Source organism: Podarcis cretensis (genome assembly GCF_951804945.1).
Source record: "Podarcis cretensis genome assembly, chromosome: 5".
Classification (NCBI taxonomy): domain Eukaryota; kingdom Metazoa; phylum Chordata; class Lepidosauria; order Squamata; family Lacertidae; genus Podarcis; species Podarcis cretensis.
This window is the reverse complement of record NC_137174.1, coordinates 98209793-98281448: the sequence shown is the minus strand read 5'-3', so window position 1 is coordinate 98281448 and position 71656 is coordinate 98209793. Positions and strand designations below refer to the sequence as shown.

Here is a 71656-nt window from a genome sequence, read left to right as displayed (position 1 = left end):
GTTTCGCTCTGACCTGGATTCCTTCCACCAACTGGTCCCCTCTGATCATATTAAGGAGCACCTCCAGGACCGAGATAAATAACAGAGGGGAAATAGGGCAACCTTGTCGTGTTCCTTTTTCAATCTTAAACTCTTCTGTCACCACATTGTTAACTATCAATTTGGCCTTTTGTTCTGAATAGATTGCATCTATCCCATTTTCAAATCCCCGTCCCACTCCCATCCCTTCCAGGTTTTTCTTCATAAATTTCCAAGAAATGTTGTCAAAGGCCTTCTCCGCATCTATAAATATTAACACTGCTCTTGTATTAATATTTGTTTGCAGAAGTTCCAAAACGTCAATAATATTCCTTGTGTTAGCAAACAAATGTCTTCCTGGGAGAAAGCCTGCCTGATCTTTATGGATCACCTCACTTAAAACCTTTTTAAATCTATTTGCTAAAATGTCTGCAAAAATTTTGTAATCCACATTGAGAAGGGAAATGGGGCGGTAATTCTTAAGTTGTGTCTTTTCCAATTCTGATTTGGGTATCAATGTGATGAAAGCTTCTTTCCACGTTTCCGGTGCTTTCTTCCCCTCCATAATCTCATTGCAAACCTCCATTAGTGGGTGTATCAAGTGATCTTTCAATGTCTTATAATATTTGGAGGTAAGCCTATCAGGCCCTGGGGATTTGCCCAGTTGCATGTTCTGAATAGCAACTTCAATCTCTTGTGGTGTTATTTTACAATTCAGGATTGATCTGTTTTCTTGAGACAACCTTGGTAATCCGTTCTTTGACAAAAATTGTTTTATATCCGCCTCATTTTGCGGCCCTTGGGTATATAATTGTTTAAAATATCTCTGGAAAGACTTCCTAATATCCACGGGGTTCTGAATATTTCTTCCTTCAATCTCTAGATTAGTGATCGTATTTAATTTTTGTCTCTTTTTCAACTGCCATGCTAGCAGTTTCCCACATTTATTTGCCGAATCAAATGATCTTTGTTTCATCAACTTAACTTTCCACTCCACTTCCTGATTTATCAATTTGGAGTATTGTGCTTGGTGAAATTTAATTTCTTTCAAAATCTCCTTTGACTTCGGTTTCACTCTTAACTTCTTCTCACAATCTTTGATTTTCTCCAAAATCTTATCTTTTTTCTCATTTTGAGCTCTTTTCTTTGCAGCATTCTGTTGTATCAGAAACCCCCTCATGACCGCCTTACTTGCATCCCAGATGATTCTTTTTTCCACCGTAGTGTTCAAATTTATCTCAAAATAATCCTTCAAAGCTTTTTGGGCCTTTTTGGTAATCTCCTGATCTCTAAACAGGTTGTCATTCATCTTCCATCTGAAGGATCCGGTTGGGATTAATCTCACGTCCATCTTTACAGCGTTATGGTCGGATCAGGTCTTTGGGCAGATTTCCACCTTTCTCGTCTTGGGTGCCAGACTTCTAGTTATCCATATTTGGTCAATTCTTGTCCATGTCAGTTGGGCTTCAGAGAAGAATGTTCCCTCTCTTCCCAGGGGGTTCTTTGTCCTCCAGATGTCAATCAAGTCCATATTGTCAGTCATTTCAAAAAACGTTTTAGGCAGTCTGCCGTCTTTTGTCACGTTTTGGCTTTGAGACTTGTCCATGTTGGTTGATGCCACCCCATTCATATCTCCCATCATGATGATGTTGTCATAGTCCAGATAGTCCAGCATTATCTCATGCAACTTCTTATAAAATTCCGATTTCCCCTCGTTTGGTGCATAAATTCCTAATATCAAAAACTTTTCTCCCTGATTTTGTATTTCAATTGCCAAAATTCTTCCTTGCTCATCTTTAAATAGAAATTTTGGTGACAGGCTCTCCTTTGCATATATCACCACTCCTCTTTTCTTGACTCGATCCGAAGAGATAAATTCTTGGCCTAATCTTTTATTTATTAGCACTTTTCTATGGAGCCTAGTCACGTGCGTTTCTTGCAAGCAGATTATGTCCAATTGTTCTTTTCTCAATATGTGAAAAATTCTCCTCCTCTTTTCCAGGGAATTACAGCCATTAATGTTCCAACTCAGAAGTTGCAGAGACATCCTGAACAAATCTGTTATTCCTCTGGTGGTGGTATCTTTTCCGGTTCTTCAGATCCCGAAGGTGCAGGTACAGGTGGTGGTTCAGACCCTGAAGGTCCTTCAATCCCTTTCTGAAGGTTCTCTCCGTAGGCCTTCAAAAATTTATCTTTGTCCTCGGCTGTTTTAATTTTAACCTTCTTCCCTCTAAAGGTAAAGGATAATCCTTGGGGAAATTCCCACCTGAAAACAATTGAGTTACTCCTCAGCAGTTTTGCTAGTTCAGTGTAGGTGGATCTAAGGTCCAAAAGTTGTTTCGGGATATCTTTGTAAATTTCAACTCTTTTGTCTGAAATATCCAGTGACTTTGCGTAGTGTAGGCCTAATATTTTGTCTCTTTCCTCCTTAGATCTCAAGGTAATCAAGCAGTCTCTGGGCTTATCTTTCCTTGCTACTCTTCCAAGTCTAAAGGCAGTCACAATCTTAAAGTCCTTTTCTTCCTCCAAAGGCCAAAACTTGGAAAATTCTTTTGTCAGGAACTCAATTAGATTCCCTTGTTCAAGTTCTGGTATCGACCTCAATCTCAGATTATTTTCCCGATTCCGCAATTCAATCATAGACAAATACGCCTGCTGTTCACCGACCAATTTGTGCAGTGGTCTTACCTCTTGTTCTAATTCTTCTACTTTTTGGCTGGCTTCCTCGGCCAATTTGCGGTTTTCTGCAGTGGTCTCAAATAACCTTCCAATTGATTGAGTGTTCAAAGCAACTTGTTCAGTTAATTTATTTACACTGGCTGTGTTTTGATCAAGCTTAGCCGACTGTTCATCCACTTTCTTGTCCAAAGCCTCCAGTTTTTCAAAAAAATTCTCTAATATTGAGCCAGTTCCTCCTGCAGCCATATCTTCTTGCTGTAGTTGCTCAGTATCTTCTTCCTCTGGCAGCAAAACAGTAGGAACAGATGATCTGCGCGGCTGTGAAGTTAAATTTAAAGTTGTTTGTCTAGCTTTCGCTTTAGCCGCCCTTGTTCTTCCAGTGCCACTCATTCCAGTTTTGTCTACAAGTCAAGGTCAAACTAAGTTGTTCCCATGAGAATCCAGCAGCCCAGAGAATAAACAGTCAAATAGGAGGAGAGGAAAGAAAAAGCAAAGTCACATACAACTGTAAATCCAAAAACCTCTAGGGGGAGTTCAAATATGTCTTGAGGGAAAAAGCCAAATTGTTAAAGTCCAATTAATTTCCACAGCCCCACTAAATTCCAAAGAACCTTCAATTTTTCTTGCAGTTGGCAGAGTTGGTTTAAGAAGCACTACAATGTCTCTAATAAGTGCCAGAAAGGATGTTTCAGTGTAGCAAATTCACAAAAACTCAGATTGTAACAAGCCCAAGTTGCAAAGTATCCAAATCTGCACTCTGACAGTTCTGTTAGTCAAGCAGCTCCACTACCTGGGTTCTCAATAAAGTTGTAAACTCCAGAAGAAGAAGTGAAACACAGTCCATAAAAGAAATAAGTCACTTAAAAAAGTTAAGTCCTGATTTAGCTTAAAAGCAGCTTCAATGGATGCACAGATTGGTTGTTTTTAACGCCTCTTCAAAGGCTCCAAACATCAAAGTCTTTTGCTTTAGATCTTAAACAGAAGCGGAAGACGGACTTCCTGTTTACGTTTTCCACTTTCGGCCGAATTTATAAGAATTTATTTATTTCCAATTGTCTTTTCTTACTCACGGGTTGTTGCTTTTCAAAATTGGATGTTTCCAGGAAGAAAGGTCAGCGCTCACCGACAGCAGCTATGCGGCTTCACTCCACGGGAATAGCGATCGACTCACAGCGCCGCGATACCCCCTCCACGTTCAGAGACCCCTTACGAGGTCCCCTCTCCGTTTCGGGGGGCGCTTCTGGCGCCCGCCGAGTCCCACGGCCACAGGCTCTTGCTGCCTGTGGTTTTCCGATGTGGGTCTCCGCTTCGCGGTAGCGGACGACCCGTTTCCGTGGTGCTCCCTCTTCGCAGTTAGAAGAGGGCAGCCATTGCCGTTCGGGCCGCCTCCGGAAGTCTCTGAACACGGTGCATTTGACATACATGCTAGGGCGTGAGCAGGGATGTCTTTTTTTTCCTTTTCAAAAAATTTTATCGGATTTTCCACAATTATAACACTTACAATCTAACAAAAAAAAGAAAAAATAGAAAGAAGAAAACCCCCCCCCCACACACACATACCAAAAGGAGGCCCAGCCAGATGGGCGGGGTATAAATAATAAATTATTATTATTATTATTATAAAAGAAAAAACAGTACAATACATTACAAGAAAGATATAACCAGAACCACAACATAGGAGAAAATAATCTTAAACCTTTACAACCCAACCTTATTTACATATTGGTTGACTTCCTCTAATCCCTCCTTTGCATTTGTATGTTTCCGTGTATCTGTATGTAACAGCTTTCCAATATCATTCTTCAACAAAAATATTTCCAGTTGTTATCTAACTTATTCACTTTTCTTACTATTCTAAACCCAATTTATTTAATAAATCCTAATTTAATCCTAGACTCTTGAGAGTCCCATGGACTGCAAGAAGATCAAACGCATCCATTCTGAAGGAAATCAGCCCTGAGTGCTCACTGGAAGGACAGATCCTGAAGCTGAGGCTCCAATACTTTGGCCACCTCATGAGAACAGAAGACTCCCTGGAAAAGACCCTGATGCTGGGAAAGATGGAGGGCACAAGGAGAAGGGGATGACAGAGGATGAGATGGTTGGATAGTGTTCTTGAAGCTACGAACATGAGTTTGACCAAACTGCGGGAGGCAGTGGAAGACAGGGGTGCCTGGCGTGCTCTGGTCCATGGGGTCATGAAGAGTCAGACACGACTAAACGACTAAACAACAACAACAAATTTAATCCTAGGCCTCTATGGTGCTTTCAAATGATTTCTAGTTTTTAATATTACAATATTTGTTCAGGTAGTCCTTAAATTTCTTCCAATCTTCTTGGTATTCCTCTTCTTTCTGGTCGTGGATTCTTCCCGTCAGGTCAGCTAGTTCCGAAAAGTCCATCATCCTCATCTGTTTGGTTCTCAAATAAGCTTCGTTCGGCACCAGACGGCGGTCCTCCTGCTTGCTTGAACATGGACGCCCTGCTATGGCTGGACAAAAGGCGGTCATTTCCTCTAAGACCCAGAATGCCCATCAAGGAGTATTGGCCACCTGACGCCACTGAGATATCAGGTGGCAGGCAGGTGGGACCTGGGAGTGGGCAAAGGGAGGATCACCTGTCACAGTTGGCCCGTGGGAGAGGTAAGGATCTGTTCCATCAGCCAGATCCAGTCACTGTCAACCCATGCCTTAGGGGAAGTTCGGCCCATCTAGAACAGGCCCAATATCCTTCACCTTCTGGGTACATAGCAGTGCCCCCATCTTGTCTGGTCCAAGGCTCTGGTCCAAGTTATCCTCCCTCACCTGGCTCAGAACTGGCACTTGCGTTTGATGGAGAATCATAATCATAATCATAATCATAATCATAATCATAATCATAATCATAATCATAATCATAATCATTTATTATTTGTACCCCGCCCTATGGGTTAAACCTAGGACTTGCAGATCAGAAGGTCGGCGGTTCGAATCCCCGCAATGGGGTGAGCTCCCGTTGCTCAGTCCTTGCTCCTGCCCACCTAGCAGTTCGAAAGCACGTCAAAGTGCAAGCGGATAAATAGGTACCACTCCGGCGGGAAGGTAAACGGTGTTTCCGTGCACTGCTCTGGTTCGCCAGAAACGGCTTAGTCCTGCTGGCCACATGACCCGGAAGCTGTACGCCGGCTCCCTCGGCCAATAAAGCGAGATGAGCACCGCAACCCCAGGGTCGGCCACGACTGGACCTAATGGTCAGGGGTCCCTTTACCTTTACCTTACTCCGCCCATCTGGCTAGGTTTCCCCAGCCACTCTGGGCAGCTTCCAACGAGAATTAAAAATACACCAAAATGTCACACATTAAAAACTTCCCTGAGCAGGGCTGCCTTCAGATGTCTTCTAAATGTCAGGTAGTTGTTTATCTCTTTGACATCTGGTGGGAGGGCATTCCACAGGGCGGGTGCCACTACCGAGAAGGCCCTTTGCCTGGTTCCCTGTAACCTCACTTCTCGCAGGGAGAGAACCGCCAGAAGGCCCTCGGATCTGGACCTCAGCGTCCGGGCAGAATGATGGGGGTGGAGACGCTCCTTCAGGTCTACTGGGCCGAAAGAGGTGAAGCTGGTTTGGTGCCATTGGCTGCTTTGGAAAGGGGAGCAGGGATGCCAACGCCTTCCTAGCAGAGTGGGGGGTGGGTCTCTGAAGAGGCTGGGAAGGGCCATGGGCTGCTGACGGGAGAAGTAACAGAGACTGATCAGGAGTCTTAAAAGGAGGGTGCAGGATTATCACCTAGCCCAAGGCACTGCCGCTGCAGGTGGGAGCAGACCCACCCCCAAGCTTGCAAAGTGTGCAAGTTTTGCAAGAGTACACATCACAGCACATCTTTGACAGCTTGGCAGGCAGGGTGTAGAAGTCGTTGGGTCATCTTCGTTGATCCTGATCGCTTTACCTCAAAAGGGTCATTGGAGAATTGGAGAAGGTTTGGAAAACAAGCCAGAATGATCCAAGAGATGGAGCCACTCCCCTGTGAGGAACGGTCGCAGCATTTTGGACTTTTTTGTTTGGACTTAGAGAAAAGGTGAGCGAGAGATGACATGATTACAAAATCATGCGTAGCACAGAGAAAGATAGAGGGAAGTTTTTCTCCCTCTCGCATAACACTCAGACTTGTGGACATCCAATGAAACTAAATGTTGGACAATTAAGGGCAAGCCAAAGAAAGGACTTTCCTGCAGCGCAGATTTTTGGAACCTGCTGCTTCAAGAAACAAAGAATTGCCACCATATCTATTTACATATGCCACAGTCGCAGCGAGGACTTTGCTGGCCCAAAAATGGAAATTACAAGAAATACCTACTATTGCGGAGTGGCAGGCGAAAATGATGGACTTTGCAGAGTTGGCCAAACTGACTTGCAGGATCCGAGACCAGGACGATCAGAAATTCCAAAGAGACTGGAGTAAGTTTACTGTATATTTGAACGATAATTGCAAAAAACTGAAGACACTAGCAGGGTTGAAATAAATCCTCCAATGTGGACATATAGTAAAGATTTAAATTGCGGGAAATGGATGTGATATGGGATACCTGTTGAAGGGAAGGAAGTCGCAAGCTCGGCAGAGCAAAAAGGTTGTTTTGTGTTTGTTATTGGGATGTTGGAAATGTTGTTTAAAGGAAAATAATAAAAAAAATTGGGGTGGAAGGGGGGGGGGAATTGCCACCAACCCAGACAGCTGGGTGTTCTCTGCATACTGGTGACACCTCCAACCAAGTCTCCAGATGGCCTCACCCAAGAGTCTTATACAGATGTCGAACGTGCTGAGAAATACGGTAGATTCTCCAATGGACAGATATCGCTCTTATGTGATTGTAATTGTGGGGCACCGGAATCGTTGCATCACATAATTTTTGACTGTGCTTTTCACTTACCGGCCAGGAGCAAGTTTCTTGCTCAATATCTTAAGGGAATTGCTGATGATACGATTGAAGCCAAACTGAGATATCTATTAATTGATGATGACCCCCTAAGATCACTCATGGTTGCCAGATTCTTGATCAGCGTCCTATCCCTAAAGAAGAGAAACGGTCTCCTGTGTGGCTCGGATAATCCCTTTAAACCATGATCTATGTTTTAGGTGATATCACCATTGTTTTAAACCATGATCTATGTTTTAGGCGATATCACCATTGATATCCTTGATTAATTTATGAGCAGAGGGCGATGTATAGGTTACAAATTTATTGTAATGTATGATGGTGGTCTTTGTTTTTGTTTTGCTTCGGTTCCTGGTTGTCTTTTGTAAGTTTTGGCGATTTTAAATTTGGAGGTTTAAGTATAATATGTTGGTATGGGAAACTGCCGTGTAACGGGCCAATGGCCGTAATAAAGATCAATCCAATCCAATGTCAAGCAGGATGGGAGAAACTTCAAAGCATGGCTGCGAAGGTGGTCCACCAGAACCACCTTATGGACTCGGCCACCCAGCTATGAGCAGAACCGCCAACGAGTGTTGCCTCCCACATCGGACCCTGGTAGCCTGTCCAGGGGGACACCGGGGCCATCAAAAGCCACTGAGAGGTCCACTCCCCCTGTCAATCTCTCCAACAAAGTTCAACCCACAGGGAGACCAAGGCAGTTTCCATCTCCAAAGCAGCTCTGAAATCTGACTGAACTGGTACTAGAGAATTGGTTTCATTCCGTGATGAGTGGAGTTGCCCAGCCACCACTCCTGATCACTTTGCCCAGGTAGCACAGGGTCCAGGTGAGTTTCTTCAGGAGAGGTCCAATTATGCTGCCTTTTAAAGAAGTTGGAACTGTGCCCTCTCTACATGAGGTACCCGCAGCCTCCTGACTCTGGACCCCTGTTGAATTTAATAAGCCATGAAGTGGAAGCATCAAGCCTTTCAAGGAAGACTTTTAATGTGTGGTATTTTATTATGTTTTTAAAATGTTGGAAGCCACCCACTGGGCCAACCCAGTCAAATGGGTGGGGTACAAATGATATTATTATTATTATTATTTGTTGTTGTTTAGTCGTTTAGTCATGTCCGGCTCTTCGTGACCCCATGGACCAGAGCACGCCAGGCACTCCTGTCTTCCACTGCCTCCCGCAGTTTGGTCAAACTCATGTTCCTAGCTTCGAGAACACTGTCCCACCATCTCGTCCTCTGTCGTCCCCTTCTCCTTGTGCCCTCCATCTTTCCCAGCACTAGGGTCTTTTCCAGGGAGTCTTCTCTTCTCATGAGGTGGCCAAAGTCTTGGAGCCTCAGCTTCAGGATCTGTTCTTCCAGTGAGCACTCAGGGCTGATTTCCTTCAGAATGGAGAGGTTGGATCTTCTTGCAGTCCATGGGACTCTCAAGAGTCTCCTCCAGCACCAGAATTCAAAAGCATCCATTCTTCGGCGAATGGTCCTTCTTTATGGTCCAGCTCTCACTTTCCTACATCACTACTGGGAAAACCATGGCTTTAACTATACGGACCTTTGTTGGCAAGGTGATGTCTCTGCTTTTTAAGATGCTGTCTAGGTTTGTCATTGCTTTTCTCCCAAGAAGCAGGCGTATTATTATTATTATTATTATTATTATTTTGTGTATGGGGTATTTGGAGAAGGGTAGTACCTCTGGTGGGGGATAAGTTGTGTTCCTTCTGGGGGAGTTTGTTCACCTTTGGTCTGCACTCTGCACTCAGCTCTCACCTGTGGCTCTTAGACGCTGTCAGCATGTGACAGCACGCACACCCAGGAAAGGCTTTGACTGGCCGGCTAAACCAGGTGAGGGGAGCGGATGGGCCTCAGACCCCCTTCATGTGAAGACAGGTTCTGGCAGATTGAATAGACAAGACCAAGAGTGGGTCCAACAGTCAAGAAGGCAATTTCTGCATGCGCCGTCGAGAGAAGTGAGGGGCAGGTGGGGCTCATCCACCTGGGACGAAGCCCATCCAGGAGAAGAACTCTGATCCTAAATGTCTGCTGCCTTGTGGGATATCTTCGGGAGAGAAAACGGCTCGGGGTCAACCCTACACAAATCTGGAGTGGAGTCCCTAAGACGGTTGGATGGTGCCAGTGTGGTGTAGTGGTTAAGAGCGGTGGACTCGTAATCTGGTGAACCGGGTTCGCTTCCCCGCTCCTCCACATGAGGAGATTTCACCCCTCCCATATCCAAGAATCTCCTGAGGTCTCTGCTGACTCTCCAGAGAGGAGGAGGCGTGTCCTGCTATCTACTTATTCTGCCCAGCACCACATCTGTGTGTGTGAGAGAGAGAGTCAGTCAGTGTGTCGGAGAGAGAGTGAGTGCTAGAGATTGTGTTTAGAGATAAGGTTGCTGCTAAGAGCAGCTGCAGGCACTCAAAGTAGCATTGCTTTATGCTCAGAATATTTAGCTCTGTATATAGTTTTGTATTATAGCTGTAGTTATAGAATAAAAGGAGGATATTTTACAGAGCTGCTCTCCGAGTGGTTTATACTCTGCAAGACTCTGCAAAACGCTGCTGCGCAACGACTGTATTATTGAGACAGTGAATCCGGTGCTCTCAGCTCCAAGCTGTGAGTCCACAGCACGGTGACCTGTCCCTGTGAGAAAGGTGGTCTCTGGCAGTGCTACCCAGCTCGCCTAGCCCAGTCGGGGCTGTAGTGCATGAGTCCAGTTGGTACACTGTCTCAAGGGCGATGCTGACAGCTGCTGGGTGACCTTGGGCCAGTCACACTTCTCTGAAGTCTCTCAGCCTCACTCACCTCACACAGTGTTTGTTGTGGGGGAGGAAGGGAAAGGAGAATGTTAGCCATTTTGAGACTCCTTCGGGTAGTGATAAAGTGGGATATCAAATCAAAACTCTTCTTCTTCCAGTGAGCACTCAGGGCTGTGTGTGCAGTTATTGCCATTAATTTTTGTGTTTTTATTCTAGATCTTATTATGATTTATGTGGAAATGGTTTCAATTTAGTTGTGTGCTTTTTGAGGCTTTATTCAATGTTTATGACTACTTTTGCTATGTTTGCAATGGTGTAATTTTTTCCCTCTCTGCATTGTAAGTTGCCTTGAGCATGCTTGTAACTAGGGAACTAGGCACACAAATAAAACTATGTGTTCTCATTAGTGTTCATGTCATTTCTATACCGCTTTAACTTTTAAAGAAAAAAACCTCAAAGCGGTTTACAACACGTTGTTGTTGTTATTGTTTAGTCATTTAGTCGTGTCCGCCTCTTCATGACCCCATGGACAGAGCACACCAGACACTCCTGTCTTCCACTGCCTCCCGCAGTTTGGTCAGACTCATGTTTGTAGCTTCGAGCACACTGTCCCACCATCTTGTCCTCTGTCGTCCCCTTCTCCTTGTGCCCTCCATCTTTCCTAGCATCAGGGTCTTTTCCAGGGAGTCTTCTCATGAGGTGGCCAAAGTCTTGGAGCCTCAGCTTCAGGATCTGCCCTTCCAGGGAGCACTCAGGACTGATTTCCTTCAGAATGGATCGGTTTGATCTTCTTGCAGTCCGTGGGACTCTCAAGAGTCTCCTCCAGCACCAGAATTCAAAAGCATCCATTCTTCGGCGACCAGCCTTCTTGATGGTCCAGCTCTCACTTCCATACATCACTACTGGGAAAACCATAGCTTTAACTATATGGACCTTTGTCGGCAAGGTGATGTCTCTGCTTTTTAAGATGCTGTCTAGGTTTGTCATTGCTTACAACACATTAGAAGAACGAACAACACGGTTTGTATGTATGTGTCCCAGGGAGGTCACTTTGATGCTGCTAACACAGCAAAAATAGAAATAGGTGGGAGGCAGCAGGTACAAGTTTCTGGTCTCTGCAGCCGCAGCAGGCGCTGTGATTCTCCAGCAGTTTGCCCCTGAGGTGCACTCCATTGCCTCTTGAGACAGACGGATTTCAGTAACAAGTACAATTCATCTGCAGACTTGCCACAAGGTGGCAGCAAACGCACCGTATTTCAAGGCAACCCACCAGAACAGTCTGGATGTAGAAATCAGAGGTGTTGTGCGTTCTGTGCGTAAAGATGTTCTGTTCTTTCCCTGCAGACGATGCTGCATCTTCTAAAGCAGCCTTCTTCCCCCATCCATCCCAGGCAGATGCAGCTTGCAGAAGGCTCTTCTATAGGGCCAGAGGCTTACGGGGACTTCTAAAGTAAGGGACTCCCAAGTTTCCCGCTTGCATTGGGCTAGAAACTGTGGGTGTCTCCAGCTTCAGCGTTTTCATTCCAGCAAATTCAGGTTTTGCAATTATAGATGATCGCAAGGGCTTTCTCAGCAACTTCGTTCCCCCAAGAGATGGGGAGAGATGCTGGAAGGATGGGGTGATATTTCCTACGATTCACCTTCATTTAACCTCCCCGCAAACGAAGGGGAACAAATGACATAGCCAGTGTTGCAGTCTAACCTTGGCGAGTCGACATGAGTCAACAGTGTGATGCTAACGCTGCTATATCAACAGCCATCTAGTGTCCAGATTAAGGGAGGTCATAGTATCTCTCTATTCTGCCTAAAATACTGTGTCCAGTTCTGGGCTCCACAATTTTAGAAGGATGTTGACAAGCTGGAAAGTGGGCAGGTGACCGAGATGATCAAGACAAAATAAAAAAATTCCTTCCAGTAGCACCTTAAAGACCAACTAAGTTAGTTCTTGGTATGAGCTTTCGTGTGCATGCACACTTCTTCAGATACACTGAAACAGAAGTCACCAGACCCTTCTATATAGTGAGAAGGTGGGGAGGGGTATTACTCAGAAGGGTGGTGGGATTGGGTGATTGGCAGATAGCTGTGATGAGCCTGTTGACGACTCTTAACGACTGCAATAGGTCTTACAGGAAAAAGCAAGGGGTGAGAAGGTGAAAAATGGCTTTGTCATGTATAATGAGATAAGAATCCAATGTCTTTGTTCAGACCAGGTCTCTCCATGGTTTTAAGTTTGGTAATAAGATGATCAAGATGATCAAGGGTGATCAAGGGTCTGGAAACAAAGCCTGATGAGGAACGGTTGAAGGAGCTGGGTATGTTTAGCCTGGAGAAGAGGAGACTGAGAGGAGATATGATAGTCACCTTCAAATATCTCAAGGGTTGTCACGTGGAGGAGGGAGCAAGCTTGTTTTTTCCTGCTCCAGAAGGTAGGACTTTAACCAATGGCTTCAAGTTACAAGAATGGAGATTCCAACTAAATATCAGGAAGACCTTTCTGACAGTAAGAGCCATTCAACAGTGGAACAGTCTCCCTTGGAAGGTGATAGAATCTTCTTTCTTGGAGGTTTAAAGCAGAGATTGGATGGCCACCTGTCAGGGATGCCTTAGCTGAGATTCCTGCCTTGCAAGGGGTTGGACTAGATGACCCTCGGGGTCCCTTCCAACACTTAAGATTCTATTATTCTATTATTTAATCTCCCTGCAAGCAAGTCAGGATGAATGCTCAATAAACAGATCATCTCTATCTATCTTATCTATCTATCTATCTATCTATCTATCTATCTATCTATCTATCCATCTATCTATATCTATCTATCATCTATATGCTGATATTTAATCATTGTCTAATCACTTCAGGATGAGAATAATAATAATAATAAATTTATTTGTACCCTGCCCATCTGGCTGGGTTTCCCCAGCCACTCTGGGCAGCTTCCAGCAGAATATTAAAATACAATAACCTACTAAACATTAAAAGCTTCCCTAAACAGGGCTGCCTTCGGATGTCTTCTAAAAGTCAGATAGTTGTTTATTTCCTTTCCACAGGGCAGGCGCCACTACCGAGAAGGCCCTCTACCTGGTTCCCTGTAACCTCACTTCTTGCAGTGAGGGAACTGCCAAAAGGCCCTCGGCGCTGGACCTCAGTGTCCAGGCTGAGCAATGGGGGTGGAGACGCTCCTTCAGGTATACTGGACTGAGGCTGTTTAGGGCTTTAAAGGTCAGCACCAACAATTTGAATTGTGCTCGGAAACGTACTCATGTATTCATAAAGGAATTTTTTAAAAAATCAGTTATGGACTGCAATAATGTACCTTCAGTAAAGCAGGGAATATTGCTGAATGGTCGTAAAAGTGCTTTGAAATGCACAGCTGAGTTCTGCCTCGGTTTAAAATGTGCCTGGTGTATTCGCACAGCCAGGTTGACCTCAAAGATGGCTACTTATCCTGCAAAGTGGGCCAGCAGCCCTTAGACTGATCTCATACTGGGTTCCATGCGGATTTTATTTTCTACCAGTAGTACCATATTTAATATGTATTTAATACCGTATTTAATTAATACCATATTTTTCACTCTATAAGACGCACCAGACCACAAGACACACCTAGTTTTTGGAGGAGGAAAAGAAGAAAACAAATATTCTGAATCCCAGAAGCCAGAGCAGCAAGAGGGAGCGCTGCGCAGTGAAAGCAGCGATCCCTCTTGCTGTTCTGGCTTCTGGGATAGCTGCGCAGCCTGCATTCACTCCATAAGACACACACACATTTCCCCTTACTTTTTAGGAGGGGAAAAGTGAGTCTTATAGAGCAAAAAATACGGTATATGCTCTGTATCGAGAGCTTCCTTTTATACCATTTCACGAACTGCCCAGAGGGACATTGTCTTATGGGCAGAAAGTCACTGCGCCAAGCGAAATAAGTATAACTAAAGCATCTCTTTGACACCCTTTTCGCCTCTCTATTTAAGGCTCCCAACACCTGCCGAGCCTGCTAAGTAGCTTTTGATGAAGAGGCTGGGTCAGGGGCTGTTAATCCCAGAGGCTTAACTGGGCAGGATGCGCAGGGTCACAAAGGGCGAAGGAGAGGCGGCTGATGCGGTGGGAAATGTGCCCGGGTTTTTGTGCGTTTCTGAAACAGCCCCGGTGGCAATCTCCCCTTCATTCAGTGCAGCTGTGTGGAACACCTGACCTGCAGGTCTAAATCAGGCCAATTTGGCAAGCCACACACACCTGCCCTATGATGGCAGGTGTGGAGCAGGTGCAGGATCATGTTTCTGCAGCAAAGGGAGGTTGCGGGGAGATTGCTGATCTGCTAATGGCTCTGTGTTCCCTTCAGGTGACTGGCAGGAGTGCAATCCCCACCCCTCCACCCACCTGTCAATTTTGCCTGGGGAGGGCGGTTGGTCCCACTGCCCAGATCCATTTCTCCAAGTCTGCTTTCAAGAAAACTGAAAAGCAGCCCCGGAAACCGGGCTAATCGATAGAATAATACAAGCAATGACAAACCTAGACAGCATCTTAAAAAGCAGAGACATCACCTTGCCAACAAAGGTCTGTATAGTTAAAGCTATGATTTTCCCAGTAGTGATGTATGGAAGTAAGAGCTGGACCACAAAGAAGGCTGATTGCTTTTGAATTCTGGTTCTGGAGGAGACTCTTGAGAGTCCCATGGGCTGCAAGAAGATCAAACGTATCCATTCTGAAGGAAATCAGCCCTGAGTGCTCACTGGAAGGACAGATCCTGAAGCTGAGGCTCCAATACTTTGGCCACCTCATGAGAAGAGAAGACTCCCTGGAAAAGACCCTGATGTTGGGAAAGATGGAGGGCACAAGGAGAAGGGGACGACAGAGGATGAGATGGTGGGACAGTGTTCTCGAAGCTACTAACATGAGTTTGACCAAACTGTGTGAGGCAGTGGAAGACAGGAGTGCCTGGGGTGCTCTGGTCCAGGGGGTCACGAAGAGTCGGACACGACTAAACGACTAAACAACAACAACAACCTCGGGTTAAGAACTTAATTCATTCTGGAGGTCCATTCTTAACCTGAAACTGTTCTTAAACTGAAGCATCACTTTAGCTAATGTGGCCTCCGGCTGCCGCTGCACCGCCACCGCACAATTTCTGTTCTCATCCTGAAGCAAAGTTAGAATAGTACCCGAGGTACTATTTCTGGGTTAGTGGAGTCTGTAACCTGAAGCGTCTGTTACCTGAAGCGTATGTAAGCTGAGGTACCACTGTAGAGAGAAGAGATGTATGAACCCTCAACATTTGAACAAGTGGCACATCGAACGCAGACTTGCCATGGGCAAATTCAATGATATTTGGAAATCATGTGTATAAACACTGTATCAGTTAAAGTTTAGGAGAAGCATAGTAATCTGGTAAATTTATAAGTTCGCTTTTTTCTCTTCCTTTTCTTCTTCTGTTGTCTTATAATTCCTTTTGGTTTTAATAAAGACAACAACAACTTTTTTATTTATATCCCGCCCTCCCCGGCCAAAACGGGCTCAGGGCGGCTAACATCAAAATATATAATACAGTGGTACCTTGGGTTACGTACTTAATTCATTCCGGAGGTCTGTTCTTAACCTGAAACTGTTCTTAACCTGAAGCACCACTTTAGCTAATGGGGCCTCCCGCTGCTGCTGTGCCACCGGAGCACGATTTCTGTTCTCATCCTGAAGCAAAGTTCTTAACCCGAGGTACTATTTCTGGGTTAGCGGAGTCTGTAGCCTGAAGCGTATGTAACCCGAGGTACCATTGTACATTAAAATATAAAATCCAGCAATCGACTGAAATACAAATTAAAATCAGAATCAGATGGCAACCCACAATTTATAACTATAAGGGTTGGGAGCATTAAGTGCTCATCAGACTCAGCTATTTATATGAGCCGGTGAGAAGAGTTAGAGACGCATATATATGAATATGAATTGTGGGGTGGGGTGGGGATGAAGAGGGGTGTGATAGCAAGGCATGGGTCACGTGACTCACCCAAGGGTGCGTCCCGGAAGACGTGCACCCCCATTTTTATTTGGAAGAAGTTGGAAGGCATGGTTTAGCTAGGTGCTTTTGTAGCGTCCATAGAAACTGGTCTGCTGCACAAAAGGTGAAATTAGCATCCGTTGCTCTGCCTGGTTTTGCATGTGGCCCTCGGAAGCTTGTCCGGAAAGGAATTCGGCCCTCAGAGTTCTAGTTATTTGTTTAATTTTATTTTTTATTGACTTGGTATACCACACTCCTTTTCAGGGCTGTTCGCAATATAACAAGCTGAAAACACAAAATGCGTAATACAAACAAGAACAGAAAGCACAGAAAGTTTCTCCAAGCCTAGTCTTTGCTCTGACTGGCAGCTGCTCCCCAGGCCATCTTTTTCAGGCCTACCTGAAGATGCTGAGGATCAAAATTGGGCCCTTTGGATGAGGCAACAGCAGCTGGAATCCTGTACGTTCAGAAATGGGAAGAAGGAGAAGTTCCTGCCGAGGAGGAATGGCTTCGAAAGATAACAGGCTATGTGGAAATGGCGAAATTGACAGCAAAAATAAAGAGATAAAAGAGACGAATTGTTCATGAAAGAGTGGAGACCCTTTTCGGGGTATCTGAAAAACTGTTATAGCCAAATGAAAACGCGGGCAGGGTTGGAATTATGAGCAGCGGAATGAAAACAATGACAAGTCAAATGGAGGATAATTGTATTAGATTAAAGTATGTCATATAAAGCAGTACGTATAAGGTGGGAATAAAAACATCACGGAAGTAAGGGTGGGATGTCAAAAATTTACGAAAAACGTACATTGAAATATAAGTAAATTTGTAAAAACTGTGAAAATCAATTAAAAAAACGATGTTAAAAAAGAAGAAGAAGCAAACACCCGGGACCTTCTGCATTCAAAGCAGGTGTTCCTCTCGTGAGTTGGGGAGGGGGTGGTCTTTCCCTAGGTATTTTGGTCCGTGGGTCTGGGCCTTGGGGCAGCGGGATTTCTGCGGCCTGCAAGCCCAGCGGAAGGAGGGCCGTCCCTCTGGCTTAAGCCCCATTCTCCATCACTCAAGCCAGTCTGTCGCCATGGCAATGGTGACCGCAGAGAGACCCGGTCACCGTGGCAACCGATCCGGGATGACATCAAAAGCCAAGCTGCCACCCCCAAGGCAACCTCGGGAGCCCGAAAAGAAAAGGAAAGTTATCTGCGGGACTTTGGGTTCCTTTGTCTTTGTTTGTTTGTTTTGCCAGACCCCGGAGGCAAAGAGGCAGCTCAGGGCCTGCCTGCTAAGGTTTGCGATGGGGCCCAGTCGCCTTCCCGCCCCCCCCCCCCCGGACCAAATTTCCTGGGATTACGCTTGGCCAGCGGGGAGCCAGAAATCCCCTCCTGGGCCCTGCAAGACAGGAGAGGCAGGGTCCCCAACTCACCCCACAAAGAGCATCTCCTACACCTCAATTGCAAGCGGAATCACAGGGGCAGTTTGCTGTTGGATTTAGCACTGCATGGGTTAAAATTGCATCATGAGCTCAGCATTGAAACTGAACCGTCCGCACATCATTCCGCAGGATTGGTTCCTGGAGGGGAAATTTTGCAGTCCAGAGCAACAAAAGCAGGACTAGAAACAAATCCGAGACATTTGTGGTGTATACAGGATTTCAGGAGGAAGTTACTGGGTGGGTGGGGTGCTTTGCACCGATCAGAAGTATCAGTAGACCCACCCTGCAACTTTTGCTGGTGCAAACATTATTCGAAGAACCACAGAACTGTAGAATTGTAGGGATGGAATCCTCCTGCCAACCTAGCAGTTCGAAAGCACACCAGTGCAAGTAGATAAATAGGTACCTCTCCGGCGGGAAGGTAAACGGCGTTTCCATGCATTGCTCTGGTTTGCCAGAAGCGGCTTAGTCATGCTGGCCACATGACCCGGAAGCTGTACGCCGGCTCCCTCGGCCAATAAAGCGAGATGAGCGCCGCAACCCCAGAGTTGGCCACGACTGGACCTAATGGTCAGGTGTCCCTTTACCTTTAGTGATGGAATCACAGCTAAATAATCCCAAACAGGTGAACCTCTGTTCAGAAATCTCCAATAAAGGACAGTCCGCTATCAAACAGCAATGACCATCAGAAGGTTTTCCCAAATGTTTAGTCGGAATCTCCTTTCTTGTAACTTGAAGCTATGGGTTCGAGTCCTCTGCCCGACCGGGAGGCAGAGTGAGGTGAGTGCCTCAGGCGACAGGTGCTGAGGGACAGGGCCTGGCATGCACCCTCTGACCTGACCTGCCGCTCTCTGGCACAGAAGAGGATGCTGCCCCGTTGCCAGACCCAACAGCCGGACTGAGTCCCCTTTGCACACGGAAAGAGGGGCAGAGCCATCTTGCCCTTTGCCTCAGGCGGCAAAATGTGCTTTGAGGTCCCCCACACCCTCTTCAAGCACAGCAATAGCCCAACTTTTCCACGCAGAGGTAAACCGTGGCTTGCTGCTACACCTGACCCGGGAAACCGTGGTTTGTTGTGCTCGGCCTGCAAACTGGGACCAAGCCCCAGTGGGCACCCTGGCATTGCAGGGCTGGCACAGAGAGGGCTTTGCCTGGCCGGGATGGTGCAGGGGGGGTCCTCGCGTCCCGCTGCCCCTTGTTATTTATTGCCACTGGCTGGTGAGCTTCCACCGCGACAGCTTGAGCCAAGCCAGGCCTGGTGCTTGCCCGCCAGCTGCCGGCCTCGGCCGTCCTGCCAACCCATGGCACGGCGCTCCCCTCTGGCTTTGTTCAGGCAACAATGGTGCCATCTGTGCGCGCCTGGGGGGGGGGTGAGGCAGGAGGAACTGAGGCCGGGCAACAAAAGGGCTGCGGTTTCCACAGCTGACAGGCCTCCTTTTCACCTGCCAGCTCCCTCCTTTGTGAGCAGGGAGAAGAAATCGCACTCTGCGGCTGCACAGCTCCCCACAAAAGTGATTAACAGCTTGGGGGGGGAGCAGAGCTGGCTTGCAAGGGGTTAATGGGGGCGAGGCGGCCTTGTCTGCAGTTGCTAGGTTAAGTAGCCCGACCTTGCCCAATGGGAGCCTGTCCTGGTGACATCATGCTCACACAGCTGGGCTTTCCATTGGCTGGGCATGCCGTCCTTTCAGAGAGCCTCCAGCAAAGTGGAGAGGGGAGGGGGGCTCTGCCGCCTCTGCCTCCCCCTGAGTTTTAAACTGCAAACAAGGAATGACATCAAGGCTGGTTTAAATCAGCCAGGAGAGGAGAGGGAATCAGGCTCCAGTTCTGCAAAACATGCAAACTGGTGAAAACAGCTGGCAGCCTGGGAGTGAAACCTCTGCAGCCCATTGAGCTTTTGTGGGGGCTTCGATACAAAACGAAAGCCTTTTTCGTTCCCCATGCGGGTGCCACGGAGTTAAGCAAAATGATCATTATCTGGAGGCTGCAGTTGCTTATGAACCCAGTGATCAGAGTAAGATTTAACAACAACAACAACAACAACATTTTATTTATACCCTGCCCTTCCCAGCCAGAGCCAGGCTCAGGGCAGCTAACAATAAAATCACAGTAAAAACATAATAGGGGGGAAAGAGAGGGGAAAGGGGGGGAAAACCAATTTAAAATACAGATTAAAATGCAATTTAAAATGCAGCCTCATTTTAATAGTAGCCCATAGATCAAGACCATAAGGGGAGGGAAACATAAGGGTCAGACTGAGTCCAAACCAAAGGCCAGGCGGAACAGCTCTGTCTTGCAGGCCCTGCGGAAAGATGTCAAGTCCTGCAGGGCCCTAGTCTCTTGTGACAGAGCGTTCCACCAAGTCGGGGCCAGTACTGAAAAGGCCCTGGCCCTAGTTGAGACCAATCTAACCACCTTGCAACCTGGGACCTCCAAAATTTAGACCTAGGCATGGGATCTTAGGGGAGGAGTGGTACCTCTGGTGGGGGACATGTCATGCTCCTTCTGGGGTAGTTTGTCCTCCTTTGGTCCCCCACCCTACACTCGGCTCTCACCTGTGGCTCCTGGAAGCTGTCCGCATGAGACAGTGGCTACATCGCCGGGAAACGGCTTTGACTAGCCAGCTAAACCAGGTGAGAGAAGCCTATAGGTCTCAGAGCCAAGTTAGGGGCTTCGCTTCCCCTGCATGCAAAAACAGGCTCTAGAGGATTGAGTGCAAGAATGGGTCCAATGGTCAGGGAGGTTTCTGCCCATGCTGTAGAGGGGGCAGATGGGGCTTGCCTACCTGCAAAGAGAGCCCTTCAAGAAGAAAGGAATCTCTGGTCCTAAACCTCTGATCCTTTGCAGGATATCTTCTTCTTCTTTGGCAATCACTCGTAGCCAAGTAAGAACTTCCAAAACAGAGTTTTAGCAGTGAGTCCGTAAGTGACTGTGGAGGCCAATTCTGGATCCACACGTCCTTCCGCAGTGGGGACATAGGTTTCTGGGCGGGAGTTGATCACGGTGTGGATTTGCCAAGCGTGCCTTCCTCTTAGCACGTTTCTCCCTTGCGTCCTGAGTTCGAGTGTCTTCAAAGCCCATGACTCCTTTGGTAAAGGCTGTTCTCCAATTGGAGCGCTCGCAGGCCAGTGTTTCCCAGTTGTCGGATATATTCAAGGAAAGAAAAGGCTGGGGAGTTAATCCTACACAAATCCAGAGCGGAGTCCCTAAGGCGGTTGGATGGTGTCTTGTATGCCTCCCTCCGGCAACACCTGCAGCCAAGCGGGGGCCAAATGTCTTGTTCTGCTTTCCTTTGGACCACATCAGGGAGGCGCGGGGGGGGGGGGTCCTGCCGTCTGGGCGGCCCAGGACCTACAGACACACTGCCCAGGCTTGCATCCCAGGGAGGTCACTTTGGGGCTACTAACACAGCAGCTGGACTTCACCCCTGGAACTCCATTGTCTCTCGAGACAGACAAATGCCAACCACAACAGTGCAAGTATGCCCAGGGTCAGCTGTGCCAAGAATTTTCCAGAACACAGGAAGCTGCCTTCTGCTGAGTCAGACGATTGCAACATCTACCTCAGTGTTGTCCACAAGGATAATAATAATAATAATAATAATTTATTTATAGCCCACCAATCTAGCTGGGTTTCCCTAGCCAGTCTGGGTGGCTTCCAACAAAATATTAAAATACAGTAATGCATCAAACATTAAAAGCTTCCCTAAACAGGGCTGCCTTCAGATGTCTCCTAAAAGTCTGGTAGTTGTTATTCTCTTTGACATCTGGTGGAAGGGCGTTCCACAGGGCGGGTGCCACCACTGAGAAGGCCCTCTGCCTGGTTCCCTGTAATCTGGCTTCTTGTAGTGAGGGAACCACCAGAAGGCTCTCGGCGCTGGACCTCAGTGTCTGGGCTGGACGATGGGGGTGGAGACGCTCCTTCAGATATACTGGACCGAGGCCATTTATGGCTTTAAAGGTCACTTTGAATTGTGCTTGGAAACGTACTGGAAGCATTTCTGAAAAGGAAGCTCTTCCAGCCCTACCTGCTATCAGGATTTGAACCCAGGACATTCCAGCTGCAGGGCAGTTGCTCTCCCACTAAGTAATGGCCAACCGTTACTGGGCAATGTAGTGTTTCTCCATGAGATGGAAAGCGAAGGTGTGTGCTCTTTGGCCGGTCGAGACCTAAATATTCATAATTTGGAACTGAGCAGAATACCGAACCAACCTTGTTGGAGACAGTAAAATAGGAACATGATCTCCTGTTGGCATTTGCACCCAGATGCATATGCATTTGTCAGAATGCCTGTACAGTCCAAAGGAGCCTAGAGTGCCCAGACATTGGCAGACTACAACTCCCATCACCCTTGACTTTTGGCTATGCCGGAAGGGGACAATGGGAGTTGTAGTCTGCCAATGGCTTCTTGGGAGAAAAGCAATGACAAACCTAGACAGCATCTTAAAAAGCAGAGACATCACCTTGCCAACAAAGGTCCGTATAGTTAAAGCTATGGTTTTCCCAGTAGTGATGTATGGAAGTGAGAGCTGGACCATAAAGAAGGCTGATCACCAAAGAATTGGTGCTTTTGAATTCTGGTGCTGGAGGAGACTTGAGAGTCCCATGGACTGCAAGAAGATCAAACCTCTCCATTCTGAAGGAAATCAGCCCTGAGTGCTCACTGGAAGGACAGATCCTGAAGCTGAGGCTCCAATACTCTGGCCACCTCATGAGAAGAGAAGACTCCTTGGAAAAGACCATGATGTTGGGAAAGATGGAGGGCACAAGGAGAAGGGGACGACAGAGGACGAGATGGTGGGACAATGTTCTCGAAGCTACCAGCATGAGTTTGACCAAACTGTGGGAGACAGTGGAATACAGGAGTGCCTGGCATGCTCTGGTCCAGGGGGTCATGAAGAGGCGGACACGACTAAATGACTAAACAAGAACAACAGTCCGCCAACTTCTGGGGGCCCAAAGGTGAAGGACTCTCGTCCAAGACAGAGGAGGCCAATCTGTGGCGCTCGGGCAAACATCATGCGAGGGAGCGATGGAAAGAGGAAGGGGAAAATGTGGCCCTAAGCTCAGAGCTCTGGCAAGAGAGATGGCTGCTTTCTTGTCAAACAAGGGGGGAGAGGTGGGGAGGGCTGATATAAATAGAGAGAGAGAAATGGGGTGTCACAAATGCGGAAGAGGGGTGCCTGCGCCCACCTTTGGCTCTGGGTTCGCCCATCGCAGGCAGCAGGCAGCCCTGACAGTTTTCCTGCAAGGGGAAGGTGGGGCATCTCGGCCCAAGAGACAAATGCGGCCCTCCAGACCTCTCAGCCTGGCCCTTCCGACTCTCACCAGGCGAAAACCCTCACCAGCTCTGCACGCCCTGTATTTTTGCCCATGAGGGAAAGTGGCCCTCAGATGAAAAAGAATGGCTTCTTCTCATCACCCCCCCAAAAAAAAATATTGCTCCCCACCCTGTGAATTCGTTAGATTTAAATCTGTCTTCAGAAACAAGGCACCCGGGTCTAGATTAGCTGGGGTTAATGGGAGTTGTAGTCCAAAGCATCTGCAGGAGGGCACCAGGTTGGCAAACGGTGGCCTAAATGATGGTCAGTAAAGGGCTATGGTTGCTAAGCAACCGCCGGCAATGGGTGGATAAGTGTCATTCTGCGCTTGAGTCACTAGGTGGCGCTGGACTTGGCTGCATGTGCGTGGAATCTGGGAACGATTAACCCAAAGCAGGTAAAACGAGAAACCACTTCAGGGGAACACCGACCAAAACTGGTTCAGATTTGTATTAAATCTGCATATGCTAATTTATATGGGTAGAAAGAATTGCTGTGATTTAAACGGAAGTGCAAGGCATTGTGGGGAAGACCAGGGGATCTGTGTGTGACTGCTAGGTCTGTTTCATGGTGGGTGGGCAATGACAGGGTTCCCCTACTTAGGACTTCTTAACGATGATAATTTTTTAATTTAAGCTGAATTGGGGCCCCGCAACCCCATCTAATCGAGGACACCTTGAAGCAGAGGACTGTGCTCTGTAAAATAGGACACTTGTCTGCATGCTGCCTAGTGCAGAGAATGACGGTAGCCTGTTCTTCTGCTTCCCAGAATTGTAGAATTGGAGGGTCATCTAGTCCAACCCCTTGCAATGAAGTTACAGCTACAAAAATCTCTGACACATGTCTAGTCAGAATCTCCTTTCTTGTAACTTGAAGCCCTGGGTTCGAGTCCTACCCTCCAGAGAGAAAACAAGCTTGCTTCATCATCTGTGTGACGGCCCTTGAGATATCTGAAGATGACTAGCATATCTCCTGTGTGGGACGCAGGTGGCGCTGTGGGTTAAAGCCTCAGCGCCTAGGGCTTGCTGATCGAAAGGTCGGCGGTTCGAATCCCTGCGGCGGGGTGCGCTCCCGCTGCTCGGTCCCAGCGCCTGCCAACCTAGCAGTTCGAAAGCACCTCCGGGTGCAAGTAGATAAATAGGGACCGCTTACCAGCGGGAAGGTAAACGGCGTTTCCGTGTGCGGCTCTGGCTCTGGCTCTGGCTCTGGCTCTGGCCAGAGCAGCGATGTCACGCTGGCCACGTGACCCGGAAGTGTCTCCGGACAGCGCTGGCCCCTGGCCTCTTAAGTGAGATGGGCGCACAACCTCAGAGTCTGCCAAGACTGGCCCGTACGGGCAGGGGTACCTTTACCTTTTTAGCATATCTCCTAGGGACACGGGTAGCGCTGTGGGTTAAACCACAGAGCCTAGGGCTTGCCGATCGGAAGGTCGGCGGTTCGAATCCCCTCGATGGGGTGAGCTCCCGTTGTTCAGTCCCAGCTCCTGCCAACCTAGCAGTTCGAAAGCATGTCAAAGTGCAAGTAGATAAATAGGTACCGCTCCGGCGGGAAGGTAAACGGTGTTTCCGTGCACTGCTCTGGTTTTGCCAGAAGCGGCTTAGTCATGCTGGCCACATGACCCGGAAGCTGGACGCCGGCTCCCTCGGCCAGTAAAGTGAGATGACCAGAAAAAACTGTCTGCAGACAAATGCCAGCTCCCTCAGCCAGTAAAGCGGGATGAGTGCCGCAACCCCAGAGTTGTCCGCAACTGGACTTACGGTCAGGGGTCCTTTACCTTTACCTTTTATTATATCTCCTCAGTCTCCTCTTCTCCAGGCTAAACATACCCAACTCCTTCAACCGTTCCTCATCAGGCTTGGTTTCCAGACCCTTCATCATTTTGGTCACCCTCCTCTGCTTGTCCATCTGCGCCTTGTCCATCTGCTTCTTCCACTGGGGTGCCCAGAACTGGACTCAGGACTCCGAGCGGGGTCAGACCAAGGCAGAATTGAGCAGGAATATAACTTCCCTTGATCTGGACCCTTGTTCCGGCACTTAATCTTGTAGATATGGTGTAAAATCCTCCTCCTGTCCATCAAACACATGAAGTCCCTGATACTGAGAGCATTGGTCCATCAGTAGTCATGAGCGTTTTGGCAGGAGTGGTCTGAAAAGCAGAGAGGGAAATGGGGAATTGCTGGAATTGGGTTCTAGATATCAGAAATGAAACTCAGCCTCCTACGAAAGCGAGCAAATGAGAAGCTTGGATAACATATTAATTCATTTGACTTTTGCTTTGATGCAACCTTATCTAACCTCCCCACAAACAAAGCAAGTCCACAAACAGGTAATCTGGAACCCACCCAAGGGGCGATCTGTTGGCTGTAGGAACGATCAGCCGGGTCTCCTCAGAAGATCTGGCTTCAGTCTAAACCAGGTGGTTTGGTTACTTAAAAGGTAAAGGTAAAGGGACCCCTGACCATTAGGTCCAGTCGTGACCGACTCTGGGGTTGCGGCGCTCATCTCGCTTTACTGGACGAGGCAGCCGGCGTCCAGCTTCCGGGTCATGTGGCCAGCATGACTAAGCCGCTTCTAGTGAATCAGAGCAGCGCACGGAAACGCCGTTTACTTTCCCGCCGGAGCGGTACCTATTTATCTACTTGCACTTTGACGTGCTTTCGAACTGCTAGGTTGGCAGGAGCAGGGACTGAGCAACAGGCGCTCAACCCGTCATGGGGATTCGAACTGCCAACCTTCTGATCGGCAAGTCCTAGGCTCTGTGGGTTAACCCACAGCGCCACCCACGTCCCGCGTTGGTTACTTAGAATCATAGAACTGTCAAATTGGAAGGGACCCATCCCAACCCCTTACAATGCAGGAATCTTTTGCCCAAAGTGGGTCTCGAACCCACAGCCCTGAGTCTCCCGTTCCTCTGGCTAAACTTTAAATATCAACCTTGAAACTCTGATCCTGGCTGACCGGTTGCCCTGAACAGTTAGTGGCTGTCAACAGGCAGCTCCTAGCCAGACAAACAAGCTACATTTGTGCCTTCCCCACAATTGTGCCCCATCTATTTGAATTACAACTATTATTTCTGAATTTGAATCTGTGCATATGAACCATCATCTCCAACTTTAACGTAGATATGTACATAACCTGTTCAAAAATTGTGCGCATTTTAAAATCTTTTTTTAAAAATCATGCTTTTATTCATTTTTTGGCAATGCCCACTTTATCTAGAGATCACTTTCCAAAACACACACACAGAGGACCCAGGCAACCAGGTGACAGCACCAATTTTAAGGGTTTTCATAGGCAGCTGTGATAGTGAAATGGGCTTAGATTCATTCGAGCAAATGCACCCAGTGGATTTGTTGTTTGGTGGAAGAAGTAGATCCATCAGCTTGCAGAGTTGGGCCTCCGGCAAGTCTCGCTCAGCCTGGGATCCCTGATCTGTGAAATGGTGATGGGTGATCGCCATTTAGGCTGATCCATTAGGACTCCTTCAGTTTGGTTTGGTTCCTTTCACTAGTAGTCCATGGGTTAGTTTAAGCACTAAGATCAGCCTTATTAAATACGAACCCCGGAATTTGGCCAATGTTGGGTTTGAGAGGGGATACCTGGGCCCCCTGGTTTAATAATAATAATAATAATAATAATAAATTTTTATTTATACTCCGCCCTTCCCAGTTCAAAAACCGGGCTCAGGGCGGCTAACAACAAATTTAAAACACTTAATTGTAAAAGCAGCGTAAAATACAGTATAAAAACATGAATAACAATAAAAATCAAAAATCCATTTAGGGGAAATGAGCATGAGATAATCCCCAGGGCTAGCTGGCTGAACTGGTCCTACTTGGGCCAGTGAGGAGACCAGGGGAGAATTAGCTGTGGGGTCTCAGAGCGGGTAATCTTCATAAAAGGGAACGGGGAGGGAAGGAAGGGAAATAAAAGATCAGGCTGAATTCAAATTAAAGGCCAGGCGGAATAGCTCTGTCTTACAGGCCCTGCGGAAGGAGGTTAAATCCTGCAGGGCCCTGGTCTCCTGGGACAGAGCATTCCACCAGTTGGAGCCATCACTGAGAAGGCCCTGGCCCTGATGGAGGATAATCTGACCTCCTTAGGGCCCAGGACCTCTAAACTATGGTTATTCATGGTATATCAATTACATGGTATATCAGTTACTCAGCTGGGGGGTGGGTACAAAACAAGTGCAACACATTAGCATCTGTCTGGAGGGGATTCCAATTCTGGGGGTTCATTTATATTCCACCTCTTTCTCCAAGGAGCTTGAGTCGACTTACCTGATTCTCCGCCCAAGGTCACCCTGTGAGTTTCAGGGGGCTGAGTGGGGATTTGAACCCAGGTCCTAGTCCGACACTCTAACCACTGCGCCACACTGCCTCTCGAGGAAGTGCGCTTAGGATCGTAGCCAGACAGGGGTGCACTATACATTTCAAGCAGGGCATTGGGCTCCTTTGAATAGTCACAGCTTCCCCCTACCACCCCGGGGAACTCTAGTTTGCTAAGGATGCTGAGAGTTCAGACACCCCCTATTCCCCTCACAGAGCAACAGTTCCCAGAGTGGGGATTGGCAATCCCTCTCTCTCCCCATTCAGAGGCACCAAAACGACACGAAAAGCTCATTTCTCCTTGCCAAAAAATAAAACACCAAACCCCACTGGTTGCGCGAGAGTTGGGAAACGCAGCCCGTGTGATTTCCACATTGACCAGCAGATGGCGCTCCCGCTCCATTCATCGCAAGCCAACGGCGCAAGCCTTCGGTTGGAGCAGGATGCTTCAGCAGAGGGCGCCACCACCCACGGCCACCAGGGGGCGCCCAGTGCCATCATGCCCAGGTCTCCAGGGGAAGAGAGATGAATCATTTGCACCCGCTCGCTGCCTTCGTAGATGGGATATGACCAGCTTTTGATCTACTGGATAAAAGGATAGGCTTTGATCCATCCGGGAGAGCTGGGTTCGAATGTCGCCTCTGCCCGTGAGTCATGGTTTGGCTTGGGGACCAATGTGTGTTTACAGACAGATGTCAGCTTCCAAGTCTTCTTTAAAGTGAGTAATATTCTAGCCAGCATCTGTGCTGGAGTGGTAAATGATATTTTTAAAAATATATTTATAAACTTTTTTTAAAAAAGTATATTAAAAAACAACAACAGGCATTGGGGGGTTGGTTTATCTCGAAGGACGTCACAAGCGCTAACCAATAGGTTGCTCAATCTCATGGCCTATGTCTGGGAGTTTATGGGGTGCAGAGACACATTTTCCCAGCGATGGAACACAGAGACACAATAGATGTGGTTCTTTGGGGAATGACGTTCGGACCTCCCACAACGCATGAGTAAATGCTACATGTTTCTTTATGCGCAGGAAGAACCCTGCAGAGCTGCCAGCTTTTCGTTTGACAAAACACATTTGACACTGGTGCTTCTGAGCATATGCAGAGGGCGCCCGTCCCAAGGTGTTTTCCTTTTCAGAAGGAAAGTGCCGTTTAGACAGGGGCCAAGAAATAATGATCTGAGCCTGTGCAAAGTGGGAATCCTCTCTGGCCGGAGGTGGTCTTATAAAGGATGCATGACTAAACTTTGAACATGGACACATGTGTTGGATTTGTACTGGAGAGGCGTCTTTCAGATGCCCAATGTGGGGGAGGAATGATGCCCACTGGGTGACCTTGGGCAAAGGCACCCTTTATTACCCGAACCTAGGGTTGCCATATTTCAAAAAGTAAAAAAAACCAGGACACCCCAAAAATCTGGACATGGTTCTGAATGCGAAAGACGACCAGCTCCTTGGAGAAACATAAATAAGAGAAGCGGCTTTGTTGTGGCATCTGGTTGGCAGCTGAAGAAACCAATAATCTGGAAAGAGGCATTTGGGGGGGTTGGATATGGATTAGGGGGGAAGGCCGCAAGATACCCCAGAGGTGCAGAATGAAGGGGACCAGGGCAAAGGGGCTAGATTTATGGCAGCCAACAAAGCCCCCTGGGCCTTCCTGCTAAATGGCTTTGCCCCCCCATCCCTCCTCCAGATTTAAAGTGCATCTGTGTCCTTTGAATCTGGGGTGAAAGCCGAGGTGGTAAAAAGTCACCAGCTGGGCCGTAAAACGCCCCACAAAAGCAACTTTTGTTTTCCAGCCGGAGCTCTCTGGGGGCGGCACAAAGGAGCGAGGGGGCAGCCCCCCAGCACTGATCCTCCCCCCTTCCCCCCAAGGGGGCCTGCTCTCCACGGGAGGAGGAGTGGAGTGGGAGGGGGGAGCTGCTGCAAAGACTCTTTGCTTCAAGGTTTGAACACTGCAACGGAGCAAGGCATTTAACAGTGCCTCTGAGCATATGCAGAGTGCTCTCCCCTCTAACCCTCCCTCCAAGGAGTGCATGTAGCCTGTTCCCACACAGAGTTTGGAATTTATGCAAAAGGAGGTTTGTTTAAAAAACAACAACAACGCAATGCATTTTAACATATGCATGTTTATTACTTTTTAAGAATCCCAGAGTGGGAAGCCAATAAGACAGCCAAGCCAAGGAAAATATAAAACCATAACTGTAAACACAGCAGTGTTCAGAGGTTGTTTACATCATCTTCTTGACCCTCGGTGTTAGGAAATAAATAGGGAGCCCTGGGTTGGGGTTTACATCAGATCAAAAGCCGTCGGTATCGACAACACAAATAATCGGTTTTGGAAAAGGAAACATGTCAGGATTAGGCAGAAGGAGAATCGCACGTTGAGTCAGTGGAGGTTTGCAAAACACATAAAAGTTGTAAATAGAAACCATAGTGCAAAACATTCGGGGGCGCCGGGTTGGGGAATGCTGCTTCGGTGGTCCTGGAAGGCGGTCTCTCCCTCTCTGCCCCTCTCTTCCATCCCTGCAGACAAGAGGCCTCTCCCCCTTTGCTCCTTCGAAGGCCTGCACGTTTTAGGGACTCCCCTCCAGGCCCCGCCCACTGCCGTCCTTGTCTCCGCCCCTTCTCCTCTACCAGGACCTTTTATGGCAATCCTTGGCCGGTTCCCGCTTGGGAAAACCCCTTCCCTGCCCCTCTTGCTTGGAGAGAGCACCCAAAGATCAGGCCTGCAGGGTGCAATGCCATGCAGGTGGGGAGGGGAATATGGGTGGGAATACCCACTGGCCCATAGAGCCTACACTGGCTGGCAGCAGCGTTCTAGGGCGGGAAGGCTGGGGATTGAACCTGAAAGCTTCTGCAGCAAATTGCAGTATGATTGCAATGCTAAATGAACATCCTGTTTGACAAATAAATGGCGTCTGGGTTTCATTGGCTGTCCAGAATGAATGCACAGGGTTTTTGGGCATTGCACCCCAATCATAGCTGTCAACTTACAGATTTGAAAATAAGGGACCAGCAGCCTCGAAAATAAGGAATCAGCAGCCAAAATAAGGGATTTTGGCTTAGCTTATACAGAAATCCGGCACTGATGGAGCCAGGCTGCTTCGGCTGCCACTGACTGTGTTTTGCAAGGGGTTGGACTAGATGATCCTAAGGGCCTACAACTCCCACCAAAGAAGAGTGGCAGACAAAACTGATGAACAACGTCGAGATGGCAAAGCTTACCGGCAGAATTAGAAACCAGGAAGGGGACCTCTTTAATAAAGAATGGGGAAAGTTTATAATTTAGTTGAAAAGCTATTGGAAAGAGTTACGTACATTGGTAGGATTGACGGAAAACCTTGTAGTAAAAATTTGAACTATGGATGGACAAATGATTTATAAAAATAGAGTTATGAAAGGGATGCAGAGGGGGAAATCACTACATTAAGATGCTGCACTGGTTGGAGGGGATGCTAAGCAGCACGCCGGGGCTGCCGTCGTCCTGGTCGCAAGGAGTTCCATCGGCACTTCCCCGCCCGAGAGAGAGGGAGGGAGGGAGACTCTCGCCCACACCGCCTGCGAGCCCGGCATGAGATGGTTGCGGCGCTGCCGCGGCCACTGAAGCGCCGCCCTTCTGCGTCCTTCCCCATCCCCTCCTCTTCCTTCTCTCTCAGGCCGCCTCCGCCGCCGCCTCCGGCTTCCCCTGGCAGCACGGCAGAAGTCTCGCAAGAGAGGGGCTGCCTGCCCGCCCACCCGTCTCCTCACGATGCGCCCCTGAGCGGGGAAGGGGAGAGGCGGAGAGGCGGCAGCTTGTGTGCATGCTCTCTCGCATCAGAGGACCCCGAGCCGCTGCTTCCCTCCCGAGCCGGGCGAGCATGAAACCCGGGAAATTTAAGGGACATCATCAATAAGGGACAGCAGCGGTAAAAGGCGCTGGGATAAGGGACTTTCCCGCCAAATAAGGGACAGTTGACAGCTATGACCCCAATATTTCCCCAACGCTGCCTTATCCGGGGTCAGGTCGTTGCTGCAATTAGCTCAAGTTATCTCTGGGGTTTCAGGCTGGATTTCAGCCTCACCTGGAAAGGCTGAGGCTCAAACTTGTCTTCTCCCACATGCTGCTTTTGGGCACAAAATGGCAGCACTCACTACCCAGAGGGCAATCATAGAACCACAGAATTGTAGCGTTGGAAGGGACACCAAGGGTCATCTAGCCCAACCCCAAAACCCAGAGGTTTGCAGAAGTGCAAAAGAAAGCATGCCCCGTGGCCCCAGGATGCCGCCTGACCCTCGCAGGGGCGGAGAGAGGGGCGGGGAAATGGAACAGAGCCTACAGAAAGATGTCTGGTTCCGTGCTGCAATTCTCTGTTGCAGTTCTAGCTGGCTCACTCTCGCACTGCCTTCAGAATCTCCAAGCTTCCCGGCCGGGGCGCTGCATCAATGTTGCCCCTTCACCGATTCAAAGGTTGCTGGGTTCCCTGAAGCAGATGCCAGGAGCCTCCAGAAACGCCATTGCAGAGACACCCCCTGCGCCCCCAATAAGGCTGATTCAGCACGCATCTTTGCCTAAGGTAGTTTATTTTAAAGTCCTAGATATATAATGAATGTTCATAAATGTACCAACCAAGCACGTACATAGATCAGCACAGGAAGACCAACCTGAAACCATTTTTGACTCACAAACTGACCAAATGTTTTCTCTGCAAGGTCAAAGGAAAATGGAAAAGCCTCCCCATTGTCTTTTCCTTCACAAATCCTGTCTTAAGGGTATGTCTGTGTTTGAACAGGGTGAGCCTGTGACGTAGCTCAAGAACTAAGTATTTATCATTACAAAAGACTGGCCAGGCTCCCCAGGGTATCCAATCAAGTGAGCATTACCAGGTCACCTGCCAGACAGGAGATAAACAACGCACTCAGATTTCTGCTGTAGACCGCCTTTTCTGTGATGTAGGTATGATGTATCTGGGAGGTGGTCTTGGGTTACACCCCTTCTGTGATGTATGTATGATGTATGGAGGGGTGGTCTCAAGCTCCAGGGCAGTGAATTTAAAATGTCTATATAAGGGCAGGCACACCTTTGTTCTGGGTCCTCCTCTTTTCCTGCGCGTGTGAGGGGAGCACCCTGTTGCAACAGATCAATTATTATCAGGCTTACTAGCTGCTTTGCTTCTCAATATTCTCTGGTTGGCCTCTGTTATTTTTCTCTGACCGATGGAGAACCTGCAAAGGACTCTACAAGGGCTCTTGTGACCCCCATAAGGGAATAAGGGCAGATTTCCATTTATTACATGGGCACCTCGTTGGCCATTGCGGGACCAGGAGATGGGGCCATTGGCCGGATCCAGCCGCCTCTCTTATGTTCTCAGGTTCTTCCCTATAGCGGCTGGGAGGCAAATCAGAGCACTTAGTGTGACACATAAATTGAAAGCTTGACCCTTGTGTTGTGTTAAACCTGCGTCTCTATACACACAACCCCCCTCCCTCTCTGCCCAGCTCTGGTAAGCAGCATGACAGCTGAGGTCAACAGACCGTCAGAGGTGTCCGACCCCTGCCTTGCAGTGGGGCTGGAGTAGATGAGCTTGGGGGGGGGGGTTCCAACTCTCCAATTTTTAGGATTTGGAATGAATCAATCTTGGACTCCCCTTGCATTTTAAAATTTATTTAATCATTTTTTTCGATACAAAACAACCACCGCAAAAGACACTACAACAAAAACCATAATAACAACAACAATTTGACAATTCAGATTTAAATGCACTGATATACCTATGAATGCAGCTTTTTAACAATATTTCCCCACCTCTCTCTCCTCCACCCACTTCCCCCCACTATCCGCCTTATGACTTAAATATTCATTCCAGATTTCTTCATATTTATCCATTGTTAATTTGCGTTGACGTGCAAGTCGTTCATATGTAGCTAATATGTTGGACACCCCTTGCTTATTCATTTAGTTTTATTCACTGCCTTCCGCAGGCGTATGTATCAAGACGATGTGTATAAAAATGACTACAAATAGCACCAAAAACCAGGAACGGTGGGCTTAAAACAGAATAAAACACCCAAGGCAGTGGGAAAGCTTTTTGGGACAAAGAGGTCTTTTCAGGGATGCCATTCTGCAAAACTGCGGCAGCTCTGAGTTCCCGCAGACAGAGTTTCTGATAGTTTAGGGACATCCGAGGGAAACTCCTGCAGAACAGAGCGACCCACTTTTAAGGAATGAGGAACGGCCTGCTCCTTTCTGGGGAATCCCTGGATTTCCAATCAGGGCGTGTCTTGCTCCGGGTTTAACTCCAAAGCCACGCCATAAATGGGACGGTTCTAGAGATCTCTCCCGGGACGACGTGTCTCAAGCCCCGTCAGCTGCACACGCAGGACAAAAGCGTGTGACGGGGAACACGCAGCCGCTCTCTCTCTCTCGGCGGGGAAGGAGCCATTTGCACAAGGCGGATTAAGGACTGGAAAGCACCAGCAATTACTTTGCAGTGTATAAATAGACGCAAGCTTATGCCTCGGTGTATTACGGAGGCTGCGCTTTGCCAAAGGCCCCCGCCCAAAGAACTGTCCAGATGCCACACACCCGAGGTCTTCAAGCGCCTGGGCACAGCTGTCACCAGAGCAGCTCTTGACGCAAGAAGCTGGGTCCAGCCAAGGGCTTCTATACTTCAGCATCTAGGATTCCAGGGTTGGGACCGCCAGGGGCCATCTAGTCCAACCCCCAGAAACGCAGCAATCACAGCTAAGGAATCCCTGGCAGATATGATAGGATAGGTAAAGGGTCCCCTGATCATTAGGTCCAGTCGTGGACGACTCTGGGGTTGCGGTGCTCATCTCGTTTTATTGGCCGCTTCTGACTAAGCCGCTTCTGGCGAACCAGAGCAGCGCACGGAAATGCCATTTACCTTCCTGCCGGAGTGGTACCTATTTATCTACTTGCACTTTGATGTGCTTTCAAACTGCTAGGTTGGCAGGAGCAGGGACTGAACAATGGGAGATCACCCCGTTTCGGGGATTCGAACCGCCAACCTTCTGATCGGCAAGCCCTAGGCTCTGTGGTTTAGACCACAGCGCCACCCTTGTCCCTTTATGATAGGATAGCCACCTTCAAATATCTGAAGTCGGCTGCCCCATGGGAACAAGCTTGTCTTCCTGCTCTGGAGGGTAGGACTCGAACCCATGGCTTCAAGTCACAAGAAAGGAGATTCCAACTCAACATCAGGAAGGACTTTTTGTAAAAGGAAGAGCTGTTTGGAAGTGGAATGGTCTCCCTCGGACGGTGGTGGACACTCCTTCCTTGGAGGTTTTTAAGCAGAGTTTTGCTGGCCATCTGTCATGGATGCTTCAGCTGAGATTCCTGCACTGCAGCGGATTGGACTAGATGGCCTTTGGGGTCCCCTACAACTCTTATGATTTTATGGCAGAGGGCCCTCCAACCTTTGTATTAGAAACCTCCAAGGAAGGAGAGTCCAGCATCTTCTGAAGGAGTCCACTGACAAACAACTCTTGGTTCAGAAAGTTCTTCCTTATTCGAAACCCAACTAAAACAATTTAATTCAATCAATTCAGTGCACCTGATTAACATGATCCATTTCTACCCATTTTTCAAAGTCTGGAGTCATTTGCACCTATTGCCCCCCTGCTGCCCTCTTGCTTCTTAAGAGCCCCCCAAGTAACCCCCCCCCCAAGAAGTGGTACCACTGGACAGTGGCGTAGCGTGGGTTGTCAGCACCCGGGCAAGGCAAGTAATTTGCGCCCCCTAACCCATGGATTTTAGCACTCAAGTGCGAGTGCGCCCCCCCCAGATGTTGCGCCCGGTGCCGCCGGCCCCCCTGCACCCCCCACGCTACGCCACTGCCACTGGAGCAGATGTTTAGGACTGCCTTGAAGAGGGTTGGAATGGATGACCCCCAGGGTCCCTTCCAACCCTACAGTTCTGTGATTCTGTTACTGCACTGTGAGGGGGTAGACCCACCTCCCGTCTCCCCAGGAATCCTGGGGCTTGTAGTTTTGGGAGGGGGGGCTTCTCAGCCCCTTCTCCAAACCAAAGAGCCCATAAGTAAACCAACGGTGAGTCAACGTAGGGTAAAACCAACACAAGTTTTGCGTTTGTGTGTCGGATATTTCCAAAGCCGCTGCTCATCGACTTGGGATCCAAGATGGAGAACAATTCTTGAAAGCCACAAATAAGTTCTAAGGCCACATTCCCCCGCAAGCAAGCTGGGCGGGGGGCAGCCCTCCTCTAATGGGTCACGCTGCCTGTTTCACGTCAAGCAGGGAACCATGAGAAGGGAAACACAAAGTAGGTCAAACGACAGCATTTGCTGGACAGGATGGGGGGGGGGGCTGAGGCAGGAGAGGGCAAGTTTTCCAAGAGGGGCAGAACGTTCTGCGAAAAGCTCAGATTGCATCTTTGGTCCAGCAGGAAGGGCAATCGGGTCAGCTGCCTTTTGCCGGCAAGCCAGTAAACTCCAAATTCTGCCAAACCTTGGGTATATTTTAAGAGGGGGAAATTATTATATTTTAAAAGGGGAGGAAGCTGAGATTAAAAAAAGAGGGAGACAGCAAACACAGACTGCAGCCTGTTTGCCATGAAGATCTGCAACCAAGGAATTCAAGAAGCCGCAGTGATAACCGTGTCAGCTGTATAATAATAATAATAATAATAATAATAATAATAATAATTTATTTGCACCTTGTCCACCTGACTGGGTTGCCCCAGCCATTCTGGGCAGCTTCCAACATATAAAAATATATACTGTATATAAAACATAATAAAACATTAAACATTAAATTGAATTGAAGAAAATGTTAAAAATAACTTTTGCAAAAAAAAAAACAGAAGCCTTTTCATTAGGTATTTTAGGTCAAGACATACCAAAAGAAATGAGGACTTTATTTATGTATGCCACTACAGCAGCAAGAACGTTGATTGCACAAAATTGGAAGACTGGAGAAATACCAACTAAATAACAACGGCAAGGGAAGTTGATGAACTATGCAGAACTGGCAAAAATGACAGAAAGGCTAAGAGAAAAAGACAACAGAGACTTTGAAAAAGATTGGGAACCATTCATATTATATTTGCAGAAATGAAGAAAGGCAATAGACTTGATGGCAGGATTTAAATAAACATCCACATTATCAGCATTAGAAAATGCTTAGAAGATAGTGAAATACAATGATGTATTTAATTTTATTTGTATGTTTTTAAGGTTTGATGTTATTAGTATCTTTTTCTGTTGAGAGATAGCAAAGCGGGTGAAAATATAAAACAAACCGGAAACGCAAGTTGGGGGAAGCCTTGGAAGGGAGGGAGGGAGGGAGGGAGGAATATATAGTAAATGTTAAGAATTTGAGATGTATGTAATGAACGAAAATGAATAATGATAATAATAAATTAAAACAAAAACAAACAAACATTAAACGTTCAAAAGCTTCCCTATCCAAGGGATCAGGATCTCAAAAGGAAAGTAGCCATGCAGGGATGGGATTCAACTCAAAAGGACAAAAAACATGCCGGCCTTCTGTCACAGGCAATTGCTGTGGTCAGAGCGCATGAAATGGACACCCAGGGGCTGGGCCATCTCAAAATGGTCTGCCATATGACTCACAGCAAAGCGCAGCATGCTGGGATACGTAGTCTGCCCGTAGCAGAGGTGGGCAGGCAGCAGGAATTTGATTTAGCAGCCCATTTATGTCCACACAAAACTGCTTCCTTCCCACAGGCATTGGACGCCACAGGTCACAGAGCGTCCCTTGTGGCCGATTTTGTCCGGTCAGTGGGGTTGCTGCAAGATCGGCTCGCGGCCTGGAGGTCAGGGAAACTGACCTTTCCCCACGGCTCCAGCTGTCAAGAGGAGAGGGGTGGAGAAGTCCCTGCAAGGCTTCAGTAGGGGGCAGAACCTCCAACCCCAATGCGACTTCCCCGGCCGTTTTGCACCGTCAGTGCACAAGCGCATGCTTTCTTGGCATTTTGTGGCGCCAGCTCCTTCTGTCTCCGCTTAACCCCGAGCGCCTTACAGAGAGGATATTTGTATCAGCCCCACAAGCGGAAGGCCTCCCCCTGCCTCACAGGCTTTGGGGAAACTTATCTCACCAGCGCTTGCGGAGCGTTGTGAGCAAAAGGGGAACAGAAAGGTCCCCGCCCGGAGGAGCTTACAATCTAAATTTAAGCCGGCGAGAGAAAGGAGGAAGCGAGATAGGGAAGGGTAGCAGAGAAGTTGTTCTGCTGATGCCACCAACATAACCCCATGATTTGTCCTGGGCTCTTTTCTCTGCCCCCTAAGAAACATCGACTCCCAGGTCTATCTAGGTCCCAGTTTTGTCTATTCTGACTGGCAGATTCCACAGGTGGATTTGCAACCCTACCTGGAGATGCCCAGGAAGGATGCTGCGAGGGCTGTTCCCCAAGAATAAGGGGGTCACCCTCTGTTCTCCCCCACACACACCTCTGGTTTCCACTGGGGGGTTTTGGCCCAGGCTCCCTCCCCGCCCTTGCCTTGCTCCCAATCTCTGTCTGCCCCAAATTATTTGAAAAGAGGGTGGAGAAAGACAGAGAGACTAAAAAACACCCTTCCTGGTTTTGTACTCCTTAAGGTAAAGGTAAAGGGACCCCTGACCATTAGGTCCAGTCGTGGCCGACTCTGGGGTTGTGGCTCTCATCTCGCTTTATTGGCCGAGGGAGCCGCCGTACAGCTTCCAGCATGACTAAGCCGCTTCTGGCAAACCAGAGCAGCACATAGAAACGCCGTTTACCTTCCTGCCAGAGCGGTACCTATTTACCTACTTGCACTTTGACGTGCTTTCAAACTGCTAGGTGGGCAGGAGCAGGGACCAAGCAACGGGAGCTCACCCTGTCGCGGGGATTCGAACCGCCAACCTTCCGATCGATCGGCAAGTCCTAGGCTCTGTGGTTTAACCCACAGTGCCACCCACGTCCCTCTTTTGTACTTCTTACACAACCCCAAAAATACCGCCCTGACTCATCTAGCCCTAACTCCTATGCTCTTAAAGTAAAATAAAATTGGGGTGTTATTGGGTTGCTGTCGTTTTTATTTTGATTATGGATTTTGTAGTTTTATATTTTGATTTTATTCTGTATGTACATGAAAGCTGTGAGTATAGGGTGGTATATAAATTTAATCAATCAAATAATAATAATAATAATAATAATAATAATAATAATAATAATAAAGTTTCTTTTCTAAGCAGGTAATGACAAAGTTAAACCACCCGATTTGGTGAGCTTGTGGTTATTTTTAAAGCTTTGTGCACTGAAACCCACAAGCATGCATGCACACACACAATACCACAACGCAGAGTTCCAGATAGGGGAAATCTGAAGTGCAGCCAAGCCCAATGGGAACCACTCCCCCCTTCCTGCTGCTCTAGTATTTTCCAGGTTGAGCAGGTGAGTCACCCTCCCAGATTTCCATATCCCTGCTGGTCTCAGCCAAATTTTCCTCCCCCGCCTCTCCCCAAAAGTGCTCCCGCCTACACCTCTCATTTGTTGCCAACATCTGTGTGCATTGCAAGTGCCTATAGTCACGTGTGGGTTAATGCACTCTCCCTGTCGTCCCCACAGCTCAGCTGGGCTAGCTCAGGGGTCCCCCTGGTCCCATATCCTGTTTGCAACAGAGGGCGGATACCTCTGGGAAGAGTAAAGTAAAGGTAAAGGTACCCCTGCCCGTACGGGCCAGTCTTGACAGACTCTGGGGTTGTGCGGCCATCTCACTTAAGAGGCCGGGGGCCAGCGCTGTCCGGAGACACTTCCGGGTCACGTGGCCAGCGTGACGAAGCTGCTCTGGCCAGAGCCAGAGCCGCACACGGAAATGCCGTTTACCTTCCCGCTGGTAAGCGGTCCCTATTTATCTACTTGCACCCGGAGGTGCTTTCGAACTGCTAGGTTGGCAGGCGCTGGGACCGAGCAGCGGGAGCGCACCCCGCCGCAGGGATTCGAACCGCCGACCTTTCGATCGGCAAGCCCTAGGCGCTGAGGCTTTAACCCACAGCGCCACCTGCGTCCCACTTCTGGGAAGAGTACTAGCAGGGAATTTGGACGGCCACCCCCTGCCGAAGCCCATAGACTGCCTCTGGACAAAGAGGTTCCACTGAGCTGCCATGTGTGTTGTGTTCACAGTTGGCCAACTATCTCTTGGCAGTTGCGGTTCTTTCTTTTTCATGGGGGGGGGGGGGTTGTGAGCTTGAGAAGGCTCCAGCAGGAAGGACCTCTTGCGTTGAACAGTGCAGAAATAACCGGTGAAGGAAAGACTCTCAACAACACCCCTCCACAATGATTCATATTATCTACCACCCTGTGGCCATTTAAAAAAAGGGGGGGAGGCTTCCTGCTCCTCCCTTCCCCAAGATGCCCACTTTCTCACCAAAGCTCTGTGAAGTTGCCTACTCTTTTGGTCCCATTTTACAGATGGGACAACCGAGGTGGCAGGATTGGAGAGCAGAGCCACTCCAAACCACCAGGGCTGAAAATCTGGATCCCACTTTCTGAGGTGCTTGCCTGCCTGCCTGCCCCCACCCTGTAAGTGCTCAGAAAGGTGGGGGTTGCTAGCTCCAGGTCTCCCTCTGCGCATCTTCCCTCCGCACAACCGGCGTTTCGATTCCTCCATGAAGCCAACGCGCGCGCGCACGCTCTCCCAGCAAGCAGCTGCAACCTCCGCCCCCGAACCTATTTATTCGTGCACGCGCCTCCCAGCGCAGCTGTGTACAACGCTTGCAGGGGGCTGAGCTCCGGGAGGAGGGGAAAGAGAGGAGCGCATTCCTCGCGCCTCGCCGGGCCTCCCCCTCGAAACTTGGACGGCAGCCGCTCGGCCAGCCTCTCCCTTCCCTCCCTCCCGTCGAGCCGCGATGGTACAACCCTCCCCCCCCCCCAATGTATTTTTCCATTACGCCATACGTGCCTCTTTTGTTTCCTTGCAGAAGGCGGCCCGGCCGAGCCTCTGCTGCTGGAAAATAACCTCGCCACGCCCCACCCCACGGGCCAGGGTGCGACTCCAGCTTCCTTGCTGGGGTGGCTGCTGGGGTGGGAGCAGGAGGGGTAAAGTGGGGCTGGCAGCTCCCCACTTACGAACTCCCGTTCAAGCTGTTTGCACCCCGACACTCAAAGCACGTCCCCCCCCCGCATCGAAAAATCCTGGGAGCTGTAGTGCGCCGGGAGTTGTAGCGCGGCGCGCTTCCCAGGGTCCTTTTTAGGGGTGCGCGCACTCTGTACTGAAAGCCAGCTTAGTTTGGCAACAGAAGCAGAACACGAATGAAAACTAATGACATTAATTTGGTTTTAAGAAGTGCGCACCCAGCGGTCGCAGCCCCTTCGCGCTACGGGGGACAGCTGAAACCTTAGGAAGAATGCGCAGCGGGGACTGTTACGCACGACCCGCTTTCTGTCTTTTCCAGAAGCTCAAATAGATCCTCTTTTTGCATGGGAATAACAACTTCTAAAAGCTCGATTTTGAAGCGCTTCCCACGCGCGCTTCCTTGCCAAAGCGACACATTCCAAATAAAAGCAGCGCAAGGGTAAACGGGCTTACGCCAAAGTAAATCTCGTCGGCTTCCATGGGGCTTCCTCCCTAAGCACGTTTCCGAGACCAGCCTAAAAATGGAGATCTGTAGTAGTTGGGGGTGAACCCAGACTTAAAAAGCCACAGTTGCAGGAAAGCCTCTGCAATCGCTGGTTATTTGGAGAGGCTTCCCATGGCGCGCTGCTCTAAGCGCGTCTGAACCCACCCCTGCGTTTTGACCCGGGTGTCCGAAGGGCTGTTTTCGCGACTGAAAACCGGCCTGCTTCCCCTCTCCCTCGCTTGAAGCCCCCATCTGTAAAATCTACGCTAAGCAACAACAACGAAAAGGGGACTTTTGGTTTCAAAATGGTTCCTCTTCTGCTCGCTATGCTGCGCTCTCACGATGCCGCATTCCGGGCTAAAAATGGGACTCTTGGGAACCCGATCATCCGACAATGCGCTTAGCAAGCCTCGTGGCTTCGCCACCCGAAAACAATGCTGCTCTTTGCTCGACGTTTACCCCGCCCGCTTCTCTTCCAGCTTCCCGTTAAACCAGCAGAAATGGCGGGGGCGAGAGCGCGCAGTTTTGCCCGGGGGGCGCGCCGCGGCTGCCCGGGCAGAGGTTCAACGCCTGGCTCCCCACATCCAAACCGGCACCCCAAAAATGAGCAGCTTCTCTTTGCACCTTGTAGCCTCCACAAGCTAAAAGGTGCAAAGGCGCTGAAAGCAGACCCCCCCCCAAAAAAGTCACCCCGTCTTTCATGGTGATTGTTCAGATTGTAAGGTCCTCGGGGCAGATGATCCGGGGTCTTGCTTCAAGTTAACCTACAGAGCGCCAGCCGTGGCATCAATTAATGGAAATAATAACCAGTCGTGGGGCCACGAAAGCTAATACAACGCGCATTTTTTATTAACATTGCCATGTAAGGGATGTTGGGAAAGGGGAACAGACGGGAAATGGAGGGGGCAATCTTAGGGAAACTCCCTTCAAGCCCACAAGCCCCCTCTTTGGCAGAAAGCTAGCCAGTCATCCTCAGTTGCTCATCTGTAGAATGGAACCAATCCTCAGCATAGAATTAAAAAAGATGCGAGTCAGTGAGGGAGGCGGCGTGGTTTGTCTGTGCACAGTGAAATTGCAGCTAGACGGGGCGTTTTAGCACCACGGCCGATACCCAAAGGAGAGCTTGCTAAATAATAAGACATTGGTGGTGGTGTATAATCGGAGGTGCGGGTGGCGGGACGAATATGAGGGATGGAAAAACAGGTCGGAGTGCAGAGAACAGTATTTGAAGGGGCGAGGGAGGAAGGCGAAGAGACAATAAATCGGAACGCATACTTACCTGCGGAACAAGAACAACCCCTCGACTCCTTCGTTTCTAAAAAGACGCATATATATATAAAGGATTCTCAAGACGCAAAGGCGACCTCGCCATGGCGCATTTGCCTGGGCAGGAAAATAAAAGGAGACGCGCTGCTCTGGCTTTTCCCAGCACACAAACTTTGGGCTTTTTGCACACCCCCCGGGAAGGCATCTAATGGGTGGCCCCTGCATCCAACCCCCACCTCGCGCCCCCCGAGACTCCTCTAGCGAGCAAAGGAGACCCCCGAGATCCTTCCGAGGGAGCCCAGGGCGAGGCAAGATGGCTTCCTTCGCGCGTCCGTCTCCCCACCTTACGCAAAACGGACTTTCTGCAGCCAAGGGCCGTGGGATTTCCCGCGAGGAAGGATCGAGGGGCGCCCGGAGGCCGTCCCGTCCCCTTTTCTCTCCTCTGGGGCGCTGTTCAGGGCTGCCCAATGGCCCCCTCTCCAACCCGCCTCGACGGCGTCGGCGGGTCCGGGCTCCCCGCAATCTTCTCGGAGACCGGGCCTCGTTCTCTCCCCCTCCCGTCCATTCTCCCCAAATCCTCTTCGTTCGTCTCCCTTCCTCTCTCGTGCTGCCTTCTCTTCGTTTCCAGCGTCCTCCGTGTTTTAAATCTGACCCCCTCCCTTCTCTCTCTCCCCCCCCCGTCTATTTCCACCAAGAGCTGCCTGATGCGGTGGGTTGGGTTGCGGGGGGAGCAGCAGATCGGGGCGCACAGCGCAAGGACACACGCGCGCACACACACACACGTGTAGCAGCAGCAGCAGCAGCAGCAGCGAGGAAAGGACAACTCGGGGTCACCCGGAGCAAAGAGCGGCCGCGGCCGGGAGCGCGCCTTTTCCGCACACCACCATCACCCAAGGACGCCGGTTCGAGATGGGGACACGGTTCCCTTGCAGAACTGGGGCAGCGGCTCAAGACGGGCGCCCCAGGGGGGGACACAGTCGCTGGTAGAGGTTGAGGCTACTAGCCACGACGGCTCAGTGCGACTCCGGGGACAGGGGTAGTCTACCCGTGTGAATAAGAGGCCTCGCTGCCTTGATTTTTGAGGGGGACGGTATTCGAGGGCACCTTTGTCGGCCACTTTGGGTGAGAAAGTGCTGGGATCGACGGCTGATCTAGCCGCGGAATTATAACGCTTTTAAATATACCCCCTTCGTTTTTGTTGTAGGCAGAGGGGGGGGAATCCAGGAGGTTGCTTCTGTGCGCGTGCAAAATGCAGGTTCCGCAGCAACATCTGGAGTTTTTTGGGGGGTGTTGGCTGGGTTTACCGAGCTGACGGGCACGTCTAGGCTCGCCTCGGCCCCGTTCGGGTTTCGCAACAAGCTTTTGCTGCGGGCCTCCCCGCCCCCTCGGGGGGTGTACAAAGATCCGCTTCCCTTTACCTCCTGCGGGCCCCCACCGCCCCGTCACCGAAACTGCAACAGCAGCAGGTCAGGAGGGATATAGGCTAAAGCGCATGTTGGCCCAGAGGACGGGGCGGGCGGGGGGGAAGGCGGAGGAGCATTTGCAAATCACCCCCTCCCCGCCCAGCTGGTTCTTTCTCCTGACAACCGACACCCCCTTCGCCCTCCCTGCCTGCTGCTATCAGGCACCGACCCCTCCCGCCCAGCAGGCAGATGCTATTAATACCCGGCACGTTTCGGACGTGCACAAAAGGAGTCCCGCGTGGTCCTTGGCAGCGCGGGGAGGGGCGGAAGGATGGAGGGGGGGGGGGGAGAGTCGGAGCTCTCCCTGCAAAGGGACGTGTCCGCCACTAGGGGCCGCCGGCGCGCACGGCAGGCGGAATGAATGGAGGGCGCGCCCGCGATCCTGTGCCGTCGGGGGGCTGAAAAAAGGCTTGGGGAAGGAGCCGGGGGCCGGAGCAAGTGGCTTCCCAAGGCTTGCAGGGCGAGAGCTGGCTTGGCAAGCAAGCCCGAGGGCCGTGGGGCGCACAGAGCGGAATGCAAAGCTCCTGGACGTGTCCTTTTGTGTTTAAAGCCCCCTCCTTGTTGTCAGGGGTATGCGAAAAGCCACCATAAGGGCATCTGGAGGATGCCACAGAAAATCCCAGGTTCTTTCCTGGTCACAGGGGGGCAGGTTTTTTGGAATTGGTTTGGAATTAGAAGCACTGTGGGTGCCAGTTGCAAAATGGCTGGTGTGGGGCCGCTGCAGATGTGGGGCATAACATGGAATGGCTGGTGTGTCATACTGCAAAATGGCTGCTGTGACCTATGTGTGGCACAACAAAATGGCTGTGGCCGAATACAAAATGGCTGCTGTGGCAGGTGCAGGAGAGGCTGAGCAGGAAAAGCAAACAAGGCCTGTGTGCTGTGAGAGGATATGACAAGGGGTATTATTTTTGTTTTATTTTTGATATATTCACTGAGCTGTTACAGTAACTCAGAGCCCTGCCGCTAGAAGCTCTCTCCCTGACTTGCTAGCTTTCTACATGCAGTGATATTCACACAAAAAAAAATTGGGGAGCGGGGATGACCATGAAGTCATGTGATAACAGTAGCAGAGCTCTGGACACTATGGTAGCCTTTTCTTGCACGCTGAGGTGTTTGCTGCCTGAAGGGCCTCAAAATATGGCACCTTTCCCACTTGCCAGCCAGATGAGTAACTCTTTAGTCATGGTTCAGGATGGCGGGACTTTCTCAAGCTCCCAAACATGGCCGTAGTCAAAGCACATTTTGCCTTGCAAATGTATCTTTATGGCTGTGTAACTAAGCACGCAAGGGCACCTATCTTTTGCAGGAATTGCTACCCAATATTTATGAAGGCTTTTCACTCTCCCGTTTCTTGCATTTATGCTCCTCCGTCGAGAGAGATGGCCTTTTACAAAGCCGCAGGAGAGGAAGATCTTTCCAAGCTCTCTCCTGATTTGCAGTGGGCCTCATGCGCTTCTCATGCGCTTTAGCCAGAGCTGCCTGCTTGTGATTCCCAAACACAGCGATGTCTCGAGATACAGAGTGCAAAATTTGCAAGTGCCAAATGGCAGCGGGGACTCTGCAGAAGCAGGGAGGAGACACTGAGGAGTCCCTCCGGCCCTGCCAGAGAGCCAGAGAAATGAGGACTTGCCCCAAGGAGCTTACAATATAGATAGGTATAAATAGATAGATAGATAGATAGATAGATAGATAGATAGATAGATGATAGACAGACAGACAGTGGGGAAGGGAAAGGAGGGCGAGACAAAGGAAGAATGAGTTTCTTTTTTTTCTTTTTTAAAATAATATTTATTCAAATTTTAAAGGTTACAAAAAGAAAAAAGAGAAAGAAGAAAAATAAAAGACAGAAATAATACAATCAATTAAAAAATAAAAATAAACAAATCGAACCTTTACATAGCTTTCTTTCCTTTACTTATTTCCTTGACCTCCTCACACCTCCCATTTTTGTATTCTAATTCAAATTGTTATTTCAGCAAATCCTTCCAACCTTGTTTTTATCTTAATAATTTGTCTTAATATGCTATAATTTTACGTTCTCTCTTTCACCAGTTCATTTTTACTTAAACCTTTATGTCATTTCTGCCAAAACCACATAATTTTCTTTTTCCAACATCTTTCTAACAATCCTTAATTTTACAATATTTTTGAAGATAAACTTTAAATTTTTTCCAATCTTCTTCCACCGACTCTTCTCCTTGGTCCCGGAAGAATGTGAGCTTCTGCCCTAGAATATGTATGGGGAAGTATTAGCCTTATCCTCCATGAATTTCTCTTTTCTTTTAAAGCTATCCAAGTTGGTGGCCGTTGCTGCTTCTTGTGGCAGTGAGTTCCACAGTTCAACCCCACGCCGCATGAATTAAGGCCTTTTATCTGTCCTGAAACTTTCAGCTTCATGCGATACCCAGGAGTTCTAGCATTATGAAAACAGGATGATCATTTTTCTCTAGCCGCTTTCTGCACGCTATGTATAATTTTTTTAAATTATTATTTATTGTGCCATCTCTTTTACCTGCCTTTTCTCTGAGCCGAAAAGTCCCAAATGCTGCGACCTTTTCGTTCTTAGGGGAATCCCTCCATCCCTTTGATAATTTTGGTTGCCCCAAATGATGGCCCAGTGGGGATTTGAACACCTGCTCCAATTTCCTCTTTTTAAAAAATGCAACTCCCAAAGTGGTTGAACTACAACTCCCACCAGACACGGCAGGACTGCGCCACTTCCAAATTACACGAACCAAAGGCTTCTTCCTCCATTTAAATAATCTTTTTTAAAAAATCCTCGCAAGCAGAAAAGTAGCATGTCAGGGAGGAAGGTTCCAGTTTTCTATCGGAAAGGCTTTGCATTTTGTTTGGGGCCTTGGTCCAACCCCACAGGGAGGGCCCATGGCTGCCCTACAAAACGTACCCGTCAATGGACACTGCTTGGATCTTTCTTTTAATCTAGCGCAGGGGATGATTTTGCACTGTTCGAAACTCAAAAAGCTGTCTGAAAAGTTTGCATCCTGCCTTTTCAAGAGCGGCATATTCAAAGGAAGTTGAGTTCATTTATCTTCGCTGTTTCGTGGAAAAATGGAAAGCCCTTTTGCCCCCTGCCCCCTAATTCTCCTTTTTTTTAAAGGAATCCTCCCCCTGTGGTTTTGCCATCATTCCATTTGAACCCCTCCCCTTCCTGCTTCCTCCCTTCCCAGTAAACAATGGCAAGAGGAAATGGCCCCTCCAGTGAATTTTTTCCACCTCTTTACATCATAAAAGACCTGCATTGTGATCATTCCTTGAAGGTTTTAATTGACTCTCCACCACCACAAAAAGGGTGGGGGGATGGCTTTGGAAAACAGGTGGAAAGAGCAACACAACCCCTCTCTTGCACCCTCTTCCCATAGGGCTATCCCATAATAAGTTTATGGGGGCTCTCCTGTGAAGGAATGGGAGCTGCCCTAAATTCTTTGAACCTCCTTCCAGGAAAGAAACAATGGCACCGCCGAACCCAAGACATGCTCCCAGGATTTTCTCCCAGCCGACTAAAATTGTGCCACCTGAATTTGCCAGCCTGTGATGAAATTTGCCGCAGCCTGAAAGTGCCCCAGGGGGTGGGCTCCCCTCTCGCCCTTCCTCATTTGCCTCTTCCATAAGAGGTCTGGAGGGTGGCAACACAAGAACAGGGCCTTTTCTGTGGTGGCTCCCCGTTTATGGAATCCTCTCCCCAAGTAGGCTCACCGGGCGCCTTCATTATACATTATATTGTGATTTTATGTTGCGAACTTCCCTGAGGCCCACGGTTATAGGGCGGTACACAAATATTTAATAAAGAATATAAAATAATAATACATTTTTAGGCACCAGGCAAAAACATTTCTTTATTACAAGTCCTATGGCCTTTTAATTGGGTTTCCAGGAGGTGGGTTGCTGGTTTGTTTTTGTTTGGTTCTGCGACGTCTGTTCTCATTTTGTATTTTTACGTTGTGATGACGGGCAACGTACAAATTTAATATATAATAATGATGATGGCTGCAAATTCCATCGGGACATCTGCCTGACCCGATTATCCGGTGGATTACACGTAATCTCTGGATTTGCAGGGTAGAGCAGGTGGTGGCGGTTTCGGAAATCTTCCCGGGATACAGAAGCCAAGCCATGCAACATCCATTTGGGAGAGCTTTCCTAACGCTCTGCTGGCCTCCCCTGAGTCACTGCAAAATCTCCAGGAAACTCCTACTCCCAGCTGCTCTGCCGACTCCCATTTTTTCTCCTTTGCATGGTTCCCGAGGAAATTTGTTGCCCTTTGTCTCTTCCCCGCAGGCACACGGTGAGCTTGGAATGGTTGAAATAATAATAATATAATAATAATGATTTATTATTCATACCCCACCCATCTGGCTGGGCTTCCCCAGCCACTCTGGGCGGCTTCCAACAAAATATTAAAATACAGTAATGCATCAAACATTAAAAGCTTCCCTAAACAGGGCTGCCTTCAGATGTCTTCTAAAAGTCTGGTAGTTGTTTATCTCTTTGACATCTGGTGGGAGGGCGTTCCACAGGCGGGTGCCACCACCGAGAAGGCCCTCTGCCTGGTTCCCTGTAACTTGGCTTCTCGCAGTGAGGGAACCGCCAGAAGGCCCTCAGCGCTGGACCTCAGTGTCCAGGCAGAGCGATGGGGGTGGAGACGCTCCTTCAAGTATACAGGACTGATGCCGTTTAGGGCTTTCAAGGTCAGCACCAACACTTTGAATTGTGCTCGGAAACGTACTGGGAGGCAATGTAGGTCTTTCAGGACAGGTGTTATATGGTCTTGGCGGCCGCTCCCAGTCACCAGTCTAGCTGCCGCATTCTGGATTAGTTGTAGTTTCCGGGTCACCTTCAAAGGTAGCCCCACGTAGAGGGCATTGCAGTAATCCAAGCGGGAGATAATCAGAGCATGCACCACTCTGGTGAGACAGTCTGCGGGCAGGGAGGGTCTCATCCTGTGTACCAGATGGAGCTGGTAGACAGCTGCCCTGGACACAGAATTGACCTGCGCCTCCATGGACAGCTGTGAGTCCAGAATGACTCCCAGGCTGCGCACCTGGTCCTTCAGGGGCACAGTTACCCCATTCAGGACCAGGGAGTCCTCCACACCTGCCCGCCCCCTGTCCCCCAAGAACAGTACTTCTGTCTTGTCAGGATTCGACCTCAATCCGTTAGCCGCCATCCATCCTCCAACCGCCTCCAGACACTCACACAGGACCTTCACCACCTTCACTGGTTCTGATTTGAAAGAGGTAGAGCTGGGTGTCATCCGCATATTGATGAAAGCTGCTTGTTCCCCTCCAGCAATTGCAAAAGAAGGGTAGCCGACAAAAGGATTTAACCTGGCAAGGAACGTGGCCCAGACAACAGCAAGATAAAGAGAGCAACAAGGTCCAGAACTTAAGGTCCGTTTGAGCATCAATCGGATCCAAACAATGCATCATGTTAGTGTGCCCTGTGTTGCACGAGGCTTCAAAATTTATTTACTAATTTACGTATCACCTTTTCCTCTAAGGAGCTCAAAGGGGGTGTAAATGGTCCACTTCCCCATTTTTATCAACCCTGCAAGGTAGGTTAGGTTGAGTGGCAGTGACAGGCACCCAAGCGAACTTCATGGCCGAGTCAGGATTCGAACCCTCGTCTCCCGGTTCGTAGTCTGATGCACTTACCACTTTACCAGCAGCCCCCTGGTGTGGAAGGAGGGGATGGGAAGGTGCGGCAGAAAGATTCAAGGACAATCAAGGAAACATTTAAACATTTCAGAGTAGCATAGAATATATGTTTTAAAATATATTTCTTTGTGGAATATGAATAGATGTTTTTTCAAAGTGCGAGCAAGATGATCAAGTGATACTAAGGACAATCCTGAGGACATCTGAACAGAAGGCTAGAGAAGACCCGTTTATAATTATATTTTGGGAATGCTTTTATGTAGCTGCTGTTTTATATTTTCTGGGCGTCCCACGTTCATATTATAAAAGAGTTGTGTTCTGAGTTATAAATCAAGCACTGCTGGGAGTTGTTTCCTAATATCTTACCAATATATTTTAAAAATCACGGTGGCGCAAGCAAATTTTTTTTCCCAGAACTGGCCCGGAGAAAAAGAGTTTGAGAACCCTTGCGCTAACCACTACAGTACACTGTCCCTGGAAAATCTGGGTTGCAGTTTAGAGGCTTTGCAAGCAGCACCAAGATCTGCTTCCCGCACTGGAAAGAGTGATGGGGGATGTATGGCTGAGTCACCAACATCCTCTTTCCACGCTTTAGTCGCAAGGGACCCCAAGGGTCATCTAGTCCAACCCCCTGCAGTGCAGGAATCGCAGCTAAAGCAACCCTTAGGCATTCCTTCAGAAAAGGCTTCACCTTCAGCTGGACCCCTCTGGAGGTTCTGGATTACAGCTGGACTAAAACTCCCAAGCAGTTCCCTCCAGATGTTTTGGACCACAAGCCCCAGCTGAACTAAAACTCCCAAGCAGTTCCCGCCAGATGTTTTGGACCACAACTCCCAGCTGAACTAAAATTCCCAAGCAGTTTCCTCCAGATGTTCTGGACTAAAACTCCCAGCTGAACTAAAACTCCCAAGCAGTTCCCTCCAGATGTTTTGGACAATTCCCATCTGAACTAAAACTCCCAAGTAGTTCCCTCCAGATGTTTTGGACCACAACTCCCAGCTGAACTAAAACTCCCGAGCAGTTCCCTCCAGATGTTCTGGACTAAAACTCCCAGCTGAACTAAAACTCCCAAGCAGTTCTCTCTGGATGTTTTGGACCACAACTACCAGCTGAACTAAAACTCCCAAGCAGTTCCTCCAGATGTTTTAGACTAAAGCTCCCAGCTGAACTAAAACTCCCGAGCAGTTCCCTCCAGATGTTCTGGACTAAAACTCCCAGCTGAACTAAAACTCCCAAGCAGTTCTCTCTGGATGTTTTAGACTAAAACTCCCAGCTGAACTAAAACTCCCAAGCAGTTCCCTCCAGATGTTCTGGACTAAAACTCCCAGGGAACTAAAACTCCCAAGCTTATCTCTCCAGATGTTTTGGACCACAACTCCCAGCTGAACTAAAACTCCCAAGCAGTTCTCTCTGGATGTTTTGGACCACAACTCCCAGCTGAACTAAAACTCCTGAGCAGTTCCCTCCAGATGTTCTGGACTAAAACTCCCAGGGAACTAAAACTCTCAAGCTTATCTCTCCAGATGTTTTGGACCACAACTCCCAGCTGAACTAAAACTCCCAAGCAGTTTTCTCTGGATGTTTTGGACCACAACTCCCAGCTGAACTAAAACTCCCGAGCAGATCCCTCCAGATGTTTTAGACTAAAACTCCCAGCTGAACTAAAACTCCCAAGCAGTTCTCTCTGGATGTTTTGGACCACAACTACCAGTTGAACTAAAACTCCCAAGCAGTTCCCTGCAGATGTTCTGGACTAAAACTCCCAGGTGAACCAAAACTCCCAAGCTTATCTCTCCAGATGTTTTGGACCACAACTCCCAGCTGAACTAAAGCTCCCATATGGAGAGCGCCAGCTTGGGGGAGGCCGCAGTAAAACAAGAGGCCTGTGGCGGCCAGCTCTCCCTTGTGCGGAAAGGAGCGCTTGGCTTTGTCGCTTTCTGCCTCCACGGCTCTCCATCTCCAGGTCTCCCTTCCCGAGGGGCCTGCGGGACAAGGCCTCTGTCTGGGGTGGGTGGGGAGCACCTTCTGGGGGTCGATTTTCCAGGGGATAATCCTGGGAACGGAAATCTGATGGGAGCAGCCTTCTCCCCTCCTCCATCCTGCTGGATCTTTGTTCGGCTTCCGCAAGGGCTGGGGATATTTTTAACTTGCATGGCAAGGCCAGCAGCCGCCCTCCTCTCCCGTAAACAGCAGAGGAGGCATCTCAGGCGGGCAGGGAGCGCTGGGTGGCAACCGTAACGCTGGAGATGGCAAACAAACAAGGCACCTCGCCTGCCTGCCTTGCCAGGCCTCCTCCGCTCTGACTCACCCACTCCAGTCTCATTCTTTCCTGGATCCTCATCCTGCCCTCCGCCCTCGTTCGTTCCCTCTTTCTCATCTGATTTTCTTGACATCCTGTCCCCCCCCCCCCGCCAACCTCCTCCGCACCTGGCTCATCGCTAGCAAAAGCTGCACCGGGAATGTTTAATAGGCAGTGTGGCTTAGTGGTGAGATTCCTGCATAGCACGGGGTTGGACTAGATGACCCTCGGGTCCCTGCCATCTCTTATAGCCTTGTAGACTATAATTCCATGTACTTAGCGCGCCGGATCCTTCTGGCCCACTCCCCCCCCCCAACCCCAAATGTTAAAACTCTGCCACTTACTGTAACAACTTCATGTGAGTCCCGGCACCTTTTTTTCTTCTAAGAAAAGAGAATAGCACTGATGATGATGATGATTGTTTGTTTATTTAAAGGTAAAGGTAAAGGTACCCCTGCCCGTACGGGCCAGTCTTGACAGACTCTGGGGTTGTGCGCCCATCTCACTCAAGAGTGTTTGACTGTTTGGCTCCGAAGCGCCCTCTCCGATTGCATGGAGCCCGGACAGCCCCGTGGTTTTCTTTGGAGCTGAGGGCGATGAAACAATTGCTGAGACGGCTAGAGCGCCGGTGGCGGATAACTCATTCCGAATCTGATCGGACACAGGTTAGAGCTCAACGTCGAGCCTACCAAGTGGCGATAGCGACGGCGAAGAAGAATTTCTTCACCGCCTCTATTGCATCTGCAGAAAACAGCAGCAGGAGACTCTTTCAGGTGGTTCACAATTTAGTGGAACCACCTGCAACATCGGGGCCCAGTACGGGCCACATGTTCTCCTGCAATGATTTTGCAAAGTTTTTTGCAGATAAAATCGCTCAGATTCGGGAAGAAGTAGACTCCACCGTGGGAGCAGGGCCGGGGCGGGAGAGTGCTAGAGTTCTGTCTAGTCAAGTTGAGTGGGATCAATTCCAATCTGTTACCTCCGAGGATGTGGACAGGCTGCTTGGACGAGTGAAGCCAACCACCTGTCTCCTGGATCCTTGCCCATCCTGGCTTATAAAAGCTAGCCGGGAAGGACTGGGCGATGGGCTTCGTGGGGTGGTGAATGCTTCCCTCCGTGAGGGAGCCTTCCCAGACCCGCTGAAAGAGGCGGTTATTAAACCGCTTCTTAAAAAACCATCTTTAGATGCGGCCACAATGGCCAACTATCGCCCAGTTTCAAATCTTCCATTCTTGGGCAAGGTGATTGAGCGAGCGGTGGCCGAACAACTCCAGGCACGCCTGGAAGAAGCGGACCATTTGGATCCCTTCCAGTCGGGATTCAGGCCTCATCATGGGACTGAAACTGCCTTGGTCGCACTGGTTGATGATCTTCGGCGGGCTAGGGACAAAGGTGAGAGCTGTTTCCTAGTTCTGCTGGATCTCTCAGCGGCGTTTGATACCATCGACCATAACATCCTTCTGGACCGTCTTGAGGGGCTGGGAGCTAGGGGCACTGTCATACAGTGGTTCCGCTCCTTCCTCCTGGGCCGTGTTCAGAAAGTGGTGGGGGGGGATGAGTGTTCAGACCCCTGGGCTCTCACTTGTGGGGTGCCTCAGGGTTCTGTCCTCTCCCCCATGCTTTTCAACATTTACATGCAGCCGCTGGGAGAGATCATCAGGAGGTTTGGGCTGGGTGTTCATCAGTATGCGGATGATACCCAGCTCTACCTCTCCTTTAAATCAGAACCAGTGAAGGCGGTGGAGGTCCTGTGTGAGTGTCTGGAGGCGGTTGGAGGATGGATGGTGGCTAACAGATTGAGGTTGAATCCTGACAAGACAGAAGTGCTGTTTTTGGGGGACAGGAGGCGGGCAGGTGTGGAGAATTCCCTGGTCCTGAATGGGGTAACTGTGCCCCTGAAGGACCAGGTGCGCAGCCTGGGAGTCATTTTGGACTCACAGCTGTCCATGGAGGCACAGATCAAATCTGTGTCCAGGGCAGCTGTTTACCAGCTCCATCTGGTACGTAGGCTGAGACCCTATCTGCCTGTGGACTGTCTCGCCAGAGTGGTGCATGCTCTGGTTATCTCCCGCTTGGACTACTGCAATGCACTCTACGTGGGGCTACCTTTGAAGGTGACTCGGAAACTACAACTAATCCAGAATGCGGCAGCTAGACTGGTGACTGGGAGCGGCCGCCGAGACCATATAACACCGGTCTTGAAAGACCTACATTGGCTCCCAGTACGTTTCCGAGCACAATTCAAAGTGTTGGTGCTGACCTTTAAAGCCCTAAACGGCCTCGGTCCAGTATACCTGAAGGAGCGTCTCCACCCCCATCATTCTGCCCGGACGCTGAGGTCTAGCGCCGAGGGCCTTCTGGCGGTTCCCTCACTGCGAGAAGTAAAGCTACAGGGAACCAGGCAGAGGGCCTTCTCGGTAGTGGCGCCCGCCCTGTGGAACGCCCTTCCAGCAGATGTCAAAGCGATTAACAACTACCTGACATTCAGAAGACATCTTAAGGCAGCCCTTTTCAGGGAAGTTTTTAACGTGTGATATTTTATTGTATTTTTGCTTTCTATGGAAGCCGCCCAGAGTGGCTGGGGAGGCCCAGCCAGATGGGCGGGGTATAAATAATAAATTATTATTATTATTATGTCACGCTGGCCACGTGACCCGGAAGTGTCTCCGGACAGCGCTGGCCCCTGGCCTCTTAGGCCAGCGCTGTCCGGAGACACTTCCGGGTCACGTGGCCAGCGTGACATCGCTGCTCTGGCGAGCCAGAGCCGCACACGGAAACGCCGTTTACCTTCCCACTGGTAAGCGGTCCCTATTTATCTACTTGCACCCGGAGGTGCTTTCGAACTGCTAGGTTGGCAGGCGCTGGGACCGAGCAGCGGGAGCGCACCCCGCCGCAGGGATTCGAACCGCCGACCTTTCGATCGGCAAGCCCTAGGCGCTGAGGCTTTAACCCACAGCGCCACCTGCGTCCCACATAAACGTTTGTTTATTTACATCCTGCCTTTTGCCCTGACAGGGACTCAAGGTGGCTTACAGACAAGATAGGGACAGCTAAAAACGCAGACATAAAAAAGCAATTGAACATTGAATTAAAATTTTGTTTTGCTGGGTTGGTGTTGGTTAAATGTTTAGCTGAGTTTGGTGGTTTTTAAAATTTGGGCATAACTAAACTGTTTATTATGATGATTATTATTATTCATTATCATCATTATTTTCTATTGGTTTATGGTCTGTATAGGATATTCTGTTTTTTAACATTTGATGTTTTATTCTGTTTTTATATATGCTGTAAACCTCCCAGAGTGGCTAGGGAAACCCAGCCAGAGGGGCGAGACATAAATAATAAAATTATTATTATTAAACCACACAACACTCCATTAAAACATACATGCCATTACAATAAGAAAGCCCATTGGAACAAGGAAGTCTTCACCTACCGGAGGAAGGATAGCAAGGAGGGAGCCCGGCTGGCTTCTGCAGGGAGGGAGTTCCAAAGTTGTCTGGGAGATGCCACCACCGAGAAGGCCCTGTCCTGCTTCTCCCCTAAGAACGCCTGTGAGGGTGGCAGGACCTAGAGAAAGGCCTTCCCCGAAGATCTCATAACTGGGGCAGGTTCGTATAAGGGACTCTGGTGTTTCAGATAGCCTGGACCTAGGGCTTTATAGGTCATAACCTGCACTTTTGATTTTGCCTGAAACATAACGGAAACTGGTGGAGCTCTTTTAGCAAGGAAGTCGTCTGTTCATTAAATCATAAGGCGCACCAGGTGGTTGTTGGTGAGACCCTCACTCTCCGCCTTCCCTACCCTACAGGGTTGTTGTCCCCCCCCATAAGTTTTATTATTTTTTTCCAAATGTCTTAAAACATAATACAGCTTAACAATATAAAAAAATTCCTTCCAGTAGCACCTTAAAGACCAACTAAGTTAGTTCTTGGTATGAGCTTTCGTGTGCATGCACACTTCTTCAGATACACTGAAACAGAAGTCACCAGACCCTTCTATATAGTGAGAAGGTGGGGAGGGGTATTACTCAGAAGGGTGGTGGGATTGGGTGATTGGCAGATAGCTGTGATGAGCCTGTTGACGACTCTTAACGACTGCAATAGGTCTTACAGGAAAAAGCAAGGGGTGAGAAGGTGAAAAATGGCTTTGTCATGTATAATGAGATAAGAATCCAATGTCTTTGTTCAGACCAGGTCTCTCCATGGTTTTAAGTTTGGTAATAAGTTGCAATTCAGCAGCTTCTCTTTTCATCTGTAACAACAGCTTAACAACGTTATTCTGCTTTCAATCTATATCTTATCCGAATTAATTTCCCTCCACTCCTCTTCTGGCTTCTCTACATTGCTCTTCCTTAAGCGTGATTACTATATATACATTCTATTAATGTCTATAATTCCTTAATAAATTTTTGTATTATACTTTAGGCATACATTCCTTATTATATTACAACATTACATCTTATGGTCTAACCAAATGTTTACAGTAAACATTGAGTTTTATTTCTGTCCTGTGAGCGTCTTTATTTATGTACAGTTTTCTCGTAAGTATACCATAAATTTAGACCATTCTTTTTGGAATCTCTCATCGTCCTGCTGTCGGATTCTTCCAGTTACCCTTGCTATTTCCGGATATTCTAATACTTTCTGTTGCCATTCTTCAGTTGTTGGAATATCCTGTTGTTTCCATCTCTGTGCAAGAAGTTGTCTTCCTGCTGTTGGTGGCATACAGGAAGAATTTCTGATCTTCCTTTTTAATGTCCTCTCCGACCATTCCTAGCAAAAATGCCTCCGGTTTTTTATAAAAGGTGTACCTAAATATCTTTTTAAACTCATTATACACAATACCCCAAAAAGTCTTCACCTTGTCACACAACCACCACATGTGGAGGAAATTTCCCTCTTTTACAGTGCATTTCCAACAACAGGGTTGTTGTGAAGATAGAATGGGGAGGAAGGTCACCACGGGGTCCTTGGGAGGAAAGGTGTGGTATAAATCCAGCAAAGAAGATACCATTGTTTTATTTCATCTCTCTCTTTTTTATCAAAGTGGGCTCAAAGTGGCTCACACGATTCTCCCGTCCCTCATGCCCACTAAACATGCAGAGGAACTTTCTGACGAGCTGTTTTGACAGCTGAACAGACTGCCTGAGAAGCTGGGGGACTCTCATTCCTGCAAAGTTTTAAAGCAGAGGTTGGGTGGTCATCTGCGATTCCTGCGTTGAAGGGGGTTGGAATGGATGACCCCTAGAGGTCCCTTCCATCGCGACAGTCCTGTGTACAGCCCAAACATACGCCGCTCCATTTTTGCCATTCAGAATAAGCATTTTTTTTTTTTACCTTATTCGGCATGCAAATTCCAATCTACGCATCTCCCTGCTCTGCCTGCTGGCAGCAGAGCGATCCTCTATTATTATTATTTTAAATAATATTTATTAAGATTTTGGAAATTTCAAAAAGAAAAAAGAAAAATTGAACATACAAAGACAGAAACAAAAACAAAAACACTACATAAAACATTAAATTAACAAAACAAAACAAAAACAATTAAAAACACTTCCAATATTTTCAAATCTTAACTTTCATACACTTATTTCATTGACTTCCTCAACGCCTCCCTTTTTGTATTCCACTTCAATTAACTATTTCAGCAAGTCCTTTCCATCTTCATCTATTTTCTATCTTAAAGTTAATTTTAACATATTGTAACCTAGTTTTTTCCCTTTTAATGCATTAACAATCTATCTATACCTAGTTCCTTCTAACATTTCTGCCAAAGCCATATAGCTTCATTCCACCTTTTTTCTAACATTCATTAATTTTACAATATTTCCGTAGATAATCTTTAAACTTTTTCCAGTCTTCTTCCACCGACTCTTCTCCCTGGTCTCGGATTCTGCCAGTCATTTCCGCCAGTTCCATATAGTCCATCAACTTCATCTGCCATTCTTCCCTGGTGGGTAAATCTTGTGTCTTTCAATACTTCGCAATGAGTAATCTTGCTGCTGTTGTTGCATACATGAAAAATGTTCTGTCCTTCTTTCGCACCAATTGGCCGACCATGATCCTCTAGCACAGTGTTTTTCAACCTTTTTTGGGCAAAGGCACACTTGTTTCATGAAAAAAATCATGAGGCACACCACCATTAGAAAATGTTAAAAAAATTAACTCTGTGTCTATATTGACTATATATAAAGTAATTCTCTTGAATAGGAATCAAATAAACACAAAGAAAGTATTTTATAATTACTTTATTATGAAATAGTAAGTAAACAGAAATATGAAAAATTATAAAATGCTATATTTTTAAATCTTTCGAATTTTTCAATTTTTCCCACGGCACACAAGGCAACATCTCGCGACACACTAGTGTGCTGCGGTACAGTGGTTGAAAAACACTGCTCTAGCAAGGCAGCTGCAGGTGCAATCGAAATTCTTCAATCCCCATTGCAAAACAGGTGGGATTCATCTGCAAATGCATTTATAGGGGCTTCTCCAGTCTCACTCGAAATTGCATTTTTAGCTAAATTTGGGGGAACCGATTGAAGCATCCGTTGTGTCAAGCTATTTCCATTGCTTCTGTGTGATTTGCAAGCAGCTGAAAGTCTGCAAATTTTGAGAATGAACCTGATTGGCAAACGAGGGTTGAATAATTTCAATTGCAACTATAAGCCGTCGCCTACAGCCCAGGCTTTACCAGACTGGCTTTTGCAAAGGACCCTGGGATCTAGTGTAATAATAAAATTTAAGGTCTTATATATATATAATAAATGTTCATAAATGTACCAACCAAGCAAGTACATAGATCAGTACAGGAAGACCGACCTGAAACCAATTTGACTCCCAGACTGACCAAATGTTTTCTCTGCAAGGAGGGAGGGGGTGAGGGAACCTCCCCATTGTTTCAGGAATTGGGAAATCACCATCTCAATGGAATGGGCAGACTACCAGGAAAGGCAATCAGATAAGGCATGATCAGATAACCTGCCAGACAGGAGATAAACAATGTACTCAGATTTCTGTTGTAGACCGCCTATTCTGTGATGTAGGTATGATGTTTGTGGGGGGTGGTCTTGGGTTACACCCCTTCTGTGATGTATCTATGATGTATGGAGGGGTGGTCTGGAGCTCCAGGGCAGGGAATTTAAAATGTCTATATAAGGAGGGGCACACCTTGGGCCTTGCACACCATTATTCTGGGTTCCTTCTCCTCTTCTGCGGGTGAGGGGAGCACCCTGTTGCAACAGTTCAATAAAGATCAGGCTTACGAGCTGCTTTGCTTCTCAATATTCTCTGGTTGGCCTCTGTTCTTTTCTCCTACCAATAGGGAACCCACGTAAGGACTCTATACGGGCTCTTGGATGCCCCATAAGGGAAAAGGGGCAGGTTTTGTTTACAACACTAGTCGGGGAGTTCTGCTTTGGTGGACCTGCTCTGGTTCTGCGGGGCCTCTCTTAGTTGCTTGCAGGGAGCACGATCTGGCTTTGTGATGGACGTTGTGCTTGTATTTGGAAAGCCCAGATCCGGGACAGCATCCTTTAACTGCCAAGAATAGGTGGGATGTCTCCAAAAAAAGCCCAGGGCAAAAAGGCAAGTCAGAGAGGAGGAGAGAGATCCAGTTTCAAAAGCATCTGCACTGGGTATCTCCAGCTGTCTTGGCAATTCTTCTGCCCCATCGATCTCTTCCTTGGAGGCCTCCTGCTTTCTCCAGCTTGAACTCCCAGGCTTTGCTGGGTTTGTCGCTTGGTACCTCTGCAGCGCATACTTTGAAATCCTCCTTTTCAGCTCCCTGCACCCCTCCTCTGGCTTCCTTCTCTGCCTCCGTGGCTCAGCTCCCAGCTCAGGGGGCCATCTGCTTGCAGGAAGGGCCAAGAACATTTGGGATGAAAACACACAGGCCTTGCACCCCCCCCCCTGCAAAAGGCAGAATGGAGAAAGAACAGAGCTGGGAGGGGAGGGGAATATAATACTGTTGCACGCCACCCCAGGGGTTCCAGGAACGCTTACACAGGGTCTGTGTTTCCTTTTGGAAATGAGGCGCAGCGGAGACTGCGGGATAGATGGTTCATTTACACAGATATACAACCTGAGCCTGCGATGGAGCGTCTCCGAGCATCGTACTCCAAGAGGGTTTGGCGTCTTCCCCGCCCCTCCTAAACTCTCCACTCTGCATCCTGTTGTAAACAAAATCTGCCCTTATTCCCTTATGGGGGACACAAGAGCCCATATAGAGTCCTTTTGTAGGTTCTCCATCGGTTGGAGAAAATAACAGAGGCCAACCAGAGAATATTGAGAAGCAAAGCAGCTCATAAGAAAAGCCTCCCCATTGTCTTTTCCTTCACAAATCCTGTCTTAAGGGCACATTTAAGATATGAATAGGGTGTGAGCCTGTGACCTGGCTCAGGAACTAAGTATTTATCATTACAAAAGACTGGCCAGGCTCCCCAGGGTATTCAATCAAGTGAGCATTAACAGGTAACCTGTCAGACGAGATAAACAACGCACTCAGGTTCCTGCTGTAGACCGCCTTTTCTGTGATGTAGGTATGATGTTTGTGGGGGGTGGTCTTGGGTTACACCCCTTCTGTGATGTATGTATGATGTATGGAGGGGTGCTCTTGAGCTCCAGGGCAGGGAATTTAAAATGTCTATATAAGGCCTTGCACGCCATTGTTCTGGGTTCCTCCTCCTCTCCTGCGTGTGAGGGGAGCACCCTGTTGCAACAGATCAATAAAGATCAGGCTTATTAGCTGCTTTGCTTCTCCATATTCTCTGGTTGGCCTCTGTTATTTTCTCCTGCCAATAGGGAACCTACGTAAGGACTCTATATGGGCTCTTGAATACACCATAAGGGGAAAAGGGCAGATTGTTCTTAGCACACCAAGACCGGGGAGATGGAAAACTGATGCTCAACTTTCTGAAACTTAATCTAAGCCGCAGCCTCTCTTGGGAGGGGAGCCAGAAGGGGTGCTTGGTGAAGCCAGGCTGGCTGATTACACTAAAATGTTCCCTGTCTGAGTGGATTATGTGGAGTTAGCAACCAATTAGTACAAGGTTTTTTGGAATAATTCCCGGTAGTTGGTTGGCATGTCTGAGGCTCTTTGTGGTCCTCTTGTCTGGCTCTGGTGAGCCAGGTATCGGGAATGTCAGAAGCTAAGCAGACCCGTCTTCTGCTGGTCTGGACATTGTTTTTCATTCCCGCTCCTTCACGGAGAAGCAGAAAATTCAGGGCACCCTCCTTCTTTTGAGGGGAAAAGCACCGGAGACTCACAGTGGAGGGATTTGCAAATTGGCAGGCTGGGAAATCAGCACGCAGGCCTTCCGGCACAGTTGCAAAACTAATTGGAGCAGGTTTAAAAAAAAGAAAGTAATCATTTACTATGGTGCAGACGATATGGGGACACACTCTCAGGCCCAAACCTGAATTCGGTGAGCAATTGTTTGGTTTTTATTCATTTACTTCATCAAACTTATACGCCGCTTGCAACCTCAAAGCGGTTTGCAAGAAGGCAAATCAATAAAATTTATCTAGTCAAAACAGGGACATCCCATTCTACACCAGAAAGCGCCTGCTGCATTTGATCTCGCCAAACGCGTAGACTGTTTGGTAAAATTGTATTGAGAATCACAGAACTGTAAAGTTGCAAGGGGATCCTAAGGGTGATCTAGTCCAGCCCTCTGCAATGCAGGAATGTGGGGCTCGAACCCACAACCCTGAGGTGAAGAGTCTCATGCTCTGCCGACTGAGCTATTCCAGCTGTTACGTAAGAACAATCTCCTGGATATGGCCCGTGTCCCATCTGTTCCTGCGGCCTGTTCTCTCTCTCTTATTTTTTTTGAAAAAAGTTTTTTTAGCATAATATTTTCAACAGTTATTAAACATACTTTTATATCTTATACATTTTTTTGACTTCCATCAATCACATCTGAAAACTTTCCAATCTTTTTCACTTAATTTACATTTCCTACTTTCACTATTACATTTAAATATCACAACTAATCTCTCTTCTTTGCAATATTACAAAACTTCTTGTAGTCCTACTAGCGTAATTTGTTGATTACAAATAATTTGTATATTTCTTCCAATCTTCTGTAAATCTCTGGTCCCGCAGGTTTCGAATCCTTCCTGTCATTTTGTCCGATTCTGCGTAGTCCATTAATTTCGTCTGCCATTCTTCTTTCGTCGGAATTTCTTCTGGCTTCCATTTCTGGGCCAACAAAACTCTTGCTGCTGTTGTTGCATATAAAAACAGTTTAATGTCCTGTCTATTTATGTCCTCGCTTATAATGCCAAGTAAAAATGCTTCTGGTTTTTTAAAAAATGTATATTTCAACATCTTTTTCATCTCATTATATATCATTTCCCAGAAGTTTTTTTACTTTCTTACATTCCCACCACATATGATCTTTTTCTTTACATTTCCAACATTTATTACATTTTAGCTAATTTCACAGGTGTGATATACTATCTATACAGAATTTTCATCATAGTCTCTTTCAAAGCATTACATGCTGTAAATTTTATTCTTTCTTTCCACAACCTCTCCCATTCTTTTAGCTGTATATTATATCCAAAATCTTTTGCCCAGTGTATCATAACCGATTTCACTTCCTCATCTTTCAAGTGCCATTCTAGCAGTATTTTATACATTTTAGACATTATCTTACATTCATTGTTTAATATTTCTATTTCTCCAGCAGCCTGTTCTCACAGCGGCCAGCCAGTTGCCTGTGTGAAACCTGCAGGCAGGATTGGAACACAGGACCCCCCTCGCTTCCTGTAGTTTCAGCAACCTTTCTGCAGAGACAGGGCATAGCCATCAGGGCTAGAAGCCATCAGTAGCCCTCTCCTCCTCCCTGAATTTGTCTATTCCTCTCTGTTATAAGAAAAAAACTGCTCCCTTTCCCTTATGGGGTATTCCGGAGCCCGGATAAAGTCCTTAAGTGGGTTCCCTATCAGTAGGAGAAAACAGAGGCCAACCAGAGCTTTATTGAGAAGCAAAGCGGCTAGTAAGCCTGATCTTTATTAAAGCTGTTGCAACAGGGTCGCCACACGCAGGCGAGAGAGCCCTGAACAACGGGTGCAACCCCTTATATAAAAGGTAAAGGGACCCCTGACCATTAGGTCCATTTGTGGCCAACTCTGGGGTTGCGGCGCTCATCTTGCTTTATTGGCCGAGGGAGCCGGCGTACAGCTTCCGGGTCATGTGGCCAGCAGGACTAAGCCGCTTCTGGCGAACCAGAGCAGCGCACGGAAACGCCGTTTACCTTCCTGCTGGAGCGGTACCTATTTATCTACTTGCACTTTGACATGCTTTCGAACTGCTAGGTTGGCAGGAGCAGGGACCGAGCAACGGGAGCTCACCCCGTCGCGGGGATTCGAACCACTGACCTGATCAGCAAGCCCTAGGCTCTGTGGTTCCCTCACCCCTTATATAGATGTTTGAAATTGCCCACCCTGTAGCCCAAGACCACCACCCCGAAACATCATACATACATCAGAGAAGGAGGCGGTCTACAGCATTACCTGGGCAGCCTGGCCATTATTTTGTGACGGTTAATACTTTAGTTCCCAAGTCCAGGTTACAGGCTCACCCTAGTCATACACAAATATACCCTTAATACAGGATTTACAAGCAAAAGGACAATGGGAAGGCTTTCCCCATGTGGAGAAACCTACAAACATTTTCATGTGGGGAAACCTACAAACGTTTCAAAGCTACAAACGTTTTCAGATGTTTACAATGTTCTTTCATATAAAATATAAATTTTATATTTTCTCCCGTTTTTCATCTTCCTAACTTATCTGTACTTTCTGTTCCATTACAAGTGTGTTTAAAGGTAAAGGTAAAGGTACCCCTGCCCGTATGGGCCAGTCTTGACAGACTCTGGGGTTGTGCGCCCATCTCACTTAAGAGGCCAGGGGCCAGCGCTGTCCGGAGACACTTCCGGGTCACGTGGCCAGCGTGACATCGCTGCTCTGGCGAGCCAGAGCCGCACACGGAAACGCCGTTTACCTTCCCGCTGGTAAGCGGTCCCTATTTATCTACTTGCACCCGGAGGTGCTTTCGAACTGCTAGGTTGGCAGGCGCTGGGACCGAGCAGCGGGAGCGCACCCCGCCGCAGGGATTCGAACCGCCGACCTTTCGATCGGCAAGCCCTAGGCGCTGAGGCTTTTACCCACAGTGCCACCTGCGTCCCACAAGTGTGTTTAAAACCCTGCTAATGTTTTGTCCTGCTTACAATGAGTTTGTATATACATTATAAACATTTCCCTTTAAGAAAACAACAATTCTCATCTTCCCGAGCTTCCCCCCAGTTCATTTTGCCATCTCGGCAGCACAGTCCATCAACGTAGTTTGCCATTCTTCTTTGCTTGGCGGCCCCTTCCGACTCTACGAGTCTGTGGTTCAGTGTGTGTTTTGAGAGCGAGAGAAAGGCATGCTCCTTCCATGCACAACCCAGTTTGTTGGTGAGCGCATGCGCCACCTTGTGCGTCACTACTCTCCTGAGTGTGAGCCCCTCTGAGGGGCCAGCCAGTCCTTTGCACATGTGTGGGTCTCTCTGTGTCGCCACACAGAGGCAGCCGTTGTTCTCCCTGAGACAAGCGGCTTCTGTTGCCGCCTCGGGTGCTTTCTCCCCGCCTCCCGACGAAACAGCTCCTTGGCAGCCGGAGAGCTGTAATAGTTTCGAACGAGACGAGGGTGCGGCCGGCAGCGAGACACGGCTGGCTTTTGCCGTCTCTGGCTTGGCACCAGGAGAGCCTGGCGAGGGGAGCTGCCGACGGAAGACAGCCGTCGCCGCCCCACAAGCTCCTGGGTTTAAATATAGCCTGCCGTCTTCTTGCTCCACCTCTCCTTGCTAGGCCAGACTAAAGACAAGAACATAGGAAGAACATACAGTTGCATTTGAAATTATTCCATGGCCAGTCAAGCTTATTCCCAGATTTTACAGACTTTCAGCTGTTTGCAAATCGCATAAAAACAATGGAAACAGCTTAACACAACGGATGCTTCAAGTTGTTGTTGTTGTTTAGTCATGGCTTGGAGCCTAAAGTAAGTTTAAAGCTGGCCATAGGTTAGGGACAGCAAAATAAAGCGTTACTATTTCTTTCCCAATGTGTCAGAACTTTGGAACTTAATGGAACGATGTTACTGTGCGATTAGCACTTAGATAAATACAGTGGTACCTTGGGTTTTGTTGTTGTTGTTGTTTAGTCATTTAGTCCTGTCTGACTCTTTGTGACCCCCTGGACCAGAGCACGCCAGGCACTCCTGTCTTCCACTGCCTCCCACAGTTTGGTCAAACTCATGTTCGTAGCTTCTATGATACTGTCCCACCATCTCGTCCTCTGTCGTCCCCTTCTCCTTGCGCCCTCCATCTTTCCCAACATCAGGGTCTTTTCCTGGGAGTCTTCTCTTCTCATGAGGTGGCCAAAGTCTTGGAGCCTCAACTTCAGGATCTGTCCTTCCAGTGAGCACTCAGGGCTGATTTTCTTCAGAATGGAGAGGTTTGATCTTCTTGCAGTCCAGGGGACTCTCAAGAGTCTCCTCCAACACCATAATTCAAAAGCATCAATTCTTCAGCGATCAACCTTCTTTATGGTCCAGCTCTCACTTCCATACAACATTACTGGGAAAACCAGAGCTTTAACTATACGGACCTTTGTTACCAAGGTGATGTTGGCTTTCTAAGATGCTGTCTAGGTTTGTCATTGCTTTTCTCTCAAGAAGCAGGCGTCTTCAAGTAGTTCCCCCAAATTCAGCTGAAAACGCAACTTAAGAATGAGACTGGAGAAGCCAGGCTAAGTTGCATTTTTGGCTGGACGTTGCCTGATTTGCAATGGGGGTTGTAGGAAGAGCCTGCCGGATCAGGCCCATGGCCCACCTAGTCCACCATCCTGTTCTCCCAGGGGCCAACCAAATGCCTGTGCAAAACCTGAAAGCAGGATTCAAACCCAAGAGCGACTCTCCCCTCCTGCGGTTTCCAGAAACTGGGATTCAGAAGCATCTCTGCCTCCAGCTGTGGAGACAGAACAGAACCATCAGAGCTAGTAGTCATCAGTAGCCTTTTCCTCCACGAATCTGTCTAATCCTCTTTTGAGGCCGTCCAAGCTGATGGACATCACTGTCTCCTGTGGCAGGGAGTTCCACAGTCTGTGTGAAGGACCGCCTTTTCTCTGTCCTGAATCTTTGCTGGACGTCCACTGAAGGAATGATCGCCGGGTGTGGAGCACACTTCCGCCCACAGACAAGCCACAGCTGTCTGAACATTATGCCCTCTATCTAACTTTTGCTCTCTTAGTGGTCTGCCGTGCCCTGTCTGTGATCTTTGTCTCCTTCGTCATACATGGTTCAAGGGGAAAATGACACAGTGGAAACAGGTGCCAAAATAACTTTGTACCACCCCTCGATCTCAGGATTGGAAGATGTGTAAAGGTCACAGTCCAAAAATGTATCTGACTGGTTTTGCATATTGTGCTAATAAAAAGAGCTTCAGCAAAGCTAGCTGGCAGCTTGCTTGTGCATAGCTCACCTGCATTACCAACTCCTGCCTCATGTCCTTCACTTCAGTCCACCAGTTCTGACGTTAACAAGAGAGGGAGAAAACCTTTTCTCTGTCAGCGTTCTCCATACGGTGGATAATTTGTACAAACTTCCATCACGTTGTCTCTTACCTTTCCTCGGAACTCAAAAGTCCTGAATGCTGCTACCCGAGTTGCTCCAGTTCCTGGATCATTTCCGGAAACTTTTCCAGCTCTACAATAAGCTGAGATTCCACTCTCTTTGGGTATCGGTGTGAGGAGGGCAGCCTATGACTCGCAAGCCATGGGCATCTTGGTGCTGGGCTGTGTGTGTGTTCCTCAATAACCCATAACCCCCAAATTCACAGATTTCATTTAAAAATAAAAGCAAACAGAGGGGTTTACACACTCCCCTTATTCAGGGGTACAGGAAGAGAGTCCGGTCCCCCCCAGGTATCATCCTTGAGGGGGTTACAAAATGACACACCGTGGGGGGTGGCACTTACCGTGGGGCCTGGTCTGCAGTGCACCCAAATTATGCATCTCGCCTGCGAGTAATGCGGTAGCTCAGGGCGTCGCACTGCCTGAAACAGCAGCGTGGGGCCTGCGTCCGCCAGGTGGACTCTCTGAGCATCTCGCCGTGCCGCCCCTCTGGGTGGATTGCTATGGCGCCCCCGTGGGTGGATCACTGTGGGCCCCCCCGCCCTTTTCCAGCATCCAGTATGTCCCCCGTCCCCCCTAGTTTAGGAAGCTGTGTCTGCTTGACAGTACCTACCACCCACATCTATCCAGAGGTATCTATCCTACAGATAAGGTAAAGGGACCCCTGACCATTAGGTCCGGTCGTGGCCAACTCTGGGGTTGCGGCACTCATCTTGCTTTATTGGCTGAGGGAGCACAGCATCCGGGTCATGTGGCCAGCATGACTAAGCCACTTCTGGCGAACCAGAGCAGCGCACAAAAACGCCGTTTACCTTCCCACCGGAGCAGTACCTGTTTATCTACTTGTACTTTGACGTGTTTTTGAACTGCTAGGTTGGCAGGAGCAGGGACTGAGCAACAGGAGCTCAACTTGTCGTGGGGATTCGAACCGCCGGCCTTCTGATCAGCAAGCCCTAGGCTCTGTGGTTTAAACCACAGCGCCACCCGCGTCCCTATAGTTTCTGACAAAATACCGTGTTTTGGTGCGGTTTTCCCCGCAAACCAACTTCAATCCAGACTGAGGAAAAGAATCTCACTGCATTTTCAGTCAGTACTTGTGTGCTCAGCCTAATGCCACAAATAAAACGCGCATCATAGCTTTAAACGTGATTTTAGCAAACTTGGCAACCCTAACAAGCAGAAGCACTAGATCCAGCTTGTGAGGTTGGAAACCCAGTGAGTATGAGAGCTAAATGGTGAGTGTTCATTCTGATTTTTGGGGGTGGGGAGGTCAGACGACGTTGCGTCAAGGTAATTTGCTGGTATGCAACTGAATCCCACCCCCCCAAAAAACAACCATCTGGAATTGCCCTCCACAGTTTGGAAAGGTCCAATGTTTCTTTCCTCAAATTTCCCCTGCTTTTTAAATATTTCTGACATATTTTAATGGCACTCTATTATGCTTCATAAATGCCTGACATGCGATTGTATGGTATTGTATGCCATTAAATGTGCTAAGTGCTAATTGATGGGTTACAATTTTTATGCAATTTTCCTGCAGAGAACCTGTTGTTGGCGCAGAAGGAACTCATGTGGGCATGTCAGAGAGCTGGGAAGTGTGCAATTATGACCTTTTAAATACACCTAGAGATGAAGGGAGAAAATTGGTTTTGTTTGCATTTCAGTGAGAAACTCTCTCATTCACACCTCACAAGCTGAAACTGAAACTAGCACTTCTCTGAGTTGGGCAGCGTGGTTCTGCAACCAAGCAATGCGGGGGGGGGGGGACGGACATATATAGTAGTGAAAATAGCATCTACAAATGTATTATAGCTGGGCGCGTCCCTTTCAAAAATGCACATAGCAGTTTTTAAAACCTTGCATTCCCAAAATGTGCTTATTAGGAGAATTTTGCACGGAAATGCTGCTGAATTTCCACGAGGTTTTAAAAGCAAGTTGCACGCTGCTGCCGAAATGTGGAGAACAGACTTCAGGATCGAAACCGAACAAAATAAAGAGATATGCCCCTCCCTGGTTAAACCCCAAGGGCCCAACTTTCCTTCCTGCCAGCCTGCCTTGGGGTTGACCTTTGCTTCACCCCTGCCCACATCCTGAAGCAGTTTGGGTCACAGTGTCAGTTTCAGTGGAGAAATCTATAAATGCTTACCCTGCTCTTGTGCCAGATGCCTTCGGTTAGCTGGCAAGGCTCCCTGAAGGCCATGAATTTATTTACAGTGGCATATTATTGGGGGGGGGGTGGCCCCATGGGGCTTTTGCCCCAGGTGCAAAACTGTTACCTTCTTTGTGACCTCCAGGGCGGTGTCAGTGTGCACGAACGAGTAAGGGGCTCCTTATCTACAGGGGCTACTAGATTCATAACCTAAATTCTTCTCTTGCAATCTTGGCATAAATCCAAGCTGGGAATGCAAAGAAGAAGAAGAAGAAGAAGAAGAGTAGTTTGGATTTGATATCCCGCCTTTCACTCCCTTTAAAGAGTCTCAAAGCAGCTAACATTCTCCTTTTCCCTTCCTCCCCCACAACAAACACTCTGTGAGGTGAGTGGGGCTGAGAGACTTCAGAGAAGTGTGACTGGCCCAAGGTCACCCAGCAGCTGCAGGTGGAGGAGCAGGGAATCGAACCCAGTTCCCCAGATTACGAGACTACCGCTCTTAACCACTACACCACACTGCAAGCTGGGACCAGAAAAAGTGTCCTTAAAATTCTGGTCCCGATTCTTTCCTTTGAACTGGAATCGCCTGGCCTCATTGTAATGTAGGAGATATTCGATTTAGTCCCCGTTTAAAGGTGAGCCTGCATGTCACCTGCCCTTTCTGAAACAATATTCACACCCAAACGCAGCCCTCCTTCAGAACTGATGCTTCTCTGAATTTTGCAATGCAGTTTTTTCCAGACAAGTGATTGGTGACAAGTGATTGTATTTAGTGCTCATAGTGAAATATGTGCATATTGAGGAGAAATTTGCTGAAGGCTTTTCACAAGGGCTTAAAAAAAGAAGAAAGAAAGGAACAAGCCTGGTAATGTGTGAAAATGTGGAGAGCTTAACTGAAGGCTGAAATAAACGAGAAGGGAGAGAAACCAAAATTGACAGGTTTGCCTATTCCACCCGCCTGTCAAAGTGACCCGCTGAATACAGATGCTTGGAGGGTAATTAACGATGAACCCTCAAAATTGGGACCCTCTCCAAACCTGTGCCAAAGTTTTGCAAAGTTTGTTTGTTTGTTTGTTTGCAGCAAACTATAAGGTCTGGCTTGCTCCAAGTGGGAGCCTCTCTTGCAGGGCATCTGTGGCTGACGATTAGAGGAGATGGACTGTGCAAGAAGAAAAGGGGCATTTTTCCTGATCCAACCAGGAAGCAATGAGGACATGCAAGCTCCATGCTGCAAGCTTAAGAGCTCTCCAGCATGTTCCACTCTGGCGCTGCATTTGGCGCATTTGGCGCTCTCAGAAACCGCAGGATGAAGCCTCGTTGTGGTCCAGCACCCGATGGCTGTTGCACAGAGAAAGAGGAAGGAGCGGTTGGCGTTCCATCTCTGCCGCCGCAGCCCGTGTGCTTGGCCACAGGCCCGGTGACAAGAAGACGCCCACACACCGTCCGTCTTGGCTCTGGTAGCGGATGATCAATATCTGTGCTGCCTGGCTCGTCTCATGACTGAGCAGAGTGGCGCATTGCAGTTTCCCTTCATTGATGAGTGGGCTGGGGAAACCCAGATTCTAAGCTAAAGGAGGATCTACAGTCTTGAGGAACCCGTGGTGGTTTCAGGTGGTGTTTTCAAAAGGATAAAGGGAACATGATCAGCAATCCATGGTTGCACAAGATCCCAGGTTCTTTGCATCTGCATAATCCAGATGTGTAACCCAAGATACACAGCAGTTTTCTGAGTGATGTAAGCAGCATCTTAGAATCTTAACCGGGTTACAAAATTCAGATGCAATTAATTTGTTCTGCCGTGCCGAGTGTAGGATAAGGGCTTAATATTAGACGATGCTAACCAAAGCTCAGGGATGTGGGTGGCACTGTGGGTTAAACCACAGAGCCTAGGACTTGCTGATCAGAAGGTCGGTGGTTTGAATCCCCATGACGGGGTGAGCTCCCGTTGCTCTGTCCCTGCTCCTGCCAACCTAGCAGTTCGAAAGCACGTCAAAGTGCAAGTAGATAAATAGGTACCGCTTCGGCGGGAAGGTAAATGGCGTTTCCGTGCGCTGCTCTGGTTCGCCAGAAGCGGCTTAGTCATGCTGGCCACAGGACCCAGAAGCTGTATGCCAGCTCCCTCGGCCAATAAAGCGAGATGAGCACCGCAACCCCAGAGTCGGTCACGACTGGACCTAATGGTCAGGGGTCCCTTTACCTTTACCTTTACCTTTACCTTTAACCAGAGCTCAAGTCAAGGACTGCTTGGAATATCACAACTCTACACAGCCGGCTTATCCACACTTACATTTTGTCCTCTCTTTCCAGCCACGGTCCGTGATTTAAAGCTCTATGTCAAAGCGCTCTTTTTTGCTCCAGAGCTTTCTCTGCAAAAACCTGCTCTTTAAAGCTCATTCGGAGCAAACGTCAATCTGCTGGAAACCCGAATTGACATTTGCATCCCCCAGGCATCTGGTTGGCCACTGAGAGAACAGCATGCTGAACTTGTTGGGCCACGGGCCTCATCCAGCACTTTTCATATGTTCTTAAGCTGATTTGGAGCTCTTGCAAAACCAACCAACCCACTTCTCCAAAAGGCTGGATATTTTGTGATAAGGAAAGTGGCAGTATATACTGCAAAAATTGTGCGATAACGCTTGCTTGCTGCGACGTCGTCAATCTCGCCGCACGCAAATCAGGATGAGTCCTTTCTGTAGTGCCTTCATGATTAGTTGCATTCATGGTGGTGCCGGGGCGGTTATACACAATCCTGCTTTCAATACTGTTCGCACCTGCAAAAGTTTTGGAACGGTCACGTTGCTTTGACTGGGTGCAGCTAAATCACCCACATTAAGAAGCATCCATGAATTCAAGGGGGACACAGGTGGTGCTATGGGTTAAACCACAGAGCCTAGGACCTGCTGATCAGAAGGTCGGCGGTTCGAATCCCAGCGACGGGGTGAGCTCCCGTTGCTCAGTCCCAGCTCCTGCCAACCTAGCAGTTCGAAAGCACGTCAAAGTGCAAGTAGATAAATAGGTACCACTTCAGCGGGAAGGTAAACGGCGTTTCTGTGTGCTGCTCTGGTTCGCCAGAAGCGGCTTAGTCCTGCTGGCCACATGACCCAGAAGCTGTACGCCGGCTCCCTCGGCCAATAAAGCGAGAT

At 48.4% G+C, this 71656-nt stretch overlaps 2 long non-coding RNA genes across 2 annotated transcripts; one reads left to right on the top strand and one right to left on the bottom strand.

The window, feature by feature from the left end:
- Positions 1-27339: 27339 nt before the first annotated feature.
- LOC307216791 lies at positions 27340-28893 on the top strand. Its single transcript, XR_013839318.1, has 2 exons — positions 27340-28131; positions 28447-28893. It is a non-coding gene; the product is annotated as an uncharacterized lncRNA (long non-coding RNA).
- A 7565-nt stretch (positions 28894-36458) lies between these two features.
- On the bottom strand, positions 36459-39900 carry LOC307217207. The gene is made up of 2 exons (XR_013839431.1): positions 39428-39900; positions 36459-39047 (listed from the first exon to the last, which is right to left on the bottom strand). It is a non-coding gene; the product is annotated as an uncharacterized lncRNA (long non-coding RNA).
- Between the last annotated feature and the right edge of the window lie 31756 nt (positions 39901-71656).